This window comes from Anarhichas minor, unplaced genomic scaffold (genome assembly GCF_050575085.1).
Source record: "Anarhichas minor isolate MPS153535 unplaced genomic scaffold, ASM5057508v1 ptg000071l, whole genome shotgun sequence".
Lineage (NCBI taxonomy): Eukaryota > Metazoa > Chordata > Actinopteri > Perciformes > Anarhichadidae > Anarhichas > Anarhichas minor.
This window is the reverse complement of record NW_027466517.1, coordinates 5,640,098-5,707,500: the sequence shown is the minus strand read 5'-3', so window position 1 is coordinate 5,707,500 and position 67,403 is coordinate 5,640,098. Positions and strand designations below refer to the sequence as shown.

The window sequence follows — 67,403 nt, the reverse complement described above, 5'->3', positions numbered from 1 at the left end:
TATTACGAATGCCAAATATTCTTTGCATCCAAAAACAGTCCCTCATTAATCAATACATAATCAACTATTAGCCAGTGTTCCAGAGACAGTATTTTTGAGGGTTTAAATTCGTTCTTTTAATAATTTACGTGCTGTCATAAACACCTGCTTGCTCGGGTGTTTATTATCCATCTAACGTTATATTATTAAAGACAAGAGAATGTATGAACTACAAAGACTTCTGTCAGCGTGTTTTTTGTCTCTGTTGCTGTGGTTATGACGGGAATATGGAATAATAGAAGATCCATATTTCTGATGTCTTACTCTTAGTTTTGCCATGAGTAAGAACATGAAACTTATCCAAAGGGAAGCTGAACAGTTGATCAAATATCAGAGGAATCAGTCAGTGTTGTAGGCTCAGGAGTTATGAGATATGATATATGAGTTAACGTTATAAGAACTCTCCCTCAGAGATCTCTAAATCTGATCTGTAATCAGGGTTGTAATCAGCGGTTGTCATCCTGCTCTGACACTTCTTCCTCCTCTTCCTCCCTGGGTGCTAAAAGGATATCAATGGCCTGTTGTACGTTCATTGTTATATTAGTAATGTATTATTATAATATAACAATATCTAATATTATAATAATAATATTTTGTTGTTGTGGTTTTACTCCACAAGTGTATTTGAGCTACATTTGAACTTACCGCCTTTATATGTCAACTTTTCAACAGGAGGATGCCTGCAGTCCAAACCCCCTTCCTGGCTTCGAAAGGTTGGAAAAGTTCGGCTCTGCTCTGCTGGAGGTCAGCCTGACAGAGGACAAGCTGACTCTCACCACTGAGCAGAGGAACACGGTCCTTGAAGCCTGGAATGCAGTGGAGGAGCACGACAAGCAGCCGCAGCAGTTCAACCAGCTGTACAGAACACACTGGGGCATCACCCTCTACTGCCACACACAGAGGGACCATCTTGTTGATGCTGCTGTGATCCAGAGGCTGAAGATGGCTAAGCGATACGCACCAGCTCAACAAGACATCAGTGCTCAACAGGCCCACTGGTGAAACTGCTGTGGTCTCACCTCAAGGGTCTCGCAGCAGTCCTGAGAAGAGCACCATCTAGAAGGCCTACGAGAGAATCCAGCACCGGATTCTGGTGGAGGATCCAATCCTCTGCAAAGCAGGCATTCCTCTCCCTAAAATAAACATTAAGACAGTACGGGACTTCATACATCGTCAAGAGCGCCTTCTTAACCTGCATGTCACTAAACAGTCCTTCACTGTCACAAAAACCACCTCCATCTCATCTGCTGACCTCCCTCCAGCACCACACCAACCGGCAGTCCTCCCTCCACCACTCTACTCTCTGATGGAGTATGTGCCCACACCCAGCACGGCAGGGACTAAAGTGTTGAAGAGAAGGACAGACATAATCATGCCACTCTCCCAGCCTCAACCACCACTGCCACTTGTGCTACCGGCAGTTAGAAACACCTCTGCCACCTCTACCATCAGCAGACCTGTGCCCTCCCTCTCTGCATCCACAGCAACTGCTGAGACTGCTGGCCCCTCCACACGGCCATACTGCCTGCTCCTCCTCCTACATCAGTCCCTACTACTCTGCCCACAATGTCTGCTCCTCATGAGTTAAGCCCACCGTCCTGGGCCAGAGCTACGCAGTACAAGCTAAAGAGTCTGGAACAGCCCTCTGCAGTAGGAGTGAAGGTGTCACGAGTGCAGAATCTCCCTGTCTGTACATGCTGTAGCCAACCGACCCAGGGACAAAAAGTACAACAGAAAGGCTTTCTGCCCTGTAAAAATGATGTCAACATCAAAAGGTCTGGACAACACAGTGTACGACAGCTACGAACACTTCACTTCTGTTGTGGACAAGGTGGAGCGATGAGCTGTAGACACCCTGTATATATCTGTAAATACTCATGCATTGTAAATAGTTTAGATCTTCATGTACATACTCGTGCACATTGTAAATAGTTTAGATCTTCATGTACATATTGTAGTCTTCTATTTTATGACTGCACTGTTTTTTCTGATTGTTCTCCATTTTATGCACTGTATTCAATAAAGTGTTAAGTGTTACAGTAACATCGAGTTGTGGAATATCAATTAATGAATGCAACAACAGGGGTGCGTTTGTTGTCATCAACAACAGGGACACGGATATATAGAGTTCCAGATTACTTACATGTCAGTGCACATGCCTATATTACAATGATATCAGATCATTTTGCAATAGAAACATTAAACAGCCTCAGAAAATATAAAACTACTTCTAATTAGCCTCCCAGGTGTCATAAGGGAATTTAGAAAGACAGAAGTGACAAAAGTAAACAAACAGCATTCTCTCACATGTATCATTTTGATTTGGAATAAGATGCATTTTATTGAAAAAAGACCTGAATAAATGACATGAATTATGTAGCATTATGTAGACACAAATGTACTTGAGATTCTCTATTTATAGCGTCATTCTATTATAGCTTCAACAGGTATCACAATAAATAGCTAATTACAATCTGAAATGGACCATTTTACACACATGGAATCAATCCAGATGGTGACAACAGTGTGTGTAACATCTACTTTGAAAGGAGGTGAGGCGTGTGCTAGACTCCTCCTGTGGACTCCTTCATATTCCACACGTGGGAATCTTGTGTGCATATTTTTCTCTCCTGTAAACACAAAGAAAGTCTTAAAGATCTTTACGTATGAAGGGACACGTCTAGCAGCTGGTGGACCAATGTGCAGATTTCTGTTTCCAGATCTTGTGTATTGTGGTGCATGTATGACAATAATCATGAAAGAAGTCATTGTGATACGCCACCAATATAAATTGACCACTTGATGGCGACATTAGACATTCTTCAATTAACGCAGGCTTTGACCACTGGGGGCGCAAATGTTTCACTTTCGCACAGTAGACTGTCGGCCAATAACGTTTCGGGAGATTGCACTACGGTACAGCTCATCCCCTAACGCAGGACATCGCTCATGTGGAGAGTAAATTTCAAAATAACAGGAAAGAGACTAGTGCTGGGCGGTATACCGGTTCCGGTTTTAATTTCTCGTATGATATGAATTTTTCACACACCGTCATACCGGTGTATAGCCGAAACAACTGCTGTCGCTCTTCAACAGGCAGCAAAATATATTGTTCGCCGCTAAGAGCGCTACAGTCGGAGCTAGTTGTCTTAAGTGTATTGAGAGGGATCCCCAGTCATGGTTATAACTTTATAACAACAATTAATAACCCACAACTAACGCTCTTTAACAGGACAAAACACCACGACACAACAGTTTGTGACACATAAACAATTTGTAACACTAATAATTGTACATTTATAAAATTACACCGCCGAACTGCATGCTGGGTACAGCTCGCCAGCTAAACAGTCTGCTAACAGGAGGAACAAAGAGACCGGAGATGCACCAATACAATTTGTGTCCAAGAGAGGAGCTGTCTGCTGTTTGGAGGTTTTTTGGTTTAAAAAAATCCGACATAGATCTAAAGACGATATATTGTAAAGTTTGTCGAGCCACTGTTATTGCCTCTGGTGGCAACACTAGCAATTTACTCCATCACCTCAGCCGAAAACATGTGTTGGAATACGAAGAGTGTATGCGATTACGGTCCTCGGATGCTTTTTTTGGGTATTTTGGTCAGACACATATGCAACGCTGATTACCGTGTAATATGTGTGGTATTTGTTATAAATGTACGTTGGTACATAAAGGGTGATAAGAAGCTGTACATGGAGGGACTTAGGACCCAGGGAAATGTAGGTGAAGGAAATAGGAAGTGACGGAAGACACACCACACAAACAGCTGTTCACCGCTTGCTGGCCGGCTGGTTCGTGTTAGTTTTCGGCGTTAATTAATTAATGCGTTAACGCGGAAAAAAGAAATACCGTGATATACTGTGAAATCGCCAGAATCTTACAAAATACCGTGATACACATTTTTGGTCATACCGCCCAGTACTAAAACAGACTATACATCAGTGGTGGGCTGTCAGGGCTAGCAAGGCCTTATCTGCTGGTCTAGACAGAATCACAAAGTTATAGCTATTTTATAATTTAATAATGTTTCATAAATACACTACATGTATTATTTTTTTACCATTATCTTATTTTCTCACTGCACAGCTACTGTCTTCCTCAGTTGCTCTGCTTCCAGTGCAGCTTGTTTTAAGTAGAGTTTTTATCCAATCAGATTTCACCTCTGTGTCTCTAGGTAAGAAGAGAGGCCTGCAGACTCACAAGTGAATCCCTTTGCAGGTTAAGTGAATGGGGACGATATTGTTGATTGTCATAGTCTTCAACCAATCAGATCTTTAGTTTGACATGTTGGGCGTATTCTTTGACGTGTCAGAGCCTGCTAGCTGGCCTAGCCATACGTGATTGGTCAGTGGGCTAGCCTGACATGTTGGGCGGTGACAATCCCAATATCTGTTGCCTCTGTCGAGCGGACATTTTCAGCCCTCAAACGCATTAAAACGTGTTCAAGAAATACAACTGGGGAGGCTCGACTGTCTTCACTGGCGTCCATGAATCCAGAAGGACTTCTTACTGGAACTAAAACGCACGGATGTACTGAACAACCGTGGGATTAAACTCTTTATTAACAAAGAAAGGAGGATGGACTTTGTCTTTAAATAGTGAACAGCTGCTCTGGTAAGTTAACTGCAGTAGCTTTAATATGCTTGTTTATATATTATTATTTGTACAACTTGAAGATGGATTTTTGTTTGGTTTAATATGTGATAGGAACTATTGTTACGTCCAATGTTGCTCTGGGGACATATTTAGCCAGTGTTGCCAATTTGGCGACTTTCTCGCGAAATCTGGCGACTTTCCAAACCCTCATGGCGACTTTTTTTTAATCAAAAGCTACTAGCGACAAATCTAGCATCTTTTTCTGGTGTTGGAGACTTTTCTGGTGTTTTGACTCTGAGGTGAACGAGCAGCGGGTGCTGCCGTGAGCCCCTCCACCGCACCCAAAGCACTCACAGGCGGTAAATCTCACAGCAGCCTCGCAGCAGTTTTAGCTGCAGAGAGGAGACTCTCGGCGTATTCTCTGCAGTTAGTGTATTTATAGGTGTTGGCTTCATTTTTACACGAAACAAATAATAACCGTAGCTGTGTTTCAGCTGCAGGACAGCAGTGAAGGCCCAGGTATAAAATGCACGGCCCGCCACTGCTATACATAAACCCAAAGCCTTGACAGAATGTTTAAAGGACTTGCCGATAAGATGCATCATCTTGCCAATAATTCCCTAGGCGCCACTGATCTTCCATTGGCTGCCACAATGAACACTGTTGAATGCTTTCTTGAAGTCAACGAAGCTGCGGAGTTCTCTCCAAGCTTTATACAAGGATGTTTTGAAGGGCGAAGATCTGATCTATACATCTTCTTCCACCATGGAACCCAGCTTGTTCTTGTCTGAGTTCTTCATCCAGAGCACTGTCAATCAGTCACAAGGATCCTGCAGAGGAGTTTGCTGGTAGTGTTATTCCTTGCTGGTTGTCACAGTCGCTGAGGTTTCCCTTCTTTGGCACTTTGACCATGTCGTCTTCCAGATGTTGGAGAAAAAATGATTTAGCAGCTCTGTTGCCTGCTGCTTTGCCACTTTTCATAGCCTTGATGTCCAAGAAATATTGATTGTTGCAGCTGTTAATGAAGGTCTGATGAATCAATTGACTTCTGAGACCTTCAACATTACCGCCACAGGCCTTTGCACATCATGTGTACTGTATTTTGTTCTCAATCTGTTAAAGTAACCAAAAACCTAAGAATATGTATCAAAATTGACAGAAATAGTGACATTCAAATTGTTTTACTGCAAAGGAGGACCTTTCTCCAGTTAATTAATAATTCAAATCCACTGTGTGCACATATGTGAGTTTATACACAGCTCCTGCCGTATTTTGTATACAGATAGTGAGAACTTTCTTCTCTTGACAAACTATGAGCAACTAATATGCTGCAGTCCTGTGCTGAGAAGAGGGAAATTACCTGAAAAGTTTAGAATCAAGTTGAAAATGCTTGGATGTGGGTGAAGGAGTTAGTTATCTGACTCACAATCCTGCAGCAAATACAGCGGCATTAAAAACGTTTCCATTGCCACCCTCAGCATAACTCATGCATGCTGCAGTCGCCTGATATTGGCTCGGCCCTCTACATGCTAAAGTGCTGGCTTAGTCCCATTCTAAGCTCTAAATGCAGTACTTTCCCCAGATGCCGGGCACCTGAACACCATGTGGACAGTGTTTAGTGTAAGCTGATGGAAGCATTGCAGGACTTAGAGAAAAATAAATCTCTCCCCCGCACCGTCAGATAGCATGAATCCACTTCACTCCAAGAGTAATTTTGTGTGTATTAAATTATATCAAACTTCCTTTTACTACTTCAACCAGTGGTGGGCCAGCAAGGCCTTCTCTGCTGGCCTAGACAGAATCACAAAGTTATAGCTATTTTATAATTTAATAATTTTTCTGAAATACACTACATCAGAGGTCTGCAACAGGGTCCGCTACCCCTAGGGGGTCTGCGGAGGTACTGCAGGGGGGTCCACGAAATCTTTGGTTGATTTGACAATTTCTTATTTTTTTCTTTCTTTTTTTTTCAAACATGAATCTTTCCATTATTTGAATAGTTCAGTATTGTATGCATGATAACAGGTATGTTTCTGCATGGCAGTGGCACTAATAGGCCATCACTCATTTTCGTTTCCACATTTATGTTTAAAATGAAAACATCAATTTGAATAGCTTGTATGCATGATTATCATGCAATTGACAGACGATGTTGATATTGGCATTGGTATCAGTCGACAAGGCATGTTTGTAAATGTCAGTGGCACGGCCACCCTACTCACTGTACCTTGCACATGTTTAAAATAAAAACATGAATATATGAACCTGTGTATTATTTGAATAGCTTAGTATTGAATGCACAATAAAGAGGTATTCATGGCACTAGGCCTAGTTTAATATAAAACACAATTTTATACAATATATATAGTCGGGGGTCCCTGCTCCATCTCTCTATCAGTTTGGGGGTCCTTGGCCTGAAAAACGTTGAAGACCCCTGCACTACATGTATTATAATTTTATTAAATAAAATAAATGTATTCAAGAAATACAACTGGGGAGGCTCGACTGTCTTCACTGGCGTCCATGAATCGAGAAGGACTTCTTACTGGAACTAAAACGCAGGGATATACTGAACAACCGTGAGATTAAACTCTTTGTTATGTTGAGTTCAGAACTTCTCCCCAGAACTATGGAGGCCGCACGTCTCACTCTCACTGCTGATATCTTTCGTCAGCAGAGTCGTGCTAAAAATCAGCTGGATCCGGTTTATAATCAAAAAAGTATTTAATAATTAACAGAAGCTAAGACAGTTACAAACTGAATTACTCTATCGATAGTATTATGTTCCCGGGAGCAGAGATCACACATGCCTCACCCAATAGACTGAATTCGGTTAATTATGAAATGAAGAGCATACGATCTGAAGAAAACTCTCTGGAACAGTGTCTTTTGGAGTGTGTTCTGAAAAGGTCAGAAAGCATCCGAAAGTGTCAAAAAGTGTCACAATGTGACAAGTGTCAAAAAGTGTCTGAAAATGTCTGTGTCAATCAGCGATTGGCTGAAATCCAACTGTCCCCTCCTGGATTGGGACAGTATTCGCTCATTGTTTGGCTGAAATCCTTCGGACTCCTCCTCGCCCTCTTGACCCGCTTGGTCAGCTGTCCAGCAGACCACCTCCTGTTTCCTTCAGTTGCCGCCTCTCTGCAAACTCATCTTATCACCATATATGGTCGACTCTGAAAGGCCTGTTCTCAAGAATTCCTCTCTCTCCCTCATGGCTCAGAACATTTAGTAACTATACTTCTTAGTTTAATACATTCAATGATTATGTTTTTATGGTTTAACACTTCTGTAAGTAAATATACAGTAACATATAATATCCTCTATAAGTAAACATATTGTAAACATATAATACATTCCATAAGTAAATATATTGTGACATTTAATATCCACCACTAGGGGTGCCATTAATCATACTAAGAATGCTTTTAATACTTGGACCCGAGAGCCCCCCACGGGACCACGTTTAGAAAAGTGTAGCATTCAGCGTGTCGTAGAAAGCACTTTTCATAAACAAATATAATTAATGCTCCAGACATATTAGATACCGAATTAACGAAAAAAGTCCGAGCAACATCATTATACCAGCCATTTTAAACACTGCAAACACAATTATATATGAACTAATATCATATCTGAAAGATATCTAGAAGATTTACCACAAAACCACGATTTTTTGGCCAAAAAACTGCGTACTATGCGCTTTGTTTTGGTCTCTCATGAGAAGATGCGATCATGGCAGATGAACACATCCAGTAGGGCCGTGATTAGACCCTGTGTCTACTCGCGTTTTCGAAATTACTCTTTCAAACTGTTCAAAAGTTATATATATATAAGCCAAGCATCAGCCACATGAATGCTAGTTATGACACCTCAAAACTGCTCAAAATTAATCCAAATTATGCCAAACTGCTTTATTAGGATTATTGAACACTCTTAGTGATAAGACAAGTGAATATATAGTTAATATTTAGTTATATAGTATATAAAATTAGAATACAGCAATGCAACTGCTGGTTCCGAAGATCTGAATTTTGCTTGACTCAGACCATTTATGCTGGCCTGCTTCACTCAATCGAAGTAAAATATGTTGTGGAGACATGTAAAGCGTGTTGTGCTATGACTGTGGCGTATTTTTAGGCAAGAATCTGCATTATTTCAATTAAATATTTTGATACAGGTGCTTTTTTTTCAGGCGAACCTGAAACTTTTTCAATTTGAGCTGTGTGTCATCTTGCTGTGTGTCATCTCATGATTCTGTGCTGGGGACACACTGCTGGGACTTTAACTCTCGAGTTAAAGTTAAAGAGGCGGTGTGGTGGAGGGGAACCAGGGAGTGGGGACATGGCCGTCGTCTCACAGCCCAGAGAAGGTGATCAGCAGGAGCTTTCGAAGGATCAGGTCAGAGGGTGGAGCTAAGACATGCCAGGGTAACACAAGGACACTGACGGGTCGACACATCAGTGAGGGAGCAGCAGGGTCTGAGGGGGGACAGATAGTATTCACACAGAGAGGAGACAAGAGAAGAACTAGGTCAACAGCATCAGCAGAGACAGGTTTCATGTATTATAATTCATTCTGGCATCACAGCAGCGGCAGACAAATTACCTACTCATGGAACAAATAAAATATTTGTATATGGCTGGAGGTATGCCTACATCAGGGCATCAGTCCACCACTTTGGTCCAGACGAAAATGTCTTATCGGATGGATTGTTATGAAATTTTACACGGACAAAAGTTGTTTTTCAGTATGTTATTTTGTATTCAATCTATCTGATTCTTAGATCTTATAAAGACACAAAACTAAGAAAATGCATTTTCTTTGTGTTTTATCTACTCTTGTAATTGTATGTAGACTGTATGATCAGATGTAACGTATCAATATAAGTATAACAACAGAGCAGTGCAGCATCTGTGTAAAGGTTTTTGTTATTGTCAGTTAGCCCTGATTCAGGAGCTCTCACCCTCTCAACCCGTCTGCAGTCTGGAGAGGTGCTTGCTTGTGGTGAGTGAGGTCGGGCAGAAAAGGGCTAACCTCAGCTTTCAAACCATCTGGTGCCGTCAGGTTCTGTTATACATTGAATGTGCTGTAATTACATTGAATGTGTTGTAATTCACTATCCTGTTCCACACATGACATCTATTGCACTTCTGTCCATCCTGGGAGAGGGATCCCTCCTCTGTTGCTCTCCCACAGGTCTCTTCCTCTTTTCTCCCCGTTAAAGGGTTTTTTGGGGGAGTTTTTCCTGTTCCGATGTGAGGGTCCCGGGACAAGAGGATGTCAAATGTGTACATATTGTAAAGCCCTCTGAGGCAAATTTGTAATTTGTGATTTTGGGCAATACAAAGATAAATTGAATTGAATTGAATTGAATTGTTCCAACACTGGATGGCAGCACAGAGCTACTGTTCATCATGAATCTGGTGAGGACCATGTAGAACAGCAGAATGAAGCTTTTCTCCTGGTTTACTCTGACAAACGATACTGTTTCTGAAATGTTGAAAACATGTTGAAATAATAAAATCAGCGATACATTTTGTGTTCATATATTCCATGTTATGGAGGACACGTGACACATTGAAAACATTGCTCTTTAAAGGCTCATTGTTTACAGTAAGAGCTCACTGGGTCTGGTGGAGGGTAAATACTGAAAATAACACATCAAGACCAATAGATTAGGTTGTTGTAGGTAGTTGGTTACGTATCCCAACATTAAAGGGACATTTGAAACAATAAAAAAGTGAGTGCCACAGCCTCGGCCTCTCTCCGCTGCATTTCTTTGTCAGTATACTCTGGCCCGAATAAGTACGGCTGAATATTACAGTCATCCAAAACACACAAAAAGTCTCTCTTCCATAACAAACAAGAGCAAGAAGTTTTTGAATGTTGAGTAAGCACCATGTTACCCAGAAATCCAAGCTGAAGTAGCAGCCTGTAGTTCTTCTTACCTCCAACTACGTCACGGTCACGTGAACCGATCCTGCTGGATGTAAGAAGAACAACATATTTTGCATTTGCAAAACTCAGCTTTCTAGGTACGGCGGAATTTATGGCTGCAAATGCCTACATTTACTATCCAAACTGATAGTCTGGACGTCCACATAAAAGGTGCAGAATCTTCATTTGAAAATATGTTTTGCATAGAAAAGAGAGCTAAGCTTATAAGGGTTTATGGATTTAATGAAATACGATTTATAAAGCTGTGCAGTTAGTTAGTTGACTGTAGAAATACATTCCTGTCCTCAATACACTGCAACATTTTCAGTCTGAAGGACAATAACATTGACAACAGAAAGAAGTTCTTCAGACCACGATCTTCTAATCTGGTGAGACTGCGGCCATGTCCACACTACTACGTTTCCATTTTAAAACGCATATCTTCCGCATATCTTCTGCTACTTTGAGTGCACTGAGTGCACTCAAAAAAATAATGATACCAAAAACATTGACTTTAAGTATTTCAATTACACAGCAGCGGGCCGTACATTTTATACCTGGGCCTTCACTGTTGTCCTGCAGCTGAAATACCACCTTATAACCACATGATGGCACCACAGCTATTATTAATTTTTAAGGCTGTAACTATGCACATCTTCCCGTTCGGTACAAGTCGCTTGAATAATGATAGAGCATTTAGAAAATGCAAAAGCCTAAATTCAGGAAAATATAATGTTCTCAGCTGGTCTGGCTGTGGGATCCACCATCATTCCTTAATAACAAGCCACGACCCAAAGAGATTATCATAGAATTTTACTTTCACAACTTCAACATTGAACATACTGCTCTGCAATGTCTTTCCTCGTCTCAGCCCCCTGTGTCATGGTGCATCTCACTCAGTCAGAATGTCCATATTTGATTGGCTGAGCTGCATCACGTGATGTGATTCACTACCCATCAGCCTCTGCTGGCTGTTAAGTTTCGTTTCACAATAGTCACGTGCTCGCCCACTGACACGCCCAACATGTCAAACTAAAGATCTGATTGGTTGAACACTATGACAATCAACAATATCGTCCCCATTCACTTAAACTGCACATGGATTCACTTGTGAGTCTGCAGGCCTCTGCCTCTCTTCTTACCTAGAGACACAGAGGTGAAATCTGATTGGATAAAAGCTCTACTTAAAACAAGCTGCACTGGAAGCAGAGCAACTGAGGAAGACAGTAGCTGTGCAATGAGAACATAAGATAATGGGAAAAATATTTTTATCAATTATAATACATGTAGTGTATTTATGAAAAATTATTAAATTATAAAATAGATATAGCTTTGTGATTCTGTTTAGGCCAGCAGAGAAGGCCTTGCAGGCCCTGACGGCCCACCTGCAATTACATAAATTCAATGTAAAGGGTCATATTAAACACTATGCTTTTCTATCACGTTGAGTCAGTCTGAATAAATTGACTAATCCTTATGTGATTTGATCAAATAAAATGAATGCAAACTTTTACATAAACCTTATGTATTAATTCAAGTATTTGTAATAAATCACTAAATGCATACAAGAACAGTTCTGAAGACTTTATTGACGGATACATTAAAATGTATAAAATGCACGATGACATGTGTCGACCAACAACTCAAAATGCAAAATGCAAATGTTCAAAATGCAACACAGTAAACTTTTGGAAACATGTATAACACAAACTAGTGAGTCACAAGTGGCTTCATTACGGTCTTTAACAGGTGAACAAAATGTCAATGTCCAACACGCCAAAATGTGGCTAGCTCTGTCCTCGGGATCTCACTGAAGCATCTTCATTTTAAGTGCTTGGACCTTTGGGGACAGTTTCTTGCCATCCAAGTTCATCAACACTTTCTGGAAGAACTCAAATGTAAATTTGAGTTCCTTGGGATAGCTCAGGTTGAGTGTGTAAATCAGGCCAAAAAGCATGGCACATCCAAAGGCAATGCTTCTCAGATTGCTTAGCAGCTCCACACCCTCGATCACCACTCCAACATCCTCTGGCTCGTCCTCTTTTATCAGCACCTTCTTTGCGAATCAAGTAAAGCCCTATGGTGGTCTGTGCAATCTCTCTCTCAGCTTCCTCACTGTTGACGTTCTGATGGTGAAAAACAAATTTTGAGATAAAGAAAACATTGCAAGTTTAATGCTAATTTAATGCCATTTTAACAGAAGGGAAACACTATGATCACATGAAATTTCGGTAGAGGTGGGGAAGAGGCACACGTTGCCTTTGTTTACATGTGTTTTTTGAAAACAAGACATTTTTCCATCAGCCTATGGCAAGCCATTTTAATATTTATTCACTAGACTCAGTGGCGGGCCGTGCATTGTATACCTGGGCCTTCACTGCTGGCCTGCAGCTGAAACACAGCTACGGTTATTATTTGTTTCGTGTAAAAATGAAGCCAACACCTACAGATACACTAACTGCAGAGAATACGCCTAGAGTGCGTCTCCTGTCTTCTCTGACTGCAGCTGGGACTGCTACGTGAGGCTGCTGTGAGACTGACCGCCTGTGAGTGCTTTGGGGCGGCTCACGGCAGCACCCGCTGCTCGTTCACGGCAGTGCAGAACGTATGTGCTTTAACATCAGAGTCAAAACACCAAAAAAGTCTCCAATAACACCAGAACAAGTCGCTAGATTTGTCGCTAGTAGCTTTTGACAAAAAAAGTCGCCAGATTTAGCGAGAAAGTCGTCAAATTGGCAACACTGGCACAGACTAAATATGTCCCCAGAGCAACATTGGACGTATCAATCGAGCTGCCTCTGCCGAGCGGACATTTTCAGCCCTCAAACGCATTAAAACGTATTCAAGAAATACAACTGGGGAGGCTCGACTGTCTTCACTGGCGTCCATGAATCCAGAAGGACTTCTTACTGGAACTAAAACGCACGGATGTACTGAACAACCGTGGGATTAAACTCTTTATTAACAAAGAAAGGAGGATGGACTTTGTCTTTAAGTGAACAGCAGCTTTGGTAAGTGAACTGCTTTTTGTGTTTTTACATCTACAGTAGCGTTTCTACTGTGTTACTTTGTCTATGGTGTCGTTTTTATGATATGGTTAATATTGTTCCCTCTGATGTGAATAATATTTGAATGGTGCTCTTGAGTGTGTGGCTGAACGCGGGTTTTAGCGCCGCAGTTTTGCTGGAATGTGCAGAGGCCTGTTGAATCGTGTTATTTGGGTTTTATGTTATTCTACATGCTTTGTTGTCATATAAATATATGTGACTGGTTCTTGTGAGTTTGTTCTTGTCATTGTGTTAATTACATTGATTTTGATGATATGCATTGTCCGTTAATGACGAAGCATCCCGTCATGCTGGCGTCATAATGAGGTTATTAGGAGGTGGTTCAACTGTAGTAGGACAGCACTGAAGGCCCAGGTATAAAATACACAGCACACCACTATGTTTTGCTGCAGATGAATTAGCCTCAACCCTTACTGTCCAGCGGGTATCGGAGAGTTGATTCAAAGAGCAACCTATTTTCTCTCTGTAGATGGCCTCTCGCTCTGGTCTGGGACTAACAAGTGTGTAAAGATGACTGATGCAGCCAGAAAATGTTGGTACTTCTTGCGACATGCACCTAGTAGATTTAAGGTGTGGGAGGCTCAAGGTGAACATGTAGCCAGATCTTATTTTTTTGTTATATTTGGGCTCGGACTCCCCTGACTGTACCGGACACGTTTGCCCCGTAGACATATCCCTGCTCTCTCCAATCTCCAATCCTTTGGTCTTGAAGCACATTTTCACCTCCTACAAGACTTCCTGTATTTTGGTGAAATTCCTTGAAGTTAAGAAACCATTCAGTGGTCTCTCAGTCATCTGTGTCTTTGTTCTTACTCATATCTGAGCTCAACAATCTGCTATGTCTATAGCATCACAGATGACTGAATAATAAATGGCATCCTCCCTTTCCTTTAGAAATCTTTTCAAAACTCGTCTTCCACATAATTCAATGAACTCCAATGAATGTGTCAGACTGAATCTGTACTCATTCAGCAGTGGATCGTAATGAGACAAGCTCTAGTGTGCCAAGGAAGCTTTCTTTGTGCATATCGTCAAGTCTTTGGTTTTACCCCTGAAAGGCGATTTCCTTGATGCTAAGTGCAGTGCTACATCTCGGCAGCTATTCTGAGAGCGCTATCTAGTGGGCAGGAGAGGTACTGTCAAATGGTTAGATTCAATTTAAATTTGGTGATATACAAAGCTAGTTATTTTCATAGTGCAGTGACTGAAAATGGATTTTTTTTTTTTTTATGAACAAGTAAAGTGGGAGACAACCCTGTGCCAGTGAAAGCTCCAAAACGCTTGGTGAGCAAATCCGAACCTGAATACCTTCGATTTGGATTTATAATTGCAGGATGTGATGCAGAAGCGACAGCACAGCGTGCTGAATGATGGGAAATCCTGTTAAATGAGGGATTAAAACAATTACAGTTACAATTAATTCGGACAAGTAACAACTCAGTCAAAAGTCACTTTGAAAGCAAGCTATGTGGTGGCTGCTAGTGTAGCTTGAAGTAGGAAACCCTTGACAAACGCTAAGGAGCTTATCTTGTAGCAATGTGGTTATGTGCCGAGAGATACTGCTGCAACCAATAGTCAAGTGTCTCATTGAGGGTAAGCACAAGGTTGTTCTCAGAATTATTTTAACAATCAGATGTGGGCCTTAATTTACAAAAGGTTTGTGTTAGTATCTGATTCTGCAACTACAATTCTTCTACTTCGAGTAGCAGTCTCAATGTGTGCATTATTTCCTCATGACTTGGGAATTCATTATACATGTGAGCTTCACATACTGCAAGGCCTCTGGGACTGGCTTGCCCTCTGACTCCAGCAGCATTTCTAGGTTGGCATCTCTTGTGGCCAACGTGCGAACAGTAGTCTCCCCGTCTGTATCAGGTTTTTTTGCTGCTTTGTTTTTTCAACATCCTCACTTTGTCACTTTCTGTGCACCTTTCGCTCATTTTCTTCATCCTCATCATCTGCATTTGTACTGCTGACACAAAACTGTATCACTTGAAGAGGGACCTGGCACTGTAGAGTGTACACATTGCATATGATAATATATAGTATAATATGATAATATTTGTAATACATCATAACCAAAACTTCAGTTACTACCAACTGACATTTCATTCAACACAATGCTGCTCTCCTCTCCTTCAGTTGGAAGTGTTGCTGGTTTATTGGGAGGGGTATGGGGATGGGGAGACATGGCTGCTGAGCATCAAGCTGCATCTGTACTTGGGCCTACTAACCCAGTCTCGTGAAATGCTCACGAAATGAGCAAAACTGAGCAAAACAAAGGAAAGGCTTGTCTCTTCAAGGAGAAAAGCGCTGATCCACCTTCAGTGAGCCTGAGTTGTTGCTAACTTCTGAGCTAACCCCTTCATTTTAAGTCACCGCCAAATAAATTATACACACACTGCATGGCTATGTTCACACCTATAGCATTACTGCTAACTTGATCACACACACACTCTCTCTCTTAAGCGTTCACTCGCTAAGGTTAGGCTGGGCGTAACATACTGATTGAGTATGCCAGGAAGACCTCGCAGCTAATTAATGCGGTGGAGCTGCATGTGTCCAAGACAATGCACGCAACACCGTGCTGCTGACTCTTCTGGACGGGTTTACTGGGGATTTAGTTGCCTGTTTTGCGCTGCTGCTGGAAATACACCTTCCTGAACCTGAGCCATAACTTTAATTACATTGATTTTGACTATATGCATTTGTATGTTAATGACGAAGCATCCCTTCATGCTGGCGTCATAATGAGTAACTTTACTGTTTTTTGCAAAATAATAAAATACATATTTTCTGAAGAAAGTGGAAGGTTTTCTCCTGATCGAGTGTTTTTACAGTGTGCGCTACTTGTCTGTCCTTGTCAGCTTCATCAAGTGCCTGAGGCTTTACTGTACCCTTTAAAAACCATAAGGCCGTAATCCGACACACCTTTGAAAAACATGCACACATGTGACAGTTTAGGTTATGAAAGCATGCATGATGCTAGGGGAGGGAGGAGGAGGGGTCTACACATATAAGACTGGTTCTAGGTGCGGAGGGAGGGGGATGAAGCTGACATAGGTGTGTTTAAGTACTGTTTTGACCTCCCGTCTGCTGTGGGGTTTTCCACACATAGAAAGGACAGGCTGCCGTACGCTGTGGATTCACTGAACTCATGGCTTGGCTCTCCTTCACAGAAGTGGGCCTGCTGCTTTTGTTAGTGATGGCCTTGGTGAGTATTCACTCTGAAGCTACTCCTAAATTGCACTTTGACTCACCAGGACATGCTGCAGGCCATGGTGGAACCTGTCATTACAGAAGAGTCATTTATACTTTAAGTGGACTAATTTGCACTTTTTTAGATGCAATTACTTGTGGTGATAAGTCACGTTTCTGTAGGAATGATTCATGAATGCTCCAGTTTAATTGTTTTAAACAATTAAACTTTAATTGTTTAATTAAACAATTAATTTTTAATTGTTTAATTAAACAATTAAACTAATTGTTTTCAGAGTTGCAAATCATGCTAGTCAGAAATGTATTGTCAGTCCTGCACATAAATACTACTATATAAATGAAACACTGCATCACTAAATAATGCGTTGATAAACAGAACCAGTTGGTGCTTGTTGTTGTTTCCGCTGTAACTACAGTGTGCCGCAGTTAGAGATCAATGAAAAGCTGCTAGCTCACTTCATGTCAGCTTCTTTGATATCGTGTCAAGCTAAACTGGAGCTGCTATTTGGAGACACGCTTGAACAATACTGTGGTGGAATGAGTTAGATGAAGTAAAAGCTGAGGAGCGTCTATCTGTCTGGCTCATTTAGACAGTGTTTACATGGATGTGACCTCATTGAAGTTTTTAAACTTACGTAACAGAGTTTACCATCTATTAGTGTGAAGATAATATGTATATTCAAGCCCAGTCAATTTGATTCATCCAGCCCATAAATTGGCCTCAAAGGTCATTCACAGTTACAATAAAGTAAGATTTGATAAGAGATTTAATGATAAAACCTTTAGAAATGAAATGGGTTTTACAGAATGTACTCATATTGTGTTCATGGTATTGGGTCCTATCATGCTGTGTAGAGCATTACGCCCTCCTGGCCAGGTTTCCCTTGAATAAGAGGTTATTGTAGAATATCTCCAGCCTGACATATCTGTAAAGGATCGGGTTCACAAATGTACATTGAACTATATGTTATAGAATTATGATGACAAAAAGTCTTGATGAATCTGACAGTAATTTCCCCACTCCCTTATCATGTCTGGAAAGCGTTTCCACTACAGTTTGTTTTTCTCTCAGTTTTATCTTTTTGTTCCATTCAGTTCATCAAACTTTTATTCAAATCCATCTGCAGCAAAAAGGGGGCCTATAAATAAGCCTATTAAAACTAAAGATAGTAGCTCACCCACCTTCCAAAAATATTATATTTCACCCTTCAGGAATGTTTAAACAAACATTCTAAACTGATTCTGAGAACGCTGTACAGTGCTTTAACAACAATCCCTATTTCCATAAAAACAGCTACAGATTCCTCTTCATTCCCCTCTTTAATGGCATTTGTACTGTATATGTGTGTGTGTCCATAATGAGAAATGTCTTGATGAAATAATCCAAAGGCATTGCAGAGGTGAATTTTCTGTGTTGGAAATTACCTTTGTTCTCTATCAGCAACCACAGTTTGGTGTTAACAAATAAATCAGACAATGCAGAGGCAGTTTAGTGATACCCCCGTAGTTGTGGTCTTGAAAGGATAATTCAGAGTCCTTCTTGTCTGAAATTGAGACAAGACCAAGTAAAAATGCTGAGACCGAGACCAAGACCGCTCTCGAGTACTCCAACACTAATATAACTCGATATACCCCTCCCTCTCTGCCTGAACAGTACTAACTTGTCTTCTCTTGCAGTAGCCTGCAGTCAGGAGGGTCCTTCCTCTAAATAGTTGGCACTTGTTCAGACCTCCACCGAGGGCCAAAATATCAGCCCCTCTTAATTGTCTGCATCTGTGTCGTATAGTTGGATATCCTAATGGCTTTTGTTAGTTTATTTAAATGTGAGTTTGTTCTGTTAAGAGTTTCTCAAGGTCAAGAAGTTTATGTGTGGTGTCACGCACTGTACGCTGCTAGCTATGCCCATACAGTAGCTAATGAAACCGATTCACAAATTGCACCGATTCACTGCTGTCCAACTACATGCTCTCTAGTATTAATCACGATAGCGCCAGCAGCTCCAACAACATTGTGATGATATCGGCAGACCTACTGCCGCACACTTCACACCATCGCCACACAGCCCAGGTCCAGGCTCAAGCTCTTTAACAGTTCCCCATGCTGGGAGAGGAACAGTGTTTTACCTCCACACGGTGTGACCAGGTGCTGCATGCCATACATTATTCACATTCAGTGCTGGCGTGCTCCCTGTTAATACTCAGGAGCTAGACCACACCTTAGACTCGCCTCTTTCTCTCTCTACACACTCTTCAGCAAAATTGTAGAATATAATATTGTATTTAATGTATATTCATGATATATAATCAGCACAAGTTGACAAGACTGTGTATGTCCTGATTTCTTTCATGAATTATTAACATATAATTGTCTTATATATATGTAGAAATACCTGGATGAAAGCAACTGTCTTAGCCTTTGTGCTACTAGTTTAGTTTTTGTACAGTTGGGTTAACCTTTGTGGTACTGGGTTAGTCTTAATGCTACTGGGTCAGCCTTTGTGTTACTGGGCTAACCTTTGTGCTACTGGGCTAACCTTTGTGCTACTGGGTTAACCTTTGTGCTACTGGGCTAACCTTTGTGCTACTGGGTTAACCTTTGTGCAACTGGGCTAACCTTTGTGCTACTGGGTTAACCTTTGTGCAACTGGGCTAACCTTTGTGCAACTGGGCTAACCTTTGTGCTACTGGGTTAACCTTTGTGCTACTGGGTTAACCTTTGTGCTACTAGGCTAACCTTTGTGCTACTGGGTTAACCTTTGTGCTACTGGGCTAACCTTTGTGCTGCTGTGTTAGCTTTTGTGCTACTGGGTTAACCTTTGTGCTACTGGGCTAACCTTTGTGCAACTGGGCTAACCTTTGTGCAACTGGGCTAACCTTTGTGCTGCTGGGCTAACCTTTGTGCTACTGGGCTAACCTTTGTGCAACTGGGCTAACCTTTGTGCAACTGGGCTAACCTTTGTGCTGCTGGGTTAACCTTTGTGCTACTGGGTTAACCTTTGTGCTACTGGGCTAACCTTTGTGCAACTGGGCTAACCTTTGTGCTACTGGGTTAACCTTTGTGCTACTGGGCTAACCTTTGTGCTACTAGGCTAACCTTTGTGCTACTGGGTTAACCTTTGTGCTACTGGGCTAACCTTTGTGCTGCTGTGTTAGCTTTTGTGCTACTGGGTTAACCTTTGTGCTACTGGGCTAACCTTTGTGCAACTGGGCTAACCTTTGTGCTGCTGGGCTAACCTTTGTGCTACTGGGTTAACCTTTGTGCTACTGGGCTAACCTTTGTGCTACTGGGTTAACCTTTGTGCTACTGGGCTAACCTTTGTGCTGCTGTGTTAGCTTTTGTGCTACTGGGTTAACCTTTGTGCAACTGGGCTAACCTTTGTGCAACTGGGCTAACCTTTGTGCTGCTGGGCTAACCTTTGTGCTACTGGGCTAACCTTTGTGCTGCTGTGTTAACCTTTGTGCTACTGGGCTAACCTTTGTGCTACTGGGTTAACCTTTGTGCTACTGGGCTAACCTTTGTGCGACTGGGTTAACCTTTGTGCTACTGGGCTAACCTTTGTGCAACTGGGCTAACCTTTGTGCTGCTGGGCTAACCTTTGTGCTACTGGGCTAACCTTTGTGCTACTGGGTTAGACTTTGTAGGTTAGCTCACTGAGCAGCGTCACTCATTCTTTCTTTGGCTTTGGTTGTGGTGGGTGTGTGCTCATGAATTAACTTCTAGACCAGGGGTATTCAATTAAAATTCCAAAAGGTCCAGATTGGGAAAATCTCCTTGTGCAAAGGTCCGGAACATTACAATGATATCTAACTTGCGCTATTTATTGCCATATTCAAGAAGCCTAGTAGTAGTAACAACAACTGTCAAATCAAATAAAGAAAGTACACATCAATTATATTTTAACAATTATTATTCTCAGTTTTCAAATTTAACTGGATGGATTATAAATACATAGAAGTACATAAATAAATGTTCTCTCATTTCAAGTATAACAAGGTGTCCATCTAAATAATACACAACAAAGAACTTTTGAAAAACTTGCAACTTAAAAGAAAGTGCTTGATTTTAGAAAAATGAAAGAAAATTAAAAAGACTGTGACTGGAGTTAAGTTTTTTCTTCTCTTTTGTTAAATCGATTTCACATCATAACGGTCTCAGTCAATTTTATAATAAACAATCTCTACACATCTCAACATCTTGCCCTCAGTTCAGATTCGAGTGGGTATGTTTGCTCAAAAGAGTTATGTTTGGTCTCGTAGTGGCGTTTCACATTGGCGCATTAAATAACGGCCACGGTATCTGAACATATGAGACAGAGTGGACAGAGCACCAGCAGGAAGAATGAACAAATAAAGCTTAAAAGCTCTGTTTTTGCGGTTCACTTTTCTCTTTTTAGAGCACGCCATGTGAAACTGCTCCTCGGACTTACTTACTTCTCCCATTGCTCTCTCTCTCTCGCCCCGTCTCTCTCCTGTCTGTCTATAAATCTCACTTGACTCACGATGCATTTTGGAATACACATATTTGATCGGCTGAGTAGCATCACGTGAGATGATTTACAATGCATGCAATTGGTTTGTGTGTTTCCTGGACTGCTGAACGAGTGCTATAAAGGCTAGAAAAGCTACACAGGGTAAAATAGAAGCACTCCGCCAAAATGTATAATTCTCAATTATCCGTTATAGGTCCTGATAGGACAGCGTCTGGGTCCGTATCTGGACCGAGGTCCGCCTATTAGTGATCCCTGTTCTAAACTTTGCTGTCGGCCCATTTGGTCGTGTTTTCTTCCATGTTTTGTGTCTGTTTGTTTGTCTGTCATGTGTTAGACTATCCACCGTACACTTTAGGTCACTCCCTCTTGGACTGGGAGAGTACCTACTCTGAAATAGAAGCTTAAGATGTCCCTCAAAACTGCGTTTTGATAACTACGAATGTTAAACAATAATAAAAGGGATTCTTAGAACTATGAAAAAGCTCTTTCTGTCCAAAAACATATACCGTACAGCACTGCCCACTGTACTGCTACTGTCTCCATTAAAAGCAAGTGAACATCTGCTGTTTGCTTTCAGATGCTCAGTGCTGAGGCAAGAGAGAAGACGCCAAAGGCGCTGAGGAGGAAGAAGAGAGAGTGGATCTTTCCTCCTGCCAAGCTGATGGAGAACGTTGACTACAGAGAGAAGAAATTCATTGCCAAGGTGATTTGGCTCTTTAGACATTCAAATCTTATTTCCTTTAATTTTCCCATTGGCATCAGAATGTGTCAATGTAAACTGGAATAACAGGAGCTGCTTTCTGTCACATCATTGGATGGTCTGCCAATAAACCTGGAGGGATTAATCCGATAACATGTTGTTTCTGTCAGTTTTAGCCCTCAGCTATACCACTGGGGAATTTGTCCCTGGGCGGAAATCTTTTAATTCACTGTTCTTTTAAAAGCCAGACAATTAAGCAAGAGGCCACGTGATGTAGTAAAGATTACAATTATACTGCACCAGAATCAGAGGATACTAGACTCAAACAGGAGGCAGAAAAGGCGTTTTCAATATTCAATGACCACACAAGACAAAGAGTTATGAACTGGTCTCTCTTTTCTTAGGTTTTCAACCACTGAGTTCTTTTCAACTTCTTTTCTGTCTAACTGGATGCACTCTAAAACAGGTTATTCAGAATCTCAATTCTCAATACTTGGATCCAACATTAGGTAGGTATCTCTTTACAATTTACGTCAACCTTACAATAATTCACTATTCACTGCATCAGCAATAACAAAATCACCTTAAACCAAGACACAATAATATGAATACTCAGTCCATTCACTTAAACCAGTGAAGGTTACAACTCAGTCAGGCACAGGGAATGTGTTTGAAGAAGAAGGTAAGTGTCTTTTCAAAGTCAAGTAAAACAAAAGAGTAAAGTCAGAGTCTGGAATCTGGGGTCGTCAAAGTGGTGCTAAGTGTAAGAGTTGTGCTGGCCTTGTGCAGGTTATGATGTGGCAGGAGAGGGGCAAGGTTGGCAGTTCTGGCTCTTAGCTCTTCAAATCTTCAAATATTTATATTGTACATAGTACTTAAATGTTAAATGTTTATGCTATGTTTCTCTGTTCTACTTTGTTGTCTTTAATGTCCTTGTTTTTATATTTCTCTTGTTTATTATATATTCTATGTATATATGTACGATGAGAGCAACGTGTAACCGGGTCAAATTCCATGTATGCGCACACATACATGGCCAATAAAGCGGATTCTGATTCTGATTCTGAAATCAGAGGAATCAATCATCCAGAAATCTAGAAGTCTCGTCTGGGTTGGCTCGCCATCAACTTCGAATCGATAAAAAAACCTGACCTGCAGTCCTTGACATGGCCAGAACTGTCTATTAATCAACTGCTCAAATGTCTGTCTTATTAGTGAGGGATTCTTATTTGTATTTAACTTCAACAAAATATACACATGGAACTTAAAATATTTTAAATAACCTTTACAGTAAATTCATTCCTGAGTAAAGTGAAGATACATTTCTATTTTCTACTCCTATACACTTTTTAAATTTAAGCAAAACAATGTTACATGAATTACAAAAACTTCAATGTACACTTGACAAAATAATGTTGTCTTCTATTCTTTTTTAAAATTTAGATTCAATATACCAATGAAATACAATATCTGACAAAACATAACTTATACTGCTTCAGTATTAAATGGACGGTACTTGTGTAGCTTTCCGACCACTCAGAGTGCTTTAACACTACAGGGAAGTTGAGTTGAGTTGTCAAACAACTTTACTTTAGTTTAGCCCTCCAACAGTTGGCTAATAGCAGGTGTCATCCCCTAATGCTAATTGTGTTAGCTCAGAACACATTCACTTGAACCCGCTAGCTTAGCCTAGCACCTCATGGCGCAGCATTTATTTGTTTATTTTTACCGCGACTTTGGTTGGCTTCTGCTTCATAGCAATGGATGAAAACGTGTTTACAGTGCCATTCAACAGTAGCCATGAGACGTGTCATATTTCAACACTAAAGCAGTGTTTAAAAGTCCTTAAATTCTCTGTCTGTGTTTTGTTGCCAGATTCGCTCTGATAGAGACTCAGATAGGGAGGTGTATTATTTTCTCAAAGGACCAGGAGCTGACAAGCCACCCATCAACCTCTTTTTGGTGGACCCTGACACAGGGTTTGTACGTATCACTAAGGTTCTGGACCGGGAGGATTGCCAATCCTACAATGTAAGTCTCTCTTTAGATAAGTTCAAGGCCTCGTGCTGTACTGTGTGGACTGAAACCTGTTGACGTCTGAGTTGTGTTGCAGCTCCCATATACATGTATTTCAGTTGGCTGTCGACGTTTTGTGACAGTAATATGATGTAGATTAAATCTCTGTTGACAAAGCTATACAAGTTAATGTTGTCAGAGGTAACAGCAGCTATAAGAAACTGCAGCTCTTATGCTCATGGGCTGCAGTTGGTGCAGGTGTAGAACTGATCTCAATTACACACCTGTAAAGTCTCATGGCTGCATGTTACAGGGTTGGGATGCTGTCCCGGTGACAAAATCTGTTCACAGACATGACTAAGCTTGTCTCACTTCGTTATGTCCTTCATGCAGCTGACAGGGATCGCTAAATACAGAGATGGGACCACAGCAGAGGATGACATCCCGCTGACTGTCACAGTCCTGGACGAGAATGACAACCCTCCTCGCTTTGAGATGCATTCTGGCCACATCGAAGAGGCTAGCAAAGCAGGTATTGTCACTGTTTAAACACTTTCTCCATCAGCCTTTTTCTGTAAAGGATGGATACGATCAGAGGTGTGCAACAGGTGCAACATTGTTTGTTTATGCTGCCAGTGCTGTCAATCAAATGTAAAGCACACCCACATAGTGCTGATGAAGTAGATCGTCCAACCCGGTCTCACTCCCAATCCAGTCAAATACTGACTGACTCTCTTTTGCATAACTTATGCACTTAACTAACACCGCGTACATACGCAAAACAAACTTATTTTATGTGACTTTTGACCCAAGCATCCGCGATCTTTTCCTTAACCTAAAAAAGTACTTTTGTTGCGTAAGTAAACCTACATTGTAATTTATTTTGAAAAGACACTATGCCTGTAATAAGACTAATACTAAGAGGAGAGGGGAACCTAGAGTGGCATAGTTTAAAGCGTAAGGCCACTGACCAAGCATTGTTATTGGACAAGTGAGAATGTGTTGCAACGTCTGAGTTTATGAGTCTTCAATTCTAATAAAATTAAATAAAGATGTGCTTTCGCCAAACTTTAACTTTGGTTGTTTGAGATTCAGTCATGAATATTTAATAGAGAGAGAAATACTTCTCTCTTATGGCATCTACATGTTTGTGAGAAGAGACATTTTCACGCAGTTTTTTGTAAACCGTCTTGTAGACTCAGTAGTAAAACAAGGATCAGCATGATGATATGATGGGATATGATAATGGTTGATAATTGATGGTTATGTACTATACAGATGATCCAATATAATTTCCTTTAACATTCATTAATGGCATTCCGGTAATCTGTCTTATTAGATCTAAACATAATATATATGTGGATACTCTGTCTGAACGGGACATTTGATGGATTCTCCTGAGATGGTGTTGTGCTGTTGTGTTCCACTGCAGATACCTTTGTCATGCAGATCGAGGCGAAAGATGATGACCAATCTGGAACAATTAATTCAGAGATCGCCTACTCCATCATCAGCCAGGAGCCGGCGGGCACAGGTCACATGTTCACTATAGACAGAAAGACAGGCAAACTATCCGTCAAACAGGCCACGCTGGACAGAGAGGTGAGGCTCAGTGCGCATACAACACACTGCACATGTGCTGCAGCCTTTTTGTGAAAACTAATGCTAAAAGCTCTCTCTGACCTGTCTGACCAGCCCGGTCTCCCTCTCATTTCATCAAATAGCAATGCTTGGTGAGTGCACCTCAGCGTCTGTAGGCTTTCTACTAACTCCAGTGTGAATCCCTCTGTGTCATTTGTAGACGCTCAGAGCGACTGATGTATATAAAGAGAGAGAAAGTCAGCTTAGGGAGGAGGTCGGGGTGGATAACAAACTTTCACCCAGGAGACAGCTGTTCATGTTCACCTTTGAGATCAGATGCACCAGATCAGAACTCAGCTGTGTCCTCACACGTGTCCATACTTCATAATATTTTGTGGTCAAAGGAGCGGCTATAAGACGCGGGGGATGAACACATTTCGTTTTCTATAAATCCTTCACAATAAAAGTCCCCCGTTATTTTGCTATTTAAAAGCTTTTATTTTGAAACAGCAAAATCAGTAAATGTGTTTTTATTAGCAATAACTTAACTTAGCAATAACAGGACTCAGACAGCAGGTCTCAGCTGGGCTCCAGTCCTGGTTTTCCTCCTCTCTTCTCTGCTCTCCTCTGGAGAGGAGCTCCCGTGTGGGGGGAAGATGATGGAGACCTACGTTTGATAAATTGTCCAGTTTGTGCTCACATGCTGACCACACCTCACTGAGATCACAACTCAATGCGAGGCAGGCCATCACAGCATGTGGTCTGTGTGATCGGATCCCAATGCAGAGGTCCAGACTTGAGGTTAATGAGTCCTGGCGTGATTAAATGACAAAGGTCACATTGAAAAGACAAGCGTAACCACGACCCAAGTCAAAGTTGACTTATTTTAGCTTACTATTGTTACTTTACTCATTTATTTAACTGGCAACCACAGTCTTTTCCTAAACCTAACCAAGTACTTTTGTAGCCTAAAACTACTCAAGTAACCCTAAAACCTAAGTAAACCTACGTTGGAAGTTTATTTTGAAAAGACACTAACACTGTAATGAGTGGTGACTGACCCGCTGTCCGTGACACGTCCAAAAGTGACACTAAAGGGGAACCTAGAGCGTCATAGTGTGTAGTGTAGGGACACTGACTGAGCGTCGGTATCTGATGATTCTAACGGGGGAAATTAAGTCAGATTCAAATTGAATTCAGAAGTTTGATGAGGAGTAAAAATGAGTCGCTCATCTCTCTGTCTCTCATCATTTGAACCTCTTACAACATCCAACCTCCAAAATGAACTGCTGACTGGTTCCCTTGATTTACCAACCTTGGTCTCGTCCTGTAGATGACAATCAATCATCAATCACACTTTTACATCATTTGAATTGTGGGAACATCAGTTGGAGCAAAATGTCATCTGAAATTTAGCCTCAAGGTGGAATCAAAGCAAGTTTTACAGCAGCACTGTTTTGCCCTGAGGTACTTTGTCACCCTGTAAAGACACGTCGGCTGACTTTTGTCAAAGCCTGCACAGTACGTACTTCATCCAATAACAGAAGAATGTGTCTGTTCTTCCTCCGACAGACTCATGACTTCTACAAACTGGTTGTACAAGGGACTGATCTGGGAGGGGCAGTAGGGGGGCTAACAGGGACAGGAACTGTGGAGATCAAGGTCCTGGATATCAACGACAACCGCCCTGTTCTGGAAAAATCCGAGGTGAGAAAAATGGCATATACAGTACACACAAACACACGCACACACACAGAGTTCAGAAACGGGTATATCAGTAAATGAGACCGGGACGATAGGTGAAAGACTGATATAATATGCACATTTTCCTTTTCTCTTTTTGTCATTTCGTCTTGTTAGTCTCTTGGTGGGTGGTACATAAAAAGAGCACCACCACTGACCAAGCGTCGGTAGTTGGGAGTGAGAATGTGTTGATTGATAACGATTCCTCTTCATCGTTCTTCGTTTGAGGTCATAGTAATCAAGTTAGCGATTAAATATTCTTTGTGGACTAAAGTTGTGATTGACTTTTGCACTTCCAGAAGGTTAGAGGACGCACCAGAGACAGTCTGTGCAGCAGAGTTCGAGATATCCTGACTTTAGTTTTTGGTAGAATTCAAGGTCCAAAAGCACTGAATACCACATCTCCCATAATGCAACTTATTAGCATAATTAGTTCGACTCTACCTGTGTGGTGAAGGCCCAAGTCGTACTGAACCCGAAGGGCCTTTTCAAATCGTGCAAGCACAAAGTCAAGCACAAAGGGAAGGCTAGAGGTGAGAGGTATAGATCAGAGGGTGTGGTGATAATGTATAATAATTACACTCTCATATCACAGCTAAGGGCAATCACTAATGCATGACAACAACAGCTCAAACTCCTTATGCCGTTTATATTCCACAACAAAAAAGTAGGAACCAGCCTACAGTCCTTCTAGAGACAACTGAAAAACAACAACAAGCATTACACTAGATGCCAGTGTGTGAGATTCAGAGTTCAAAACAAATGCAATCCTAAAAATATACTGCTTTCTTATAACGTTCTTCTTCATTTATTTCTTAATTATTTTTTTGTTCCGATGTGACCAACATGTTCTTCGTCTAACTAAACTTTTACTTGCTACCGTCCTTGCTCCAGCTTCCAGTACTCATTTCCCCATTCCATGTAAGCCTCACATCCTTACAGTGATAGGGGTAGGAGTACCAAACTGTGAAAGCAATTCTCACGTAGGTCGTTGCACCTCCATGAAAATAAAGCCTTCAGTTACTTTAATCACAACAAAGACAGCAAACACCTTTTCACTGCAGTATATATATATATATATTAGTGCTAGGCAACGATTACATTTTTTAATCCCGATTAATCTCATTGTTATGGCAAAGTTCAATAATGAATTCAAAAGTAGTGTATTGCGCACTTTTATTTTAAAAGTACTGCTATATGAACAAAAGGGCAATAACATTTGGTTTGCAAACACTTTAAACAAATCAGGTTGTTGTTAACAGCAGTATTCTCTTTACACAGCAGCAGTTCTATCTCTTCACTATCTGTGCTCAGTGTGTGACTGGATGTGAAACGTTCCACTGCTGTGCAACAGGAATAACATGTTTCAGCACGTTTCAGCAAAAATGTGTGTGTTGTGTCTTCATGACAGTCAGAGCATGTGAATGCAGCTCTACTGTTCATCAATATAATGCTGTAACTCCGAGGTGATGATGGTGACCCAGCGATCAAAGAATAAAGACACTTTACCCACAATTTAGGTGTATTTTCCCTTTAACTCACGAGATGCAGCATGTTTTATACTTAATGTGAATATAATTCATACTTTGTTGGCATCTTATTCTGAAAACCGGATGTTCGTCTGAAGAAACCGGATGTTGTCTCACGTTAATCTTTCTGCTAACAAAGTCCTTCGCTCGCTTCCGATCTGTGCCGTTTGAATGCGTTTACCGTGAATGTCAGCATATAGGTGCACTAACATGTAAGTGTCTGCTGAGTTGACCACGGAGATCTGAGTGTCTGCTGACTTTACCGCAGCGATGTCCAGTAGTCTCCATTCCTCCACCGCTGCCAGTGAGCAACGGATTTTCAAAATAAAAAAAAATAAAAAATGCGTTAACGCTCTATAAAATAATTGTCGGCGTTAATTAATTAATGCGTTAATAACGCGTTAACTTGCCCAGCTCTAATATATATATATATATACTTTTTCCTGACTTGATGTAGAATCAAGTTTGGACAAGAACCTATCAGCAGGAACTGAACTATAAGAGCAATATCTCCACAATTCCTGATCTTTGGGATTTTATTTTTTATTTTTACTTCGACACATGACAAGTCCCAGTCAAGGATCGAACCAACGACCTTGTGGTTACAAGACGGTTGACCCTTTGGTCACATGATAACAAGCAGTTACATCTGGAGAGCGATAATAACCACTACCTAGCCTCCTTTAACTTTCTCAACTGACTCCTTTTGACCTCTTCAAAGTGGATGCTCGGGGTGTAAAAGATATCGATACACTTGAGTATCTCAATATTATGTTTTCTGATAATGTATCAATTCTCAAAAACACTGTATCGATTTTTAAATAAATAGTTTCCTGCAAAGATTTGTGGCAGACAGTGGTTTACTTTGTGTTGATGTTGGATGTTACAGAGACTGTGATAAAGGCAAAAGTCCCACTGTTATGATTGCATAAAAAAGTACACTTTTTTATTCTTTACACTTTCATGCATATGATGGTGCAGTCTTTGTGATTTAAGTTTTCCTGAAAGAAGATTTTAGGTAATCGCCATATATGGCTTTGCTCACAGCGTCACAATATATTGAATCGTAACCCCTTGTATCTTGATACTGTACATATTCTTGCCATTACACAGCCCTACAGGATGCTGTGGGTGGTTTTTTCGAGTATTTACATCCAATGTCTGTTTCCACTGTTCATAACGAACAGAAGAGATGACAGTAAGACATGAACAATTATAGCTTTTCGAAACAATTTAAACTCAAGGCTGCATGCTTTGAATCTTGTTGTGTTTGCAGTACTCTGGCTCAGTGGATGAAAATGTTGCTGATGTCGTTGTGATGAGAATCAAAGCTCTGGACAAAGACCTTATAAACACAGACAACTGGCTGACGGTCTATTCAATCGCTTCAGGAAATGAGGATAATCTCTTCTCCATTGAGACAGACAATGTAACCAATGAGGGCATCCTGAAGCTGATTAAGGTATTTTTGTGACTTTACATACAATGTTTACTGTATCTAGTGTTGGTTGGGTCCCTAACAGCTCTTATTGTCCTCTCTCTCCACATTATTTACCCTCCATCCTGGACCAAACAGCCAGTGAATTTTGAAGAACTCCAGAAGCTTGAGCTTGGCCTTCTCATTGCAAATGTAGCTCCATTTGTGGATGGTGGTGCTATGAACATGGATGTAGACATTAAAGTTAGAGAAGGTACACCTATAGCTGCCGGAGCCGGAGCCGGTGCCGGTGCCGGTGCCGAAGCCGGTGCCGGTGCCGAAGCCGGTTCCGGTGCTGAAGCCGGTGCCGGAGCGGTAGCTGCAGCTGGAGCTGATGTTGGAGTCGATGTTGGAGTCGGTATTGGGTTGGATGCAGGACTTAAGCCCGGAGTTGGGGTGAAGCCTGGTGTTGGACCTGGAGTCGGTGTTGGGTTGGATGCAGGACTTAAGCCAGGAGTCAAGCCAGGACCTGGAACAAAGCCAAAGCCAAATGCACCGACTAGCTATCCCATTAAAATAACCGTGAATAATATGCCGGAGGGTCCAACATTCATACCCAACACCAAGATTGTTCCTGTATCAGAAGATGTAAATCAAGCACCTGACGATGGTGTGATCACAACGTTCACTGCAACCGATCCAGACACAGGAGAGCCAGCTGAAGATGTCAGGTTAGTCAAGAGAGGAGACCACAGCTGTAGCTGTACTTGGGCACTGATGTTTGACTTACTGATGTTTGTTATGTTTCAACCAAGTTGCCAGAATAAAATGCTGCCATTGTAAGTTTCTGCAAACCACGGATATGTTGACTTTCAACATTTCTGAACCAAAAATCAACATTTCTACGAGTGTATATCAATGTCACAGTGTTTTAACCGCTCGTGGTGCATTTTCTGTTTCAAAACTGCATTCTCAATTAGGTTTAGGCACCAAAACTACTTTGAAAAGATCATGGTTTGTTATTTTAGGTTTCATACAGGATATGATTGGTATCCTGGGTGAGAGTCCTGTGTTTGATCCGTACATCCACTGCAGCCTCCTCCCTGTGCAGACTTAAGCAGATTTTTTATTTGTAACGTATTTGTGTTATGTCAAATACAAAAGTAATTCGGGAGAAAATATGGTCCCTCGAAAACGTAATTCAAAATGCAGTTCTGTTGTATTGGAACGTCATTTTTAAGATACCAGGCTGAATGTTTATTATGTTATGTTCACCGTCTTAGTTTAGCATATTAGCATGCTAAACTCTACTAGCTAGCAGTAAACACAAAGTGTAGCTGAGGCTGATGGGAATGTCATTTGGTTTAAACGCAAGTATTTGTCAAATTAACATTTTGACCCGATGATGATGATGGTGACCCAATAGTTTTTTAACCATTTGGGCAGGGGGGTCACCATAGTTAGAAAGTCAAGTAGGCCTTAGCCCCACCCTGCTGTTTTTTTGGTCTGAGATGGATAAAAAGGTTAATTTCACTCTCCTGTCTGTGTAGCTTGAGCCAGGAAGTGATTATCTTAGGGTGAAGACTGACAATTGTCTCCTGGCTTTACCAGCACACTCATGGCCCTTTCAGGCACAACACCACAACGACACCACTGCACTCTGAAACCCATTATTTCTAGTGGCTCCCGCTGCAATGTGCACTGAAACCAGTCGCATCGGCGAGGGTAGCAAGTGTCCGTGCGGCCAAGGTGACATCACACCATCAGACACTGCCCTTCCATGCAGCAGGTTTTTACCTGTCCGTGCACATCCAACAATTTCTAACTATGTGGATGGCCTGGAGAAAATGGAGACCTTTGAAGAGCTTTGAGAATGTTTGTCTGCATTAGGGAGAAACCCTGCACAGAGTACAAATCATCAAAAGGTTTCCTCGTTACCATTCCATTAGCTCATGTCCATGCGACCATCCTTGCAGAAGTATAACCAAGGCATTACTTTATCCAAATCACTACTTTTGGTGAAGCAGTTTACTGTTACATATTATTACTTTTCTTAATGTTTTTGTTCCTTTTGGTTGAACAGTTTACTGTTACATATTGTTACTTTTCTTAATGTTTTTTGTTCCCTTTCCTACACATGTGTTGTGCTCCAGTTATGCCAAGGCCTATGATCCAGACAACTGGTTTACCATCGATGAAGAAACAGCTGAGATTAAACTCAACAAGGCACCAGATAGAGAGTCACCGTTCTTGGTGAATGGTACCTACATTGCCAAGATTCTGGCCATAACCAAAGGTAATCCCTTTTGTACTTTATAACCCTGTAGGATAGTTGTTAACAAGAAGGCTTCATTTCTGGCTTCTCGACACTGTAAAAACCGGCTTTGGCTTTCCCCCTGAAGGACTCCATAAACCTGTATAATTATGAGTTGTATGAGCAGCTCATAAACGTAGTTGCCCGAGGTGATCTATGAAATGAAGCGCACTGATCTGTGACAGAAACCTGCCCGATCACGTTGTGACTCAGGGTGTGTCAGCCATAGAATGAAAAACATCTAGTGTCAGTTTTAACACACCTCCTTAAAAAACTCTAGTATCGAAGAAACTATTGAAATGGGGAATTATCCAGATGTACCAATGTTTTGTATTTATTATTTCATTTTGTAATTAATTTAACTTTTTTAATGTATTTGCTTTAAGAATGTACTGAGCAGGTAGTTTCAGCAAGACTTATGTTTGTTTTGTGTAAAGCTGCTAAATGGGGGGAATAGAGAGCTATGACAGGCGACAACGGTCCCACAGCTGGAATCACACTGGGGATGTATCGGCCATATGGCACGCACTATAACAATTTCGCTACATGCAATCAAGTCTGTTTTGTTTGACTTACTTCAACGTTGTCATCCTCAGACATGCCATCAAAGACAGCCACGGGAACAATAGCCATTAAAGTCACTGACTTCAACGACCACTGTCCCACCCTGACCACCACCTACAGCAGTCTGTGCTCCGATGAAAAAACTGTTCATGTCACTGGCTTTGACGAGGATGCTTATCCCAACGCTGCTCCATATACATTCAGAATCGTACCTGAAGGGACTCGAGGCAGCTGGGACGTAGAAGTCATCAATGGTAAGAAAATGTGCAAAAAGAAAAAGTCACGCTGTAATTGATCAAGATATAAATTCTCACTTCCAACTCGTCAAAAAAAGACGTTCTTAAAACTTAGTTACATATACATACAGGTACATGAAATTTCACGTCTGCATTTAATCCATCCAAAGCATTGGAGTTAAACAAATTTAGGGTTTTTTTACCCAGGAGAATTATTTTTTGTAACTTTTGTTACCTAACTTGCATGCTTAACAACTAATCAAGTAATTGTTTTTCTCTAAACCTAACTGAAAAATTGTTTTGTTGTGTAAGTAAACCTAAAAACTAAGTAAACCTACGTTTGGAAGAATATTTTCAAAAGAGACTATATGCATGTCAGGAGCAGAAACTACATTTCCTGTTAAAACAGAAAAGACACTGCATGTAATGAGCGCAAACTGACACACTGTCCCTAAGTCCAAGACTGACACCAAAGGGGAACCTAGATCGTTCTAGTTAGAAGTGTAGTTATTTGACGAGTCGAGAGTGAGAATGTGTTGCAGCTGCCTATATTGAATTTAAGTCAGTGAGCTACGATCAGGTATGAAGCTAACAATAGCGTAGCCTTTTTTAGATTCAGATTTTCAAATTTTTGAACAAATTTAAAACAAAAATGTATTATATCCCAAATAAGGTCATCACTTAATTAAATTAGAGTCTAGATTTAAAGATTTGTCTACAGGACTACAGACTTTTTATTTTGTATTTGCCTGTAATGGTAGCATACAACAGTAGGCATATTAGTATTGCACTAGCAGTTACAGTACTACAAGTATCACTACTAAAGCTGATAGTAATGATGGTGATACAGTGTGAGTTCCTTTGTTGTCTGTAGCTACGAGTGCCGCTCTTCACTCTCTTGAGTCACTGTGGCCCGGCTCATATCAGCTGCAGGTGGAGGTGTTGGACGCTCAGGGTCTGTCTTGTGAGGCCAAAGAAATTTTTACTGTGGTCGTTTGTACCTGTGCGGAAACAACGGACTGCACGTTGAAGACAGCCAGACTAGGAACTACTTCATCTGAGCTCTCTGCCCCAGCCATCGGCCTGCTTCTAATGGCATTGTGCTTACTGCTGCGTGAGTTGAGCTTAAACAAACACCCTAGTACACACAATCACCACATCATGTAGACAAATACCCAGTTTATTTCAGAGATTTAAATATTGTATGATTGATTCTAAGGAGTGTAGCTTCTGACCCACTCAAACGCTGCTAAAGCTATACTGCATATCCAGCTGTGCTGAGAATGACATGGACATCTTTGCAGTAGACAAGTGAGAACAGATGTTCAGGGGGAGAGACAACAAACAGGGCTAAATACTTTCCTTTATAAATATTCATGACTCTTTAGTTGAATAAAGCATATCATTAACCTACTTTGTGAATATTGTTTAAGAGTAGTTCTTTGCAAACCAGTAAGTGAATTTACTGAAAATGAATCCATTGAGTATTGCATTACTCCATTACAAGGGAAAGTAAGTTGCAATGTGATTTACACATATGAAGGGGACAGAATATCTGTGGTGGTGTATTGGATTGAGTTATTGTAAGAAGTGCCTATAATAAGTATGGATTCAAAAATGACCATCAGAGGCAAAGTCCCTCCTCTTCTGATGTCCGCCATGGGCCATTTTTATTTGGAAAAAATATGTACGATAGTCAAAGTTGAGAGACAAATAATAGTTTGATCCTTTTTGAATTGTGCCATGAACTACACATATATTTGTCAATTTAAAAGAATCATCATGAAAATCGCAGTTTGCCGTAGGTTTGTAGTCTCAAACCAATCAGTGAACTGCATCCCTCGTCTCGCACAATGTAGGTCACCAACACCAACATGGCCGTTACCTTGGCTTGCTAGCTTGCTAGGTAATTTAGCTACAATCCACACACAAATGTAACATTATCCTACACTGATTGTATCAAGCAACTCTTTTTATCTGCTGGGAAGCGAAAGAACTAGCAAAACCCAAGTAACGTCACATCCTGGTGCGAAACACTCACATCGTGGCTTCAGCGAGAGACTTCATTAGGCGAGTTTTGGGTGTGTAGTCTTTCTAAATTCGTATTTTCACACGCTTCTACTTTTATGACAAAATACAACTTTCTTAATGTGCAAAATTAAACACCATATATGTGATTCATGGCAATTTTCTCACCATTGACTACCACAGATATATCTCTGAAATAAGGTCCTATGGTGGTCCACTTGGGACTTTAACTCTCTGTAGCGTAAAGTCACCAACTCTCAATTTAACATTAGAAGATTCTTTAAAGGTTGGATTTATTATAAAATGCCATTGCATTTGTTATTTCATCTCTGCTTTTTTGTCTCTTGAGATCAAAAATGCCTTTAAGTTTTACTTTGACATAAATGTTATTGCTTCTCTCTGCAGTCATCCCTCTTCTCCTGCTGTTCTGTCAGTGTGGAGGAGCAAACACCATCTTTCCTGACCAATTTAGTGATCTGCCATTTGACGCCAAAGAACACCTCATATCCTACCACACTGAAGGCAGAGGCGAGGATAAGGTTGGCTGTCATTTTTTGTTTCCTTTTAGTGGAAAGAAAGGTTACATGAAGGATACATAAATCACCCTATCCTACCTCTTGTCACTAATCATTCAAATTGAGTCCAGATAAGGACAAACAGGAGGGTTCAACCTGCCACACCCCTTCTAAAAACAGATTAGTCATATTATTTTTCAAGTACCTAGTAAAGAATTATTCAAAATGATGTTGAAAGTTTAACTAAATTAGCTTATAGTTGGGCATGATGAGTAGTTATAAAGCTCGTTGCATCAACTTTCAGATTTTATGATTTTATGGTTTGGAGTCTAATGACTTTTAACCTTTATGATTTTTTGATACCACACCCAGATTGCCATGTCAAAATCATACAAAATATGTGTTGATTGGTCACATTTTAATTTTTCTGTTCATTTTTTAGGAAGTTCCACTCCTAAGTGTCTCTATTATGTTGGGAAGCCAGAAGAAAGTTGAAGCCGTACAAACAGCGAGCTTCAATGCCAATCCTTCAAAAATTACAGAAACTCATCAGCAAAGGGCAAGCTACGCTGAAACTGTGCAGAAGATTTGGGAAACCAACCAAAGTTCGATGGAGACCGACAACGCCTACGGGTTTTCGACGAAATCTTTCAACCATGGCAATGGCAGTGCTTCACTCAACAGACAAACATCTGGTGGCCAACACACGACAGCTCTGTACGAGGATATAGCCCTACCTGACGCTTTCCTCCATGATTACTACTCACAGGTACTGTGTTAGCTTTGAATGCAGCTGTTTTTCCCCAGATCTGTCACATTCAAACAGATGTTTAATGACACCAGCGTTTGTGCTTTTTCCTTGCCCTAAACAGAAAGCGGCTTGTGCTGTGCAAGTGAAGGACTGTCCTTTGGAGTATGACTTTGAGGGCCAGGGCTCCTCTGCTGGCTCAGTGGGCTGCTGCAGCCTCCTGGGGTCTGACAACGACCTGCAGTTCCTCAATGACCTCGGGCCAAAGTTCAAGACTCTGGCTGAGATCTGTTGCCCTCCTACACCTAGACCGAAACCTTCTCTGACACACAGCATAACAGGCGCTGTCAAAACACACATAGTTGATATTGCTGAACCGGTTAATATGCCCAAAATTGATCGCATTGTTGAAACAAAGCATACCGATATAAAGACAGAGAAAGTCATGTCATCTACTGACATCTCCAAATCATCTGACAGTACTGTAAGCACTGCCCCAGCATCCATGACACTTCCTCACTCCAATGTTACTAACATCAGTCATTCCTCTAACATCAGTCATTCTGCTAATCTGCACCATCAAGCTCAGACAGTCATACTACAGCAGCAGCCAGTTTACTACACCACCGGCCCTGTACTACAGCCTGTGCACTATGTAGTTCAACCACAGCTTCAGAACAGTGTTCTGCTGGCAGATGGGGCCCATGGAGCCAATTTTCCAGGCCTGTATGTAGTCAGTGAACCTCAAAGTCCTTCTTCTGCTCTCATAATCAGTAGAACCCAAGGCTCTCCTTCTGGGTTACTTTTACGGAGCATTGAGAGCCCCACAAGCCCTGTCAGGCTCGCCAGTCCAGTAAGTCCCAGCCTGTTGCTACCTGGTGGCCCAGGAGTATCTCAGGGCTCAGTCCTTGCAGAAGGCTGGAAAATGGTAGGGCCAAATCCTGATGGTAGTTATATGTTAGTTAAAGACATGGGTAGTCCAGGTGAGGCAAAGGGGGTGAACCCAGGCACATCTCAGGGCACTTTGCCAAGAGATGCTATCCTGGAAAAAGAGGCTGCTCCCCCTCAGGGGGTTTTAGGTCCAGCAGCCCAGGGGAGTGTGTACGGCATTCTGCCAGGACACACCATTGCTAAAAAGGGGGATTTTGTTGCAGTAAACAGCAATTTGGGGAAAACATGGGTTGGGCAGCCAGGGCAGATGGGTTTTGGGCCAGGTACTGTTTTGGGAGTTGGTGTTGGACAGCCAAGAATGGGAATGGGACATGTGGTGTCTATGAAGCCAGAATTCAGACAGGCAGGAATTTGGCCGACTGGGATAAATCCCGTTGGGATTAGGCAGGTCAGTGTAAACCAGTTCCAAGGAATTCCACCATTGGAGCAAACAGAGGATACTAGTGGTTTTCTAAGAGCATGTAGAATAGCTTTACCAAAGAAAGACAAGATCACCATTACTGTGGAAACCGCAAAAACTCATCAGCATTCAAAGGAAGAGGGGATGATGAAAAATCAGTTTCAGGATGACAGCAATCCAGGTCAGAACATGCATGAGGACACAGTTGAAGAAAGGCCAGAGGTGGTCACCTACACATCAGAGCATGATACAACACTTGATGATGAGAAGCCTTGTAAGGTGGTCCAAAGTGCATTTGAGGACAATGAGAGTGTAGAAGAGTATCCAACTCAAACATCAGAAAAATCTTCAATTGTAAATTTTGAGGGAATCGCTGAAGATCCAGCGAACACATTTACAGATGCGATAAGTCAATCAACAGAATCCAATGACTCACAACATAAAGCAGAGGAAGAAAAGTTAGAACTGCAGAAAAAGCATGTTCCCTCTGAAGGTTTTTCCAAGGAAGGAATATCTATGGTCATTGAAATGTCCACAGAAGCTTTGCAGTCTGGATCAGATGTCACAGATTTAGTTAATACAGTCAAAGAGAATGAAGAGTTATCAACATTCTCTCAAGGAGAGGGAGCCACTTCTACTCCAGACCCCATCAACATTGTAGACGATCAAATACATGATAGCACAGAAGAAAATGTGGGCAGACATGAAGCAGCACCTTTGAAAGAAGAGGAAGTGGAAGAAGAGGGGAGTTCAGCTCAGCTGAGCATAGTTGAAGGTTCAGAGGACAGAAGTGCTGACGTTGGGTCAGAACCTCAATTAAGTGAAGTCACAGAGGAACTAAGTGACAGGGACCTGGAGGAAGATATCAGTCCAGCAGAGAATGTTGAAAGAAATCAGGTCATTGCCACCTCTGATAGTATCCAGGCAGAAGAAAATATGGAGGAAATGACTACTGTCACCAGTGATTCTTATGAAGAGGTTACGGCTGAGCAGGAGCAAGTCTTAGATCCTGAAGTGGGAGTCAATTCTGTGGTTGACAAATTGTCAGCAGCTCCTCTAAATGAGATTTCAACAGACACTGTGAATGAGTCTGAAGAGAGGTCCATCCCTGATCAAAAAGCAATGCCAGATCTAGGGAACAGGATAGATGAAAGTCATACAAAGACAGCTATTGCTGATTCTGAAGCAAGAACATCATTGCAAACTGTGAGCACTATTTTAACTAATGAAGAAGATCTGGGTGACTCCAATTTGATATTAGCATCAGCAGAAATGACCACTCAAGTACAAGCAGAGGACTCTAGTGTCCCAACCATTTCAACATCAGAGCAACATCTGGATATAGCGAAAGACAGTAGCACTGGCTACAGAGAAGAAGATGATGCTAATCAACAACATATAATGTCGGAATCAGGAGTATACAAGGATCAAGTCGATACAGATGCAGACAGTATAAGTGATGTAGAGAAAGAGAAGAGTATTTTGGAGGAAGGAGTGTCACAGCAGAGTGTTAGCACCCCCAATGACCCCCAAGATGAAGACACTGAGAGACAATATGCTTTGAGTTCTCAAATGGAGGATCATTTCACCTCAGATGACAACATTACTGAAGATGAAGATGCTTTGGGGAAAATGGCGTCACCTTTACAGAAAAATATAAGCTTCTCAGATGACCAAGATGAAGGGAGTGCAGAGGAAGATTCATCACTTACAAGTTTTGAAGTGGATGGTTTCTTAATTTCAGATGATAACATACAAGTTCCAGAGGAAGAGGACGAGGAGACTGCAGAGGAAATGTCGTTGTCCATACATCAAAATGTTAGCATCACAGACCACCAAGATGAAGATATTAAAAGAGAAGCTGTATTAGGAAGTTCTCTTTTGGAGGATCAGATCATCACAGGTGACAATATGGATATTGGAGAGAAGGAGGAGCATATTGTGGAAGAAGTGGCATCAGCCATGCAGCTACATCTTAGCATCTCAAATGACAAAGATGAAAAGATTGGAGAAGTAAATGCAGGAAGTGTGATTCACCAAGTAGAAAATCAATTCCTCTCAGAAGACAGCATAAGAGACGGCCCGACAGAGGAGAATATTGTGGAGGAAGAGTCACCTGTACATCAAACGGCTTTCATCTCAGAGGAAAATGAGGAGAGTGGAAAAGAAGATTCCCACACAGTTTTTCAAGCGAATGATAAGCTCATCTCAGATGACAGTGTAAGTGATGGAGAGAAAGAGGCACCATCCATACAGCATAACATTTGCATTTCAGGTGCACCAGGCACAAGTTCTCACGTAGAGGAAGAAGACATTCAGTCTACCCAGCTGTTAGAAGAGGACTCTCAGCCTTTAGAGACTGAATGTTTATCTGAGGAAGATATTAATTTTGCAAGTCAACATGCAGAGATGAACCCGGTGGCAGCAACGTCAAAGATGGTCGAAACTCAAGAAACCCCTTGTGAAGTTACTCCACATCAAGGGATGAGCTTTTCTCAGACAGGAGACATAACTCTGGATATTCCTGAGAGACAAGAGACCGTTGGTCAAGCGTTAGTGACGGGTGCTAACTTGGAGGGTTTAGATACTGTGGTTACATCTTCGGAGAAGCTGAGATCATCCAGGGTGGCCACTGGACAGGTTTTCATGTCCAGTCAAGATAAAGGGGCCAGTAGTAGAATATTGGCATCTGGACGAGTTGCTGAGGGTGAAACTAACCAGTATGATTACCACAACACAGACATAGATCTAATTGAACAGAGTAAGCTTGGAGATCTCACTTTGAAAGAAGGCAAAGCAGAGGTCACTTTTGACCCAGAGATAACAGAGGGATTAGATCATAGTGCAACTACTGCATCTGGTCAGGTATCACCAACAGTTTATTCACAGATTAAAGTGGTGGACAAAACCATATCTTCAGTGTTGGAAAAAGACCCAGGCTCATCAGAGAGAGGAACTGCATGTTTTATTGGAACGTCGGACGTAGCTGAGGATGCAGGTGACCTTGGTCAGAATGAGAGAGTGCACATGATTAGAGAAGCAGCAGGGGTCTGCCCAAATACTGTGGGGAGAGCTGGTTGGACAGAGGTTGTGTCAAAAGCTTCAGATTACGCGGATGGTACTGAGGCAGGTGGTGGTGAAGTGAGTCCTGTACAGCTTCAGTCAGTCATCAGCCAAGCTCCTTGGAACAAATCCAGAAAGAGTAAAAAAGACTCCAACAAGAGTCAAAACAACCCCTCTGGAAAGTGCAAACAACAGTGATTGCTTACAGTAACCCGCAGCATTAAATGTGCAACTGGGATGCCACATTTCAATTGGCAACTTTCTGCACCAATGTCATCATTGAAGTACTTCACCATTTCTTGGGTTTAATGAAATTAAATCTTTAAAAAAGGAGGGCTGTTTTACCCAGTAAATATAACACACTCAATATGTGAGGCTTCTGTTAACTTTAGACCTTCATCTGGTAAAGTGATAAGACAAACGAAGTGCTCGATGTACTGATACAGCTCAGCTGATGACAGGCCTGGTTTGTGTAGCAGTGTTGAGGCTGTGTGGGGCAGACAGGCAGAAATCTAAGCAAGTCACAGGTGAAGGGCAATGCACACCGGCATTTTTTGACACACTCAAGACCAGACACCAGCGGTGTCTTGACATCGTGACCTAGACAGATTGAACCGCACCAACCAGCAATGATTGAAGTCAATGCATCAGGATTCTACTCTGTGGTAATTCCCAATGCTGATGTGTGTTTTGACACATTATCTCGTCGGGTTGGCACATCCCAGCTACCCTACCTTGAATCTGCGGCCGGTTTGTGTCCCAACTAAGCATACTGAACACTCCACATAGCACAAAGAAGTTAACTTCTGAACTTCAATGCCCAGACATAGTTTATGTTGATGCTAGTTGACCATGACTTTTATGTCAAACAGCCCCAGAAATTGGTTTGGTCATGAGTTCCAGACATGACATTCCACGCCATAAAGTCCACAGTGAAGACGCTAAAATAACATACACAATAAGACCAGAACATAATCATAATAAAACACGTTCATCATATTGAGACAACAAGAAAGTCAAATTAAAAGTCAATGCACAACAGTAAAATAAAAATGTATATAAAAGGGCAAAAGTGAAATAGTTGTTTGATGCTTTATTAAAGGAGCAATATACGACATTTAGAGCATTAAGCTGCATGTTATACAAGCTGATGGCTACAAGAGTTCTTCTGTCTACTTATTTGGATTTTATTTTCTAGAAGTGTCTTTCAGCAGCTCAGGTTTCTGCTGTGACTGAAGTTTGAGTGAAGGGGATGGGTGCTGTCCTGTCATTCTTTTCTAGTTTTTGTAGGATGAGTTTGGTGTACAGGCTTGTGATTTTAGGGTCAATGTCTATGATCTTTCCCACTGTCCTGATTTGTTGTTGCAGCCTGGCTTGGTGCTGTTTGCTCATTTTACCAAGCACAAAGATAAGACAAAGACTTAACACCGACGTATCAAGTATTTGTAATATCCGATAGTTTGCATTAAAATAGTTAAATTTGCGCAAAAAGTACATTCTCTGTTGAAATTTCCTGACTTTTGAAGTGGCACAGTCTGCGAAGATGAGCTTTCTTGTCTACTCGTACTTTATTCCACAGGATAACAAATAGATAAAGACAGAGAAATTTACCAACAGAGACAAAAAGCAGAATGTCATTGTGTTGGTCAAGCTTATTCCACAGAGTCTTTGTTAGTGAGCGTGTTTATATTTTCACATTAAACAAGTCTACGTAACATTTTCTGAAAAGCGGGCCACTTTGGCAACAAGTAATAATTAGAGGAAAAGGGTCAATGCTGAAACATGGCACACAGTAGCACAAGTAGAAGAGACCTAAAGTCAGTGAGGTGACTCAGGGATGTCCTTTACACAGCACTGTCTATCTAAGGTATGCTGACAATAGCTGCTTTAGTCACCATAACTGATGATCCCTGTGTGTTCTACCGAGAAACGAGAGATTTTATAATATCTCATGATTTCAACTTTTGACTTGCAAGAGAATGAATGTGTTACTTCTGCTTTCAACATGTGCATGGCTGCACTTTGAAGGCCCAATCAGAAGTTTGGGATTAAACACTTTCATTTCACAGTACATTACATTACATTACAGTCATTTAGCAGACGCTTTTATCCAAAGCAACTTACAATAAGTGTATTCAACATCGGTATTCAAGAGAACTACTGGTCACCAGAAGTCATAAGTGCATCTCCTTTACACAAGCATCTAAGAGCATAAACCAGAGCCAACGTACAGAAACAAACTAATACGAATACAATAAGTGCAGCAAACTAGTATGAATACAATAAGTGCAGCAAACTAGTATGAATACAATAAGTGCTGAGTGGAAGACAGTAAATTGTCATATATCATTGAAGACTTTACTAATTGAAAAATCTGTTTTGTGTGTTTGTCAATTCGTAATAATTGAATATTAAATTTTATAGTTTTGATTTCAAACATCACTGATGGGAAAAGCTTTTACATGATCAGAAAACATTAATAAATTCATTAGAGCTGGTGTCTGTAATAAAAAACCTGTCAAGTTCCAAACCTGTGTTTAGAATTAGGTGGTGGGTCAACCCTTTTGTTTACAATTACTTGCATATTGAACCTTACATATCTTGCATAATGTATCTTTCATTATCTTTAATTTCATTCTTACCTTATAACCATGTCGGTGTTTTAGGCATCTCTTCTTATTTTCTTTCAGCCGAAGTGTAAATAACAGACAGAACATGTTTAACTGGTTGAAACATACGCTGGAGAAACTATGCTAGATCTGTGAACGTATTTGTCTGCACCTGTTTGTGGGAGTAAGTGTGTTACAGGAGTAGTTTGGTATTAAAATACAATTTGGGAACGCTGAATCTGTCATCATTTCATTTAAATCAGTCACTTTGATGCACAGTATGATGTGTGTTGTGTACAGTAACTGTGCTCTTTGTTCCGTGTGCTGTATTAGTTTTATTATGCTTCAGCACTGGCGATAAGCATGATGATTTCAGGTTGTCTACTTTATGTCTCTTCGTCCGCACAAATGTACACTTGGACTCAAGGATGAACTGATAAGATTTTGGTGGTCAAAGTTAACTTTAACCTCACAAACACATTTTGGTCATAACTCAAGAATCTTATGGTAATTTTGTCAATTTGACACAAATGTCTAATAGGATAAAATGATGTAAGTGATGATGTTTTGGACATGGATGTAAACTTATTGGTGGAGGCATACATGGCTTCTTAGAAGTGTGCTCTCAGGGTTGAACGCTAACTGTATCCTGGATGTTTCTCAGCAGGATTACGGAAAAACTACAGGCCAGACTTTCATAACCCTGAGTGGAGGGGTGTAGCATGGGACAAGGAGGAACCTATACACAAATACATTTTCACTTATTGGCCTTGGCAGAGGTCTGCTCTCTCCGAGTGCTCTTCGAGTTGTACAGAAGGCATTTTAAAGAAAGAGATTCCTGAACAACACATCGTCACTCCCAATGCTTGGTCAGAGCCCGTAATCCTCAAACTATGATGCTCTACGTTCCCCTCTGGCATCAGTTTTGGACGTGTCTTTTCAAAATAAACTTTCATCTTCACAGGAAGTTAGGGTTCATTAGTTAGGGTTAGGAAGAGATCGTGGTTGACATTAACTTCATTGACTTGCGACTCACATGACCTACGACTGTCGCAGTAAAATACTTCAACGTTGTCTTGGTTTCAGCTGTCTCCTGTGTTTGTTTAAAGTTTAAAAGTGTGAAAATGGGTGGACATATGTACATGTAATCTGATCTACTTAATTAGGCATGTACTAATTATAAGATCAGCCAGTGCAGGTGATAAAATAAATGTGTTTTCCATTAAAGCAGGGCTAGGATTTAAGAAATCCTGAGACGATGAGTCCAATGCCCCACTAATGCTGACCTGGGAACCAGACAAATCGTCTGGCGTCTGGCCCCCCTCACCGAACCCTCCAGCAACTTGAGATGTGACGGCCCAATCCAGTAGACATCACTGCTTTCTGTCATGTCTTAATAGGAATATAGCCCAGAATGAAAAGTGATCAGAAAGTTCTATCAGCAGCAGAGCAGACTGAGTGCTTGTACTGGGCAGCTTCAAGGTGTGAATGTGTGTCACTGTGAGTGAAGGCACGCCCTTCTGCAACACCCCAATAAAATATGTGATTGTATAATTATATATATCATTTATGAATATCATATATCTAGAGTGGGGTGCTTCTTATAATGACCAATACAAGAGAACTTTACTGCACGTCAGTTCAAAGTAAAACGTTTGTAAAAACCTTGAAGCTCAATATCTCAAAGCACTCAGATCACAGACACAACTTAAAACTTCCAAAGTAACAACAGTCCTTTCCTTCCCCGTGTCTACTGTCAACATCTTTACTGCAAACAATCTAATAATAGTAGATAATAATATAGTAATGAGAAGAAGAAGAAGGATCTTTACACATTTGTGTTGTGCAGTTTGAGCTGCATGTTGCATTTCACTAGAAACTAATGAATAAGTCATTGACAGAAGTGCGGCTTTGTCTCTCTGCTTAGATTGAATGTTGAGAATATCTGAGACGTCTTGTTCTCATGTCAAAAGGAATCGTGTCTGTTGGAAAGCGAGATGTGACCGTTTACACTGCAGCGTCAATCAGTGTCAACACCTGCATTAGCACAGGTGCATTAAAACACTTTGGCATGATGTCAAGAACATTCCAACAGAAATCCCCTCCTGTTAACAGCTGATCTGTTCACATCAATGATTAACTCTTCTGCAATAGCGTGCAGCAGCAGCAGCAGTGATGTGAGGAGGACACCCCTGTCAAACCTGTCGTACTGCTCACACACTCTCCCAGGGCCTGTCCCACGGAGCAGGATTGGGGGTTAGTGGTTTTCTTCTTACTGGGGGAGATCGGCATGGTAACTCGTGCTGCAAACCTAACGTGCTCCGGCAGCAGGTTATGTTGGAGATAAGAGATCAACCCGTATAAAAGCACTGCCTACTGACCAATTAAAGCTTTGTACGTGGATCATTACATGATATTACACAAAAAGTTAAAGTCATAATCCAGACTAAAAGCAACACAGTTTAGAATTATAACAGCTGGCAAAACATCACAGATTGTTTCGATGTGTACATTAACAGGCTTATAATATCACTGCCCATGTCGAGCACAAGATCTGACTATAATTACATGAGTATTCTGTTCAGTTAATGTGATGCGTAGATGTATTTTCATGGCGTGTATGACAATATCTTAGCCTTATTCTTTCAGCTGCAACCCCGGCGGTGTGAAACAGACTTGGGGGCACATAAGAAATGAAGCATCGCGTTAGTTCATGCAGGACATGGAGGTCATACGCCTCTAGCAGTAACCAGCTGATTGAATCATGCTTCTAATGGCCACACACCAATCACAGCCCACTCTCACCTCAAGGAGGTTCATTTAAATAGGACTCCCTCCTCACTGATCCTTTCTACCATAACTATAACTATAGTGCATGCTGCAGCCTGTTACGTCTGCTCTGCTCTAGTGTCGTACACTTTTCTTTTGCTTATATGTGTATTGGTTTTGTCTATACGTTTCTGTGTTTATCTATGAATTTTGATTCCATTTGTATTTGAAATGTTGTCATTTTAGGCCTTCAAACATCTGGCCGGGGACAGCAGACAAACACTAGCCTCTCTGGCTCACTCACAGTTTCACTGATTGGTGTGCATTGTCCCCGCAAAATAACCAAATAAACAAATAAAATAATAAAATAATGAGCCTGAAGTAAACTTTGAATGCATTTCAACCATTTGCTATGCAAGATGAACTCTGAACTAGAAAGGGTGGAGGCTGGGGTGGAGGAGGCAAAGCTTTGCCAGCAGTACGGTCTGTAACAGCATAGGTGTAGCACCATTCGCAGCGAAACAGGAAGTTGTTGTAACTCGGCCGTACATTGTCTAATCTGCTCCAAATCTCTCATATGTCATAACATCCTGAACCGGAACACATCTATATGATCATTTAGAATCATAGTAATAGCGCCACCTAGTGGCAACCGGAAGTTGTAAGTTGTGTACTTTGACATCCTGCTCCTCACAGATTAATCAGATCCCTCTAAAATGTTGTCAGAACAGCCTTAAGACCTTGATAATGCTTCATTGTGAAGATTATAAGAAGTTGTTGAAGGGCGGCGACGTGGCGGCTCGGCGAATTTCGATCCTTCGCCATAAACGAATAAACTGATGTAACTCGACTCCACATCATCAGATCTTTACCAGATTTCACATGTTTGATTAGACTCCAGGCCTGAAGACATCTGCAGGCCAATTTTGAATCATAGTCATAGCGCCACCTACTGGTAACAGGAAGTTAAAGTCTTTATACTTTGGCTTGTTTCTCTTAGTAGGTAAATCAACAAAGATAATTTTGAGAGGTTAAAAATGCTCGAAACATAAGCAAACTTGGCAAGCAGATTACAAGCCCAAAATGTAGTTATAGAATATGATTTTATTGGTTCAGAGTGGCAAATCGGCTCAATAGCGCCCCCTACAAAATTTCGACGAAGCAGCCCTCGCAGTATGTTTGACCTAGATGTATGAAATTTGGTAGGAACATGTATCACATATGGACATAAATAACAGTCTCTTGGGGCCATGCTCTAAACCCAACCGGAAGTCAGCCATTTTGAATTTGTTATGAATTTCTAGTGTCGTTTTTGTCATTTCCAGGCGCTGCACTTTAACGAACTCCTCCTAGGGAATTAATCAGATCAACTTCAAATTTGGTCGGTACAGTCTAAAGACCTTTGTGATGAAAAGTTACTCAAAGCTTGTTGTTTCGTGAAAAGCTGTTGCCGTGGCGACGCATTCTTCACCATGAAAAATTAAGGTGTTTTTGAGAGGCTAGAAATGCTCGAAACATAAGCAAACTTGGCATACACATTTAAAGCCCAAAATGTAGTTATATAATATGATTTTATTGGTTCAGAGTGGCAAATCGGCTCGATAGCGCCCCCTACAATATTTCAACGATGCAACCCTCGCTGTACGTTTCATATAGATTTACACAATTTGGTAGGCACATGTATCACATGTGGACTTAAAATAAAGTCTCTTCGGACCATGCTCTAAACCCAACTGGAAGTCAGCCATTTTGAATTTTGTATGAATTTCTAGTGTTTTTTTTTCCATTTCCAGGTGCTGTACTACGAACTCCTCCTAGGGAATTAATCCGATCAGCTTAGAATTTGGTCAGAACAATCTAAAGACCTTAGTGATTAAAAGTTACTAAAAGCTTTAGGTTTCATCGAACGACGTGGATATGGTGTGATGGCCATTTTACATGGTTCACCATCATCCATCAAGCTGTTGTAACTCGACTGTACTTTGTCAAAACTGTCCCAAACTTGACATGCTTGTTGACTGTCATGGCTTTAGGACTTCTGCATTCCAATATTAACTCATTGTCATCGCGCCACCTACTGATAAGCACGGACGTAAGCAGGATTCTATAATTACAGCGGCCCAAACACTGAACTTATTGAAAGGGTTTGTGGGCACACCATGATAAAAAGACTTCTCTGATCTAAATATGTGCAAACTAAGATGCTTGGAGAGCAAAAGTTAGATAACAGTGGTTCTCAAACCATGTCAGTGGGCATTAGTATAAATGATCTGTCCAGAGCTTCTTCATGACAATCAGGTTAAATGTTACAATGAATGCTTCACACTACAATCTAAAGTTACAGAAGAACTTAAAATGAAAACAGTGTTAAATTAAAGTGTTCAAGTAACAGCAAATGGCACTACTGTTTTGTTAACTTTCATGTAAGTCCAAATACAATCAGCAGGACACTGCAGGGAGTTGAACCCCATCCCAGTAAACTGACAGTCTGTTATGTTACAAACACTAAAGCACATTCACACACATTCCTTTTCTTAATGATATTTAAAGGCTTACATTTATGATTGTATCGGATGTACACTCAAAACATTTGAGGCTTAAGACCTGGCAACATGATCTTGCTACGCTGCTGGTCTACACAGGAAATATCTCACTCGTGCACGCACAGTGTGATGGTCACAGAAATTCATGGCCGCGTCACCCAGAGTCCTGCCAGTACCAGGAAATACCGTTTAACTCGTGCACGCAGTGTATGACGGTCACAGAAATGCATGGCCAGAGTCCTGCCAGTACCCTCGACGTGCGTGAAATTGCGAGAGCCCAATCAATGCTGCTCGCAGCTTTAATTATATACTATTATTATTATATACTATTATAGAATTAGATCCCAGTGGCGGCTGCTAAGGATCGTTTCTCTCAGCGTTGTAAAGTCCAAAAGATCATTTAATAAATTCACATCATGTTTTTATCCAACAACATATTCTGCTTCAATCCATATGTGTTGTTGTTTGGACTTTCAAAGACAACATTTTCACTGTGTAGGTCTCCTGCAGGCACACGCCTGTGACACGCCTGGCACACGCCTGTCACAGCGGTCTAGCAGAAATCTAGCAGCACCATGATTTATATTTATACAACCACGATAACACAAAATCTGTGTATTCTGTGAACACATATTCATATCATATATTCACTTGTGTTTAATCTTTTTGAGCCGTGTGACATGTCTCTTTCAAAGCAGCAACAACACACTGAATTACTTTGTACATCACCCTGCTGTTTACTTAATATTCCTTCAGAATGTTCTCACAGACGTCTGTGGAAGATTGTTCCAGTCCAGTGCATCTACTCACATATCAGAATACAAACAAACTGTACATTTGTGTAAAGTGAACAACAGCAGGAAGACTGTGACTCCATTTTACATTTGAGTGCAGCAAGTTAAGCGAGCACAGTGCTACAGAGTACACACAGGGTATTCTACCTGGTATGTACTCCTGCAATGTTTGCAGATGTCATCATGGGACATGTAGAGCCAGAAAAAACTTCTTTAAACTCTGAATCAACAAATGTATTCTTCTTATCTTATACAAATGCTCACCAAGGTCAGAGTTGGTGTATAGGAGGAGTCAGTGCGAGCGGTTCCTGGGGTTGTCACACCACCTTCTGGCGGGTTGGTTAAAGTATTGCAAAGAAAAACTCTGTCCCAACAGTAAACAGCTCACCACATCCACTCAAGTATCTAACTTTTGTTTAAGTATTTCCAGTTTATGTTACCTTATACTTCTACTCCACCACATTGTACTGATACTTTTCAGATTATGATTTTACAGAAATGTCACGTAGATTTATTTTTAAAAACAGGGGATATTAAACAGATTTGGTCTGAGTTATTCATTGTCCAGGTATTGACGTGGTCCACAGAGCTGGCAGCAGAGTGGTTAAGAAGGTGTGTGTGTGTGTGGGTGGGGGGGGACAGCTGCAGTTATAAAAGGCCTGAGACAGCAGGTGAAGTGTGAGCACCAGTGATTTCTGTGTGTCCGTCTGTCCGTCTGTCACCAGTCGACAATGCTTCAACCGCTGCGCTTTCTGCTCCTGGCCTCCGCTGTGCTGCTCTGCAACACCCTGCCCACCCCCACGGTCAGTGTGTCTGTGTGTCTGTGTCCAATAATGGGGTAATTAATGATTATAAATGCAAATACGTCAGTTCATTTTAAGAAAATGGCGTTCTTGCCGAACAGAGTGTAGGTCTCATATTCAGTCTGAATAGATTTTGAATATTTGTTATCTTTGTAAATCGGTCTAATTCTGCCAACAGAACTCAAATAAGAGAAGCTGATGCCCCAGTTTGTGGGTTTTAGTATGAGGTGCAAGAAAAACGTATTATCTTCCGATAACATGTTGAGTATTTAAGCGTAATTATTGTAAAATAATATGTTTTCATCAGATAGACAAATTTCAACTCCTGATTTGACACGATCATCTTTGAGGGTCACTGTAAAGTCCTGATCCCTCCCACACATACTCCCCAGGTTCCTGTAGGAATATTAGACAAGGCTTGATCATCATAACACACGTAAGTAAGGAAACTAGAGCTCCATTAAAAGTGTGTTGGTATTTCATATTTTACCTCATTGTTCCTCAGCTATACCTCCTTATTCTGAAGATTAGAGTGGACCCAGAGTTTCTAAATACGATGTATAAGAACACACCACGGGTAACAAATGACTACAATTTTAACTAGAGAACATCTTGTGATGGGATCACACTTATGCCAAATTGGGCCATTGGCGTCAAGTTCCTACCCTCCTACTTCTGGGACCCTTTCTCGGACCACACACATCTTCAAATTCTGCCTTTCAATTTGATCTGAACACACCTGTGAAGTTTGGTGACTGCTTCTTGTACAGTTGTGATCACGGTGAAAAAAATAAACATATAAACACCTGGCAACATATACAGAACTTCTTCTGTGGTAGTTCCTGCAACAGTAGGTGACACCAGGACCAGGTTTTATCATAATAATATGCTGTCTCAGCTGGTACCAACACTAACACAATGAGTATTACTGACTGAACTAACTACTAAAAGAGAAACTGTGATGAACACACAGTGCAGGCCAGTAGACCAAATGAATCTGTGGAGCAGGAATCGGTTCAGTGACCTGACTGCACCTGGTTCAGTCTCGTAATGTTCATGCTGCTCTGTTCATCTCCCACTGCACTGTAAACACAAGAGATAACAGCTCTGTAGAACGATAGTGTTCACTGAACTCACTGACCCAAATAAACAATGCTGAATAGATGAAACGGAATTTAAAGAGCACAACCTGAAGCTGAATGCTTTTGCTTCAAATGTAATATTTATTGAGTATTGATGAACCAAAGACGCTTAGACTGAATGTGTATGAGAAGGCTCCAACTCAGCAGCGCCCGCAGAAGCTTTTCATAGAGGTGGCCTTGAAATCTTGGCCTGGTGCACCAAAACCAATAACTGATATTATGCTGATGTAGTATAGACTATAGGAAACTATTTGCTATACATTTTAAAATTGTGCTGTAGCCTATCATTACAAAGTTCATACTTCAAGATGGGGACCAATTGCGCCAATAAATCAAGCATATTAGAGTTTCTATTGGCCCGAAGCTGACGTGGGTGGTGACGCATCACATGAATCTGTCATGAATCAGTCACTTCATTCAGTGTGTAACCAACTGTTCCTGCTGCTCAGCTGGGCTTATTAGCCTGGACTAGAGCATGGAGAAATATTTGAGTCAGTCCACATTGTTGGGACTTCACTATTTGGCTGAAACAAAGGAAACAAGCCTACCTGGGGCTGGTTTATTTGCACCTACCACCATCGGGTGTCAAAATCTTTCCTATGTGTGAGATTTGGGTCAAACCAGTTTACTGGTGCCTCATTAGATGAGAGCCAAGTGAACCACAGGAAGTCCCTGGGACACGGCCATGACGTCACCAAGGCTATACAAACCAGTGCTCACCTTGACTCTGTGCCGGCCATGTGTGTTGCTGAAAGGAGATGAGACAACGTTGCTCTTAAATCAAAACCCTAAGTGATAGTCTTAACTTCGCTGGACGAACAGAAGACTGCTTTTGTATCCCGAAGGAGAAAACCGTTAACTTGCCCTGTGCTCTGCCATTTTACCTGCAGAAGGAAGATTGATGGAATCCCCATAGTCTTCAGAGGAAGAGAAACAAAAAGAAAACATCTACGCCCTGCTCTCTTTCTATTCAGGTCAACATTTGCCGGTCATAGAAGGAAAAATTCCGCCTAACTTCCGATGACAAAATCATTGCTTTTGTACGGAGGATTTGTTTGCCGCGTACTTCGCCCAAACAGTGTAACTCTGGTCCCTGGATAGAGGCGCTTATTTCATACACACATGGACACATCGTGTAAGAGCGGCCTCTATTGTGTGTTTTATTCCCTGTTAGATAATCGCGGCCTCGTCGCCATTGTGGAGTATTTCATGACGTGATTACTTTATGTGAATATGTCCGCCTTCTTGCTCCCCCCTCTCTTTTTCCACTCTCCTCCCCCAGTGTTAAGTCTCACATGGCGTAGTCACTTCTGCGACTATGTCCACCATTTTGTCTTCCCTCCTTCTTTTTCACACACACCCTCAAACACACACACACACACACACACCCACACACACATGCCCACACACACTCCTCACCACGTGATTGTTTGTTGCTTTTAGGTAGTATGCTTGTAGTTTTATAATATATGTTTCTTTTAATTATTATTATTGGTTTTAATCAGTAATGTTAAGTACATAAACTGTTATATTTTAAGCAGCCGTTTTTGTGATTAATTGTGCAGATGTGTTATGATAATAGCTGGATATCATATAGCCTGTGCTGAAATTCAAACCTTCACTGTTCACTCTGAATGTGGAATAATACTTTGACTATTGACATTTTGAGGCTTTATCTACAATTTGGTTATTGGTCACTGATCCCATGGTGGTGCCCCGTGTTTGTTAATATATGTTTATATTAATCGTATTGATATTAATACTTTTATTGATATCAATGATTTCGTTTTCATACTTGCTGATAACCTAACACACTTGTCAACATCGACAAGTGACGCGAAGCACAAACTAGCTAAACTGAAAAAATATGATTATGTTATCGTTGTTGTTGCACCGAGGGTGTTGGATGTTTGCATGAACGTCCAACACCCTCATAAAACAGTTAGTGATCTACACAGGATAAATAGTAAAGCTTATTATGCGAACATGCGTACCAATGACAACATCAACAGGCATGGCGCCCATGTCACTTCTCACGTGTTTTCCTGATAAAACATAGTTTGGAGACCTCATTGTGGATTCCAGATAAAGGATCCTGTAGTGTGTGACCCCTGTCACCTCAGTCATGTAGAGTGAAAAACACAACAACTTCAAGACTCCTGATTACAATATAGCAAATTGTGCCGCGTGAACAGTACAGCAATCTGACCACTTTGAAAGCTGTGTAGTCTGCTTTTGGCTCGAGCCCCACTCCAGAAAAAGCCCAGTCTGCTCTGATTAGCTTGCGAGAAAAATATGGTGCACATTTGCAAAGGTAGGTAGTTCTCAACTGCGGACTGAACGGGGCAGACTGTCAGACCCTGCAGTACAATTAGAGGTTTTCTAAAGAGACTCTGGTGCTCCAAAGAACTGTCCACAGGGAGCGCCAAAATCAACACAAAATGAAAGTAGCTCCTTGAGGTAACTTTAAAGTCCAATGTACGGGAGCACTACATCACAGTCATATATGAATATATATATGAATATACATTGAACCAGCCCTGGTAATAGCATGTGGATGTGTGACGAAGAGGAACAGAGAATGAGGTATCGCCCTGGCTTGTGTCTGTGCTGCAGGACAAACATGGGGGTTCAGACACCAAGAGTCCTCTGATGGTGAAAGTCCTGGATGCCGTGAAAGGGACTCCAGCCGGATCCGTGCCACTCAAAGTGTTTCAGAGGACTGCTGACGGGGGATGGACACAGATCGCTACTGGGTATGCACAGTATGAATCAGAGCTCATATCTCTTCTCATGATGCGTTTAATAAGTACAAACCATGCAGACAGATGTCCCCGTTTCTCACTGCAGAGTGACAGATGCCGCTGGAGAGGTCCATGATCTCCTCACAGAGCAGCAGTTCCCAGCGGGTGTGTATCGAGTTGACTTTGATACCAAAACCTACTGGAAGAATGAGGGGAGCACACCATTCCATGAAGTAGCTGATGTGAGTATGAACCAGTCAATACAACTCCATGTCACTACGATGTGAAGATTATATAAGACCCCATACATTCTCAGTGTGGAGGTTCACATCCAGCTGCAGCCTATTGTATTGTGTTTTAAAATGCACTCCTGCTGAAGAGCTACAATGTGTCCTCATACAATGGTTCGTATGACATCTTACGAGAAAGTTATTCCTCATTTTTCGTGCGTTTTCCTACTAAAGTCAAGCTAAATGTGTCAAGTTCTGCTCCTTACGTGCATACATTTTTTTCAAAATACACTTCCGCTTTTTTAGACAAAAAAACTACTTACTTAAGTTTAGAAAAAAATATCCTGTTTTGGGTTGAAATAATTACAGGAGTGGGATTACTTAAGGACAGAAGTTAGGTGACAAATAAATCAACGTGGACTTGTTGGGCGACTGTGGCTCAGTGGTAGAGCAGGGTCGTCCTTCAATCAGAGGATCGGTGGTTTGATCCCTGGCTCTGCTAGTCCATGTCAATGTGTCCTTGGGCAAGACTCTTAACGCCAAATTGCTCCTGTAATTGTGCCTACGATGTGTGAATGGTGTATGAATGTTATGCCCTGTCCACACTACTCCGTTTCTCCTTGGATGCAGATTTGTCAAATAGAAACGATCTCCGTCCACACGGGAGTTTCAGCATCATTCTCGAGTTGATCTGCGTCCACACGGCAGCCGTTGAAGGCGGACAGCACGTGACCATTAACTACACTGGGCATGCGCGTGACGGTGTAAACAGGAAGTGAATTGCTTGCTTAGTTAAAAAAAAATAATAATAATACGACAGAGTAATAAAGTAGTCTTTAATAATGAAAGGTTGTATTTGATACTTAAGATCTTCCTCTAAAATCTCCCTCTATAAACTCAAACAGACACAGTTCGTGGAAAGTTTTAGAAGTTTTATTTTTCAGACGTAGTTACAGCGTCTCTCTCTCTCTCCAAATTTACTTTAACATCAACACTTACACATAAACGTTTACTAGATTATGGGTCCATCAATGTGGTCTCTCACTCGTTTCCTCCGTGTTGTTGATGTCTGTTCTCACTAGTAGCTCTGAACATCATGTCCGCCTAGCTAGCTTCTAAGCTAATTTTAACATTACCGCCAATGGAGAAATGCTAACCGCGATTAGCATTACAGCGCTCATTACAGTGCTCTCTCTCTCTCACATCAAATTTACTTTAAAATCAACACTTACACATAAACGTTTACTAGAATATGGGTCCATACATGTGGTCAACACACGTCTCTCACTCTATTCTGCTCTTCCTTCGTGCAGGAAAGCTTAGCAGATCGCTAACAGTAGATCCGTGAAATAAAGACCATGGAATCCATAGAAGAGTTTCAAGACTTCAGTGTGAATCTTTATTTGTAAAACTGTGGAAGCACAATATGAAATATGGCTTTACGAACTGTCCCTATACACATTACATGAATACAAAACAACAATCCATGATATAGCCAGCATGTAACATGTCCGCCTAGCTAGCTTCTAAGCTAATTTTAACATTACCGCCAATGGAGAAATGCTAACCGCGATTAGCATTTAATACAACACAAATGTTATACTAAACACGCGAATAGAATATATCTACGTACATCTTTTCATGCTCCATAAATACATACTTACAGACTAAGGTCTCTCAAGGCTACCAAACGGAAGAAGTAAAACGTTAGAGCAGCATGTCTTCTCATTAGAATCTAAAAACAACGCGCTGCTCCATAGGGCTGATGCCGGTCACACCGCTCGCTAATCATTCCAATAACAGCTGCTTCCTCCACAGAAATGCAGACTTTTACTGCATAGCTGCTGCTAGCTGTTGTGCTAGCAGCAACGCTTGTAGCCCAGTTTGTTTTCTTCCGGGTACAGGTCACGTGATAGTGAGTGTGACGAATCAGGTACGGAGACGTCATGGTTGCCAAGAACCAATCCAGTAGCGAACACGGGTGTGGGCGTAATTTTTTCTAAGCACATCCGTATCCGACCGTCCACACGCAAACGCAACCCCGGAGTTCTCAAATACCTCCAACCTCGCCGGAGTCTTCAGATTCCTCCGTTTAGGGTGCTCCAAAACTCCGGCGTAGTGTGGCTGCTCAGTGTAAACGTAGCAAATACGGAGTAAAGACGGAGTAATGTGGACAGGGCCTTATAGTTAGAGTCCTGATGGGCAGTTGGCATCTTGCATTGTAGTCCTGTCATCAGTGTATGAATGGGTGTGAATGGGCCAGTGGTGGGCCGTCAGGGCCAGCTAAGCCTTCTTCGCTGGCCTAAACAGAATCACAAAGTTATAGCTATTTTATCATTTAATAATTTTTCATAAATACACTACATGTATTATCATTATTTTTCCCATTAGCTTATTTTCTCATTGCACAGCTCCTGTCTTCCTCTGTTGCTCTGCTTCCAGCGCAGCTTGTTTTAAGTAGAGCTTTTATCCAATCAGATTCAGCCCCTATTTCTCTATGTAAGGAGAGAGGCCTGCTAGAGAGCCTTTGCAGTTTAAGTGAATGGGGACGATATTGTTGATTGTCATAGTCTTCAACCAATCAGATCTTTAGTTTGACATGTTGGGCGTATTCTTTGACGTGCCAGTAGCACTGAGGTAGCCTCCTAAGTACGTCTGCATTAACGTGTGCCGTGATTGGTCAGTGGGCCAGCGTGACTTTTGTCAAACAGAAAGCTAGCTAGCAGATCTTAGTGTTTACTAAGAGTTCAGGTTGAAACATATGTAAGAGAAGTTATGACATTTTTAAGGTTTTGCTTGGTGTAGATTCTTTTTTTTTTACCTAGCTGGCACTGCAGAGACCGTTTCCGGTGGGCGGAACGACCCTCCTCTCCGCGTCGCCATGGAAACTTGTGTCGGAGTGTCTTCCCTCTCCTCCCAACCAAAAGTGCAACATTTCAGCTAAAACTTAAAATTAGAGCGGTCAAACTGACATATACAATTAAATAGAGCATTATTATTATTAATACTAGAGTATTATTGATTTACTTACTTTACTGGGGCAGAAAACAGACCCCACCAATGGCAGGAAACAGTTAGGCAGTAAACGTTTTCAAGTGGTCCCTTTAGACACATCTTAACATTTGGTTTGCAAGTATTATAACATATTTTACAGTCACAGATGCTCACAGGGGAGCCACAACCTCAACTACAGAGGTGCCTGCTGATATTTGTCAGAGGGGTGAAAAGATGGTGCCATTGAACATCTTGGGGTGACACACCAAAACTAAAAGCCATGACTGAATTTCATGAATTCTATGCTGCTTTAGTGCAGCCTCTAGGCTACCTTGGCTGAACTGTCAGTATGAGAGAGGTTCCCAACTGGAGGCTGCTAGAAACAGAATAGTCCAAAGTACCTTGTTGTCAGTATTAAACTATGATGACGTCATTCTAATGCATGCATCTTAATATCTTTAGAAAAACTGCATGTATTCTATCATGCTGACTTTGTGGTTTGTAACTGGTGCAAGCTTCCAAACACATCATTGAATATTATGAAATGGACTTCACTGTGTTAACAGAGACAAAACCAGTTGATCATTTTTGTTGCAAAAGCGTCACTGGGTCAATTACAGCATTACATATCCATTTTACCAAGATATTACTTTTAATAATAATGCCTGAACAGACCGCACGGTGAATCTGCCTTTTGCTTTCACGTCCTGCAAGCTTGGAACGAGCTGCAAGGCATGCAATAACTTATAACCTCTACCCTCTCTCTGTACATGTGAACGGTGTTGTTCCTGTATGTTTTCATCGTCATGTTATCTGTCCCTGTTTGTACCCGTATATGAAACTTTTTACTTGATGCCCATCTTGGACTCTTTAGCGGAGGAGATATTGTATCTCATTGGGACCTGTCTGGTTAAATAAAGGATGAATAAATGAACAGGAAGACGGAGTGGACAGGCGTGCGTCAGAGTCTCTCCTGAAAGACATAGTGTTGCACTTGATTGCTCATACATACAGTGACAGAAAAGACAGCAGAGGGAGAAGTTCAAAGTCCCGCCTCCTCTCTCACCTCCACCGTACCGTATAACCTGTGTGGAGTAATGGCTTATCTTCTGTTATCTGATAATATCTGTAAGCAGCACATCAGGTCTGTGCTGTAGTCAGAAAAGCAGAAGTATTTATATTTGCGTATTCAAGCATGTTTGCTATTCTGCTGTTTATCTGCAGTGTGGGGTAACAGTTCCCAGAACAGAGTGGCCAAAAGTCCTCTGTTATCATCATCTAGTAGCTTCTCTCTCCTTCATTCACTGTGATTCATACGTCACATTATCCGCATTCAGTTTGTGGCAGACAAACTAAGGCTGTCTGCTTTACTTGTTAGCATGTGCTGCACCACTAAGTTTGAAACATATTGATCTGTAAGACATGGATGCATTTTGAGGTGGGTGTTGTCAAACATGGAAAGCATGACTTTGAAGGTTAAATGAGTAGCATTAGTTTTTCTCATGACTTTACCCTCCACTGTATAGGTCATTGTTCCTGTGGCGTTGTGTGTGTGCTGGATGTTCTGACCCATGTGATTGTGTGTGTGTGCAGGTGGTGTTCGAGGCCCACGCTGAAGGCCATCGTCACTACACCTTGGCCCTGTTGCTCAGTCCGTACTCCTACACCACCACAGCCGTGGCCATGGATGCACACCAGTGATCCACACCACACCGTGAAGGCTGGAGATCACCTCTTCTTTCCTTCTTCTTGTCAATAAATCCCATGTGCTGATCCATAAGCAACAGTAACTGTATCTGCTAACAAGTATTGTGTGTGAATTACAGCCTGATGTCTCTTCTTGCTCTGTGCCGTAGAGCTCTATTAAAAACACCATCAGTGTGACTCAGCGACTCACTGGGTGACGTGTTCCTTCATTACCAGGCTGGTGTTTTATATCGTGGCTGAAAAAAAAGTATTTTTTGCTGAGGAAGGTTCCCAACTGGAGTTGCAGCCATGATAAGAGCTGGCCGGCTTCTCTAAATGCTAAGGAGAGGTGCTTCAGTGAATCATTCCTTATCTCCTGTAACATAGGGTACACTGGGCCATCTTTTACGATATGAAAGGAGATAATGCCGTCCCACTATTCCTTGCAGCAGCAACATTTAAAGCGACGCACCATTTGGCCGTGAATAACATCCACCGTCACTGTTTAACTTTACACTATTGAGGACTTAAGAGGACTGTAACTGTACAGCATTGAGTCTGTCATTGTAGCCTACTCATTGTATATGTGTTCGAATAAAGTTGCTAAAAAAACAAACAAAAAACAGCCATCTGCATAAGTGCAGTGGGATTCTCTTAGCACGAGTTCTTATGACTCCTCCTTCACATCTCTCCTTGACCATGTGACGTTTTCCATTGAGTTCAAGGAAAAGTTGTTAGGAAAAGACAAGTGTGATTCTTAAAAATCATTCGACCGCAGCCTCTGATTGCTGCCTCCTGATAGGGCAGTGAGTGCAAAGGTCTGTTTCTGGGTTCCGAGGCAGCTGCAATGGAAGCTGGAACGCACACCTCACAAATCTGCAGACAACTCAAATTCAACTCCTGAGAGACGGTTTTGACTCAGCGAGGGAAAAAAGTAAACATTCCATGTCTGTATGTAAAATTACGCAGAAACGGACACGTGAATGAACCGCATGTACATGTCTACATTTACTTGAGTAAGCTTGTTCCCAGTAATTGTTTTGTTCCTTACAATTGATGTACTCCTTCAAATTAAAGCTGGATGTTTGTCTTTTTAAGGAAATGGCCAACTAGCGATGTGAAGGACAATGAATCAGCTAACACAATAAAACAGGATCGTTGTGGAACTCAAAATGTTAAGTGTACGGTATTAATCTAATTAGCAACATGAACTGTAAAGTAATAAACCAACATATCAGTGTGTGATTCCTGGTCTCTCACACTGACAGTTCAGCCAAGGTAGCCTAGAGGCTGCACTAAAGCAGCATAGCATTCATGAAATTCAGTCATGGCTTTTGGTTTTATATCAGCAGGCACCTCTGTAGTTGAGGTTGTGGCTCCCCTGTGAGCATCTGTGACTGTAAAATATGTTATAATGCTTGCAAACCAAATGTTAAGATGTGTCTAAAGGGACCACTTGAAAACGTTTACTGCCTAACTGTTTCCTGCCATTGGTGGGGTCTGTTTTCTGCCCCAGTAAAGTAAGTAAATCAATAATACTCTAGTATTAATAATAATAATGCTCTATTTAATTGTATATGTCAGTTTGACCGCTCTAATTTTAAGTTTTAGCTGAAATGTTGCACTTTTGGTTGGGAGGAGAGGGAAGACACTCCGACACAAGTTTCCATGGCGACGCGGAGAGGAGGGTCGTTCCGCCCACCGGAAACGGTCTCTGCAGTGCCAGCATTAAAATGAGAAGGAGGCGGACCTGCCCTCTCTTTTATTGACTTTATCTAGCGCATATTTTCCTGCACTTATGCCGTTTGAATGCCATAATCGTGCGGAAGCAGCGTGCCGACTCCCGGTGGCATGACTGGAAATGGACCGTGTTCGCCGTCTGACGAAGTAGTGCGCCGACCGTGTTGGAAACATCGCACCGGCCGACAGTAGCCTGTGTGGGTGCAGGCAGAGCGGTGCTGCCCCCCTCAATGACCAACCTTCAGTGCTAGCGATCAGAGCTGCGCTGGCGACACCGTGAGCATGGAAGACTACCATGAGTCTACTTAACTAGTATTGCGCTGAACTCCCGACTACCGTAGAATAGCGGTTCCAGCATGCCCGACCGGTGGTGCTCCACGAGGCTCTCAGTTGCCTGATATTAACGTTACAGGCCTGCTTTTTCCATCTGGAAATTTCTTGGCAGGGGAAAGCAGGCCAGCTAGCACCGCCAGCGTTCGCCTTCTCCGCGCTGCATCTCTGGGCTTTGACGGTGCACATTTGTTCCATGCCCACACCTGTGACACTGTCGTCTATCAATTAGAGGACTTTTTTAAACTCCAAAAAGTATTGTATGGGATTCATATCGGCGAAGGAGAAGCAGGCCTAAGCCAAAATGGTGAACTGGAGGCGGCTGCTGCGAATGTCCAACCGATCGTTCCTGGCCTTCATCTTCTTCTTCTCCATGTCCACCACTTGTCTCTACTTCATCTATGTGGCTCCTGGAATAGGTTAGTTAACGGAGGTTTACACTAATCGCCTCACCAGGCGACAGTTAATGGGATTATGTCGGGATTATCATCCGCAGCTCAGCACGCTCTGGCTGCTGTCACAGTGCACGCTACCGCTAAATAGATGAGCTAATAGGCTAACTAGCCCACAGCTGTAAGGTCCACCAGGCCGTGGTGTTCAGCTAGCTAGCTAATTTGCGATGTTTTTGTTTTTTTTAAACAAAATCCGTCTCCCACTGACAAGTGGACGGAAGAATGATCTGGTGTGATCTGCTGTGCGTGGGATTTCTGGATGAGATGCGCTTTCGCTGGCGTTGCACAGCTGACTTGTGAATGAATGAACTGTTAATGTGAGGGTTGTAGCCAGGCGACCTCCACACAGCGACACGGCATGTCGGACAGGTCCATGACTGGGCTTTACAGGTCTACTGGTCCGAGTGTGTCAACATGTGTCCCAGTATTCACCGTCCCCAGGTGTGTCTCAGTATTCACCGTCCCCAGGTGTGTCTCAGTATTCACCGTCCCCAGGTGTGTCCCAGTATTCACCGTCCCCAGGTGTGTCCCAGTATTCACCGTCCCCAGGTGTGTCCCAGTATTCACCGTCCCCAGGTGTGTCCCAGTATTCACCGTCCCCAGGTGTGTCTCAGTATTCACCGTCCCCAGGTGTGTCTCAGTATTCACCGTCCCCAGGTGTGTCCCAGTATTCACCGTCCCCAGGTGTGTCCCAGTATTCACCGTCCCCAGGTGTGTCCCAGTATTCACCGTCCCCAGGTGTGTCCAGTGTTGTATTTCTATTGAAGACGAGTCAGCGTTTCCCGCATGGGAGAGATTTTACAGGTCTTGCTGGTGAAGAATGATCTGATACAATATTATAACTAATATGAGACACTGAACTCTGCTCATCCTGCCTCACTGTGTATTTTTATATATTCAGATTTTTACCAAATGTCTTGGTACACTGGTTGTATGTAAGTGAAGTCTATAATGTGATATAATTGACAAGACTCCATTCCTGATAGCGCAATATAATCATCCAGTATAGTAATGCATTGCAGCCCCGACGTTTGACCAATCAGATGCGTGTCCTGGTCTAGATCCCCAAATGATCTGCCATAAATAATACTGAGGAATAACTTCCTGCTGGTGTGAATGCGTACATCCTCTTTGTCATGAAAGCCGATGCTGGAGTGGTGGGCTGGGCTGATTCCTGTGTGCTTGTTGTGTGTATCGCTTTTTGTTGATTTGACATTTTACTTGTGTGTGTGTGTGTGTGTGTGTGTGTGTGTGTGTGTGTGTGTGTGTGTGTGTGTGTGTGTGTGTGTGTGTGTGTGTGTGTGTGTGTGTGTGTGTGTGTGTGTGTGTGTGTGTGTGTGTGTGTGTGTGTGTGACTGCCGATCAGTGGTCGACATGCTTGTGAGGAAAGGCAGATCTGAGAGAGTTCATTGAAGACTTCTGTTTGTCAGAGCACCAGCTGATTGTACGGAGATGAGACGGGAAGGCTTTGTGTTCTACAGTTAGTGTATTAGTTGGTGTGGATGAGGTGTTATATTTTTGCTTCTTTTGTTGAATTGCTTTCGACAAAGTAAGTGAAGTAAATCTCTGGTGTTTATGTGATTTGGACCTCCACATGTAAGGCAGAATTGTATTGGTGTTTATTACCAAAGGTGGAAGAAGTGAAACTACCCTTATGTATTTTAATACTCTGCCAATTACACTTATATGGCAACATATTCAACATGCTACTGAAATAAAGATCTCACAAAGACAATTATAACTTGTGTTGTGTATGAACTCTTGCACAACTTGTAGTAGGGTTGGTATCCTTGAGAAACTGGCCAGAGTAAAAGTCATCCAACAGACAGACCCAGCCCAGTGTTGCCAACTCTCTGCAATGAGAGGAGCTAGCAGCACTAGCTCCAACAGTCGCTAAATCTAGCAAGAAAGGGGCCAAGTTGGCAATACTGATGGCCCGCCCCTCCCTCCGAAGCCACTCCCCCAAAATGATCATTATAAATGTAAACAACCATCATGGCTACTGTTGGTACTCACAGGATTTCATTCATTGATTTCTGTCGCCATGTTACGAGAATTCCAACAAAAAGTGTTTTGACGAAGATTTCCAACCTTGCCTTTTGAGAATTGTCATTTTAGCCGCAGAGGCCACAGGTTGTAGCTTTTTTAAAGTTGAAAGGATGAAGTTTGCATGACGGGAACCCATGACTCCACAGATATGAAATATTGACAACATCCGTGCTGTTTTATTGCAGCTCGGTGTAATGTAGAGACATGCAGACTGAATGTCTGAGTGGAGCAGCAGAACGAATGTGGAGACTCGATGACGGAGAGCATTGGAGCTGAAGGCTCGGCTGGCCCAACACGTTGCTCAGACTGCTTGTACTGGGGTTTTCGTTGTCACACATCTGCACTTTGCACGTGGTTTTATAATGGCCGCAGTTCATTGCTGTAGCTAGCTAGGTACGGTGTAGGTGACGCATGCAAGCCGTACAGGAAACTCTTTAGCTCGAGCTGTGTGTGAAACAGCAGGTGGTGTGAATGGACTCAGGCGTCCTCTGTGAATGCTAGCTTGTTGCAGAACTCCGAATGTGCTGTAGCCTCCAGCATGTCTCTGACTGCTCTACATGGTGTGTGTATATAAGTAATATACTATGCGCCGCTCGCTGTGCTCCTCGCTCCATTCAACATCCTGCCCAGGATTACATTTGAGAACTCAGGACAGTCATTTCATGCTTTGCTTGTTCTGCCTTCCCTGTGACTAATTGTGACTTCTCAAGCATGTGTGCCGTTGGGGAGCGGAGAACATATTGATAAGCAATTTAGCCTTCTTTTTTTTTAACCCTGAGCCGAGGATGATGCTGTTCTGGTGTCAGGGATTGTTGAAGCAAACCTTTTGACTGTACTCATCAGCTGATTGTCAGGCTGAACAGGGCAGCATCCTCTGCTGCTGGGCCTGTTTTGTTGTGAACCCTGTCACCTGCTCCCCAGCAGAGACCGCCTGGCTGCTCTGTGATAGGACGCTTATCAGCCCCAAACACGCTCCTGTTGACTTGTTTACACTGAAACTGGTGCACTGGCCAATAGGAAGACTGACATTAGGGTTATGACGATGTACACTGTGTTACCCTGCAGAGATACCGTGGTGGCTATCCCCTTAAACTCTGTGGGTGTGTTGGACTATTGTAGTGACAAACCAATGAGCAGGGCAGCTACATGTCATTACTGTGGTAGTGTATTTGTCCTCTATATTTAGTTTGCTCTATTTGCCAAAGCTATGCTAATAATGATAATTTGATGCATCATTGGAAAATGAAGCCATATTATATCCTGTTGACTTTGGCAAAGGCATGGGCTATCAGCACAACCTTAATGCATAGCCTGTGACATGGCAACTCTTTAAACTCACTAGTGAGGGAGTGTCATCCTGTTCAAACTCCCAAACACTCGTTGAAAATGCAAATGGTTTCTATGGTGAAGCTTTGCTTTCAGAAGCTCTTGTATCCTCATGAAGGAGGGAGGATGTGTTTGGTGGGACAGAGAACCAATAGAAGCTGAATCTATCAGCCCTGCAGTCTGATTACAAGTAGCTTGTTTAGGGCGTCTCTACACACACATCTGTTCTTTAGTGGCACATAGAAGCTTTTAATGCCTTCTTCTGTTCTTCTCTTCACTCGTTTACAGAGAGCCAAACAATGTGTTTTGTTGTTATGAGCCCTGATAGTCATCACCTGTAAGAGAAATGTTGTGTTGTCCATCTGTGTGCTTCATGTCGACTAACCCTTACAGCAGTTGGATGGTGTTGGTTCTGCTCATGATCTAACCTCACAAACGTGCGGCGATTATTGAGGTGAAACGAGTGATTTACAACAAGTTTGTGCAATTAGGAGTTTGGTCGATCTGACTCAGTTTGGTTTGTGGGGCTCAGAGGAACGATACCATCACACTCTGGGAGGGATTTCAGCCACTGCTGGGTTTTGAGAAGCATCATGAATACGTTCACTCTGTTGTCTTTTTGTTGCTGGTTGGTGTAGTTTCACACATTTCAATCACTGGTTAACCTGTGAGTGTGTGTGATACACTTTTCCCACAGCAGACTTTTTGACTTGTCATTGTAGGAGAAGAACAGGTGTTTCACAAGCCAACGTTTAGTCTGTTTCAATCTAACTCTGGCCTAGACCTTACACCACTGCATTCTTCCCATCATTTTGGGACTTTGGGAAACAACGATGCAAACCGAACGGACATATTGAAGAAACTTAAATTGTGTTTGTTGAGCAGAATTCCTTAACTCAGTGTATCTTTAAATGTGTAGGGTAAAGAACTAGAAAACAGGTTGTGGTCCTGAACAGCTCCGGTGGATGTTCTCTAGACAACTGAGATAGTTACTGTCACACAGTTACAATACGTCATGCTTGGAAGTCAGCGCACCTGTCACTTTAAACAGCATTGAGCTTCTAATATTTCTTTAACTGTTGATTCATGTTGAATGACATTCAGTATTTCTAGCTGCAGATGAGTTAGTTGTTGTGACTGAAACAGTAACCTGTACATGTTAAGTCATGTTGTACAATAAGTGAGGCCATGTAACAGCCGTGTCTACGGTGCTACGCTAAGCTAATGTACTGGAGTGTATTTAATGCGATAAGTCAAACCAATGACCAACTTCTTTTCCCTGTCTTTCTGTCAGCCAACACGTACTTCTTCATGGTGCAGGCTCAGGGCATCATGTTGAGGGACAATGTGAGGACCATCGGCCAGATGATTCGATTGTACACCAACAAGAACAGTACGCTCAACGGGACGGGTAAGTCACATACAATCACTTCTTACTATAGGGGGGTTGGCTTAAATAGGAGTGACCCTGGGTAGTCCACTACTACAGTTCCATCTAAGGAGCCGGATTTGACGAAGAAATGTGTTCATGAAACAATGGATGATTCCATTCTGACTATCCAGGGGTTCTGAATGTCTGATTCTCCTTAGAACTGCCTGCTTTCTCCCAATAAATCCTGATCTGTATAAATATCTCCTCTGTGTGTGAATAAATCACCATGTAGACTAAGTTGCGCTATACAAATTTACTGGACGGCCACAGAAAGGCTAAATAACAAGCGTTTCAAAATCAAAGACTACATTTATCAATCGGAGTGCTGAATATGTTTTGAATTTATGAATGAATCTGTCAAAATCAGCAGCGGGAGGTGCATAGAAACAGCTGTTTGAGGCTTGCAGGGCCCTTGCTGTCTCTTTCTCTCTCTGTCTGTGTATTACTAAAATGGAAGCAATGGAATTATGCCCGAAAGTTATATTTACAACCACAAAAAGCAAGCCGGTTATCCAACTGTGATTTAGTACTACATAAAGTGCCTCATCTACAAAACACCCTCAACACAACAAAGAGCTGTCCTGAA

At 41.8% G+C, this 67,403-nt stretch overlaps 3 protein-coding genes across 3 annotated transcripts in view; all 3 read left to right on the top strand.

Moving 5' to 3' along the window:
- The first annotated feature begins 8,997 nt into the window (after positions 1–8,997).
- On the top strand, positions 8,998–37,617 carry LOC142935063 (desmoglein-2.1). Its single transcript, XM_076079154.1, has 16 exons — positions 8,998–9,054; positions 21,947–22,072; positions 23,945–24,100; positions 24,479–24,617; positions 25,518–25,687; positions 27,239–27,373; positions 30,215–30,400; positions 30,515–31,086; positions 32,509–32,651; positions 33,266–33,487; positions 34,344–34,583; positions 35,903–36,036; positions 36,455–36,781; positions 36,885–37,101; positions 37,198–37,482; positions 37,535–37,617. Exons 1-16 carry the CDS (start codon positions 8,998–9,000, stop codon positions 37,615–37,617), a joined length of 3,192 nt encoding a protein of 1,063 aa, XP_075935269.1.
- Positions 37,618–50,602: 12,985 nt separating this feature from the next.
- ttr (transthyretin (prealbumin, amyloidosis type I)) lies at positions 50,603–59,503 on the top strand. The gene is made up of 4 exons (XM_076079269.1): positions 50,603–50,692; positions 54,451–54,590; positions 54,685–54,820; positions 59,396–59,503. The coding sequence occupies exons 1-4, from the start codon at positions 50,621–50,623 to the stop codon at positions 59,501–59,503; spliced, it is 456 nt and encodes a 151-aa protein (XP_075935384.1). The 5' UTR covers positions 50,603–50,620.
- A 1,705-nt stretch (positions 59,504–61,208) lies between these two features.
- b4galt6 (UDP-Gal:betaGlcNAc beta 1,4- galactosyltransferase, polypeptide 6) overlaps positions 61,209–67,403 on the top strand; it is an 18,018-nt gene continuing 11,823 nt past the window's right edge. Inside the window, exons 1-2 of the mRNA XM_076079261.1 lie at positions 61,209–61,977; positions 66,680–66,796. Of these exons, the coding sequence (XP_075935376.1) occupies positions 61,863–61,977; positions 66,680–66,796 (232 nt within the window). The 5' untranslated portion in view covers positions 61,209–61,862. The remainder of the gene's footprint in view (positions 61,978–66,679; positions 66,797–67,403) is intronic.

Bases quoted from the DNA above. Each gene is read 5' to 3' on its own strand.
- LOC142935063 (XM_076079154.1), top strand. From the start codon at position 8,998: ATGGCCGTCGTCTCACAGCCCAGAGAAGGTGATCAGCAGGAGCTTTCG. The intron at 33,488-34,343 runs GTAAGAAAATGT...TGTTGTCTGTAG, and splicing joins GGACGTAGAAGTCATCAATG to CTACGAGTGCCGCTCTTCAC. The intron at 37,102-37,197 runs GCGCTGTCAAAA...ATATAAAGACAG, and splicing joins TCTGACACACAGCATAACAG to AGAAAGTCATGTCATCTACT.
- ttr (XM_076079269.1), top strand. From the start codon at position 50,621: ATGCTTCAACCGCTGCGCTTTCTGCTCCTGGCCTCCGCTGTGCTGCTC. The intron at 50,693-54,450 runs GTCAGTGTGTCT...TCTGTGCTGCAG, and splicing joins ACACCCTGCCCACCCCCACG to GACAAACATGGGGGTTCAGA. The intron at 54,821-59,395 runs GTGAGTATGAAC...GTGTGTGTGCAG, and splicing joins CATTCCATGAAGTAGCTGAT to GTGGTGTTCGAGGCCCACGC.